This window comes from Xyrauchen texanus, chromosome 36 (genome assembly GCF_025860055.1).
Source record: "Xyrauchen texanus isolate HMW12.3.18 chromosome 36, RBS_HiC_50CHRs, whole genome shotgun sequence".
Lineage (NCBI taxonomy): Eukaryota > Metazoa > Chordata > Actinopteri > Cypriniformes > Catostomidae > Xyrauchen > Xyrauchen texanus.
The window spans coordinates 12,340,599-12,412,687 of record NC_068311.1 but is presented as its reverse complement, the minus strand read 5'-3'; the positions used below and the strand labels follow the sequence as shown (position 1 = coordinate 12,412,687).

General features: G+C 36.9%; 1 protein-coding gene and 2 long non-coding RNA genes across 3 annotated transcripts in view; 2 read left to right on the top strand and 1 right to left on the bottom strand.

Annotated features, from left to right (window-relative positions):
• The window catches only part of LOC127630301 (arsenite methyltransferase-like), a 17,717-nt gene extending 12,599 nt beyond the window's left edge, over positions 1-5,118 (top strand). The window contains exon 11 of the mRNA XM_052107812.1: positions 3,920-5,118. The gene's annotated coding sequence lies outside the window, so the exon portion shown is untranslated. The remainder of the gene's footprint in view (positions 1-3,919) is intronic.
• A 28,391-nt stretch (positions 5,119-33,509) lies between these two features.
• On the bottom strand, positions 33,510-36,948 carry LOC127629442 (uncharacterized). Its single transcript, XR_007968769.1, has 3 exons — positions 36,831-36,948; positions 34,250-34,313; positions 33,510-33,644 (listed from the first exon to the last, which is right to left on the bottom strand). It is a non-coding gene; the product is annotated as an uncharacterized LOC127629442 (long non-coding RNA).
• LOC127629441 (uncharacterized) lies at positions 33,511-56,356 on the top strand. The gene is made up of 3 exons (XR_007968768.1): positions 33,511-33,659; positions 51,320-51,723; positions 56,091-56,356. It is a non-coding gene; the product is annotated as an uncharacterized LOC127629441 (long non-coding RNA).
• The last annotated feature ends 15,733 nt before the right edge of the window (positions 56,357-72,089 follow it).

Below are 72,089 nucleotides of genomic sequence, written 5' to 3'. Positions count from 1 at the left end.
ACTTTTTACTCTCACTCAAGTACATTTCTAATTATATTTTTTAAACTATTACCTTTTTATATTGGCCGGCATTCCTGTCGTTACATTACTGGGTTTAATTTTAGTTAATGTGTAATTTATTGAATGGGACTTTTACGAGATTAAAAAAAACAGCTGCGCATGCTGTCAGAGACTCACTCAAGTCGTGCAAACATCAAACTCTTCAAAGTGAAACTTTTCGCTCTGCACAGTGAAAAACAATAGTTCATCATGCAATGCCTTCATTTAACACCAAGACAAGCTGATATTTCAATATTAAAATCTCAGCTTCAACTCAATGCTAACTAATGATTGGCTCTAATGCTAACGCAGGCTTTTCTGTGTAATGTGATGATCATTTTTCAGGGTGATTCTGGGCTCTTGTGACATCAGTTTTTAAGTGTACATTTTTAAATCAGTCCATTAATATATCAGTGCGCTTTGTCCCGCATGTCATGAGCAGTATTAACACATTTACAGGAAACTATTTCAGCTACTTAGGGTGGATTAACTGTATAAATCCATGTAAACATTCAAGTTAAGTGTAAATGCCTTTTGCTCTGCCGTTTGCGTGATTGACAACTGGAGCGTGAACCGACAGCATTTTTGCGCATGCACAACGAGGGGCATGGGGCACGCACTTGAGAGATGTGCTTGCCTGAGGTGATTGTATGGAGAAGAGAGTAGCTGAGTCCGAAATCATTAATTCGCTGTTTCCTATATAGTGAATGGCAGTGAGTGCACTATATCTCAACAGTGAGTGTACAAAATGAGTGCGTGAATTTGGATGCTGACGTATAAACAGAGTGTCTGAGCTCTGGGTTGTCACAGAAACATCACATATGAACTTGGACCTTACTTGTTATTCTTAATAAAAACATATCAATACAATAAATCTTCATTCTTTTTGTCATTTTTAATATATACTATGTGTTAATATAAAGAGTTAACACATTTGTCAAATAAAGATTACATTTTCAAATGTATCTGTATGTTTTGCCTCTCTGTATTTTATGTTATTTTAATCAAGCAATGATTTATCAAAAAGTTAATTAATACTGTCAGCATGAAATAAAACATTGCAGGAGTGAAGGAAGCAGTAAACTCCCAGCTCATACATCTTCCCCGTGGTGGATTGTGGGCAATTAGCCATTGTCGAGTGTACATCAAATGTACACTTGAAATTAGAGTGCGTTGTAGGTAAGAATGAGAGAATAAAAGTAGGGAAGAAGTGGTTCACTCAGAATTCAGACACTTCTACAAAATGGCAGACACTCGAAGTAGTGCACTATATAGTGGATAGGGGGCAGTTTCAGACACAGCGAGTGTTCCACGACTGGAGATGGTGCTCTATGCACTAGGCTGCGTACTCTGAATTTAGAGAGTCGTGGTACTGCTGTACAGAACTAATGATCTAAACTTTCGACACTGAAAATTGTAACTACACTGAAATAAGAATCCACACAGGACTTTAAAAGCTATGAAACAGCGAAAGTAGGCAGTAATAAAGCACAATCTTGCTTTGGTTTAAATATCAGCATTATATATCATGTTCTTGTAGGACATTTTCACCATAATAATTAATCGAAAGGTTTCCAAACCTCTCTTCTTATTGACAAATTCATCCAGGTCTTACTAGAGCCCTTAAAGGGATAGTTCACCCAAAAATTTAAATTCTCATTATTTACTCACCTTCATGTCATGCCAGATGTGTATGACTTTCTTTCATCTGCTGAATTCAAATGAAGATTTTCATAAGAATTTCTCAGTTCTTTTGGTCCATGCAATATAAGTGAATGAGTGGCAACATTTTAAAGCTAAACAAAATCACATAAGTCAGCATAAAATCAATCCTTAAGACTCCAGTGGTTAAATCAGTTTCTTCAGAAGTGATATGATAGATGTGGATGAGAAACAGAGAAACAGATCACTTTCACATTCTGCTATGCATATCGCCCCCTGCTGGGCAGCGAGAAGAATGTCTTTCAAAAAATGAAAATATTGATCTGTTTCTCACCCACACCTATCATTTGCTAAAATCACCTAAATTCACTGGAGTGGTGGTGGTGTAGTGGACTAAAGTACATAACTGTTAATCAGAAGGTTGCTGGTTTGATCCCCACAGCCACCACCATTGTGTCCTTGAGCAAGGCACTTAACTCCAGGTTGCTCCAGGGGGATTGTTGCTGTAATAAGTGTAAGTGCTTTGGATAAAAGCGTCTGCCAAATGCATAAAATGTAAATGTAAATTTCACTTCTGAAGATATTGATTTAACTACTAGAGTCTTATGATTACTTTTATGCTGCCTTCATGTGCTTTTTGGAAAATCAACATTTTGGCCTGCATAACTAATAATCTTCTAAATATCTTAATTTGTGTTCTGCAGAAGAAAGGAAATCATCCATATCTGGGATGGCATGAGAGTGAGTAAATGATGAAAGAATACAAAGTTTTGGGTGAACAATCTCTTTAAAGTGATAGCTCAACCATAATTTAATATTGTGTCATCGTTTCCCTACCCTCATGTTGTTCCAAACCCGTGTGACCCTTTGTATTATGTGGAACACAAAATGTGTTTAACAGAATGTTAGGGACTGACAGTCTCGGTCATCATTCACTTTCAATATATAAATATATATAAAAAGAAATTCACTGAAAGTAAGTAGTGACTCAGGCAAACATTCTGTCTAATATCTCCGTGTTGCATGAAGAAAGGCAGATGGGTTTGAAACAACATGATGGTGAATGATGACAGAATTTCCATTAATAATAATTCTGTAATACATGTTAAATGTGTATTATGAAATGGAATATTGCGGAGTAAACATCTATTATGTTATTTGTGAAAGTAACGAGTTCCTCACTATTTCAGTACTCTTTTAGTTGGATACTTTTTTACTCTTACTCAAGTAATTATTTATGTTAGTACTTTTACTTCTACTTGAGATTATCATTATTTTTTTTAAGTAATTGTACTTTTACTTGAGTACAGTTTTTGGCTAAAATACCCACCTCTGGGTTTAGGTTAAAATTTTAGGTTCGGGAGGTATGTTTTACTCAATAAACCTCCATTTAATATTCACCTTAAAATCCTTGTCTGATTATGAAACCATTTCACTTAATTTTGGTGCCCCAGATGGCAGCCAAACGTGTAATAAGGCACGTAATTACGTGGTTGCTTACACATATTGCGGGATTTCCAAAGTGAAATGTCTATTGTGTGGCATTAAAAGTGATTTAAATATAATATATAGGTTTTTAAGATTCATGCTCTATTGAGTTTAATTCAACAAAACCCTCACTATCCTGAACATTAAACACAAACGATGATGTCATAAAATGCAAATGTGACATAAAACCCTAAATTTGTGGTGCATCTGTGACACTTTCAGATCACGTGTCGACTTGTATGGTCTCCAGGATTCGTGCATCAGTCCTTGCATTCGAATAAACTTGTAAATGTAGTTGGTTATGTATCGTCTTAAGAATACAAGAATGCAAATTTGAATAATAAAAGTGAGCATTAATGTCATAAGATAGCAATGTGTGAGTAACAAGGCGAAAAGTGTTAATGAATTGATAATCTGCTGGTGTACTTGTGATTTGAATGTGAATAAAAGTAGTTGTTTTTGCTACTGTAGTGTTCATTTCATCAGGAAACTTCCACAATACCTACATTGAGCAATGTGAAAATCATTTTGCACATAAACTTGATTCTATGAGACCAGGTTGGCTTATCAAAATGTTACATCCCTGGACATATTTAAGTGTATTTTTTTATAGTTTTGTTTTCACTGTTCATTTGTTTAAATAAATCATGGATGTATGGCTTTGGCTTTGTTGCAATTGTGGGGGTTTGCTTTGTTTTTCTGCTTTTCTCTCCCTCTCTCTTCCATGCAGGTTGCTCAATATCCAGGTGTCTGCAATAATGATTGCAATCACTCCTCTGTCAGGATTGGCTGGTGGGGAGTGTGAAGCAGAGTAAAGCCCAGGCAGATCTCCACTGCAAGGAGCTTCCCTTCCCTCATTCCAGATGGTTGTTGTTGCTTTTGCATATTGTAGCTGATCAAGGTTGTAGTTGTTAAAAGTTGTTGTTACAGGTCATTGTTGTAAGTAAACTGTTGCTCTTGTAAATTGAGGGGTGATCTCATTCAGTTAATTTTTTTTAATAATTTTTCTGTATCTTTGACTAAATAAAAGTATGTTGTTTGGGTTTTAAAGCAGTTTTTGAGTGCTGGGATGGGAGAAGGGAACCCCATGCTTTTTGTTACTCCTTCCCCAACCCTAGACTCGGGTGAAATGTATCAAAAGATACAAATACAGTTTTTAAAAGTAGCGGTCAAAATTTACTTGTCCAAAAAAAAATATCCAAGGGGGCTGAATAGGCATGATGCCTCTGCTTCTAGTGCAACACGACCAGAGCAGCACTAAATCCTACAAGAGCTCAACACTGTTGCAGAATGGGTGTGGGGACTTAGTGAAGAGGAAAAATAGACCAGTGCTCTTGACCTGCCCTCAGCCCTGCTCCCACAGAGCCTGACCTGCAAAAGAGGCAGAGAGATATCTTACCCATGCTGCTTGACTAGCCAACCAAGATCAAACGCACTCACGACTCCCCTCCCCTCTTGTCCCAGCCAGAAGCTGATTGAAGTGATTCATGACCAGGTCGTGACCCCTGCGTGCCAGGCACTGGCTGAGGAGAGACAATCATTTTTCCTAAGCTGGTTTCGCAGACTTGGACTGAACCCTGTCATTATCAGGGCATTTCACCTTTACTGACTATAAATTATGCTGTTTCCTTTTTCACTCACCTGCTTTTCCTTTTTGTTTTAAGATCTATTTTGGGGCGATTTAATTCTCAGTTTTGAGGTCAACGTGAAATGGCTTTCACAACCCATTTTACTTATGAAATATTACCTATTTCTGAGTGAAATAACAGGACTTCATTTTACTGATTGGGCATTGGTCACATTGTGAAAAGTTGTCTCTATAAGAAATGTGTTTGGAGGGGAGAGATTGAAAAAATAAGGTGGAACAAGTTAGAATATTTTGTTTAAAGATTACGAACACAATACATATTTTGCCTTTTAGAATAACATGCACAAATTAAATCTTCATAATAAAACATGGACTATGTATTAAGAAAATAAATATGGGCAATATTGGTTTAATTTTGACTTGAAGTGTGGTAATTTGGGGATCGTTTGTAGTATTGCATCACAATGCACGTCACTGAGCTGCCACAATGGCCATCATCATGCAAACCTATAGCTTCCTAATGTGAAATTTTATGTTAAAATGCTGATGCTAGAAAAGTGTTAATAATAATTATTGAATTTATTCCAAAATTATTCATAAAACTCATAAGATCTGTCTTTATACATTCACAAATATATTTAGATAAAGGTTTCTAATAAACGCGCTGATGTATTGATTTTGCTTTGATCCCTTTAGATCCACTGATAAGCAAATAGTTTTGTTCTTCACTATCTGCCTTTTGTGACATTGTTCACGTCACAGAAGCCTCTTTATTTCTTTAATGTCCTTTCGTGTAGTCAGACTACTGTGAGTACACATATTGATTCTCGTTATACTTCCCAGCATGAGGCAGCGTAGTCCTTGTTCAATGTTGCTTTCTGTTTTAATTAAAAGGTTATTAATATGGTATCAGGCAAGGAGATTAGCCCCATGGTTATTTGGGGAGGGCTTTGTGCTATCACAATGTCCATTCTCTCAGGCCCTGTCAAATTTATCAGGTTCAAGGGCAACAATAGGCACTAAAATATCAGTTAACAGATTCATGAAAGCCTTTGTCTTGGCTGCCGAGAGATCTAAATTGTCCTGTGTTGTTAAGCTAAAAGCTTATTCAAAGAAATGCTGAAGCCCTTGCCTTTGATCTCTCGACCAAAAAATGATGAAGGAGAGACAACAATAGTGTTTGGTTTGAAGGATTTCATTATTCCCATTTGATCATGCGATTTGCTGAGTAGTTTGATATATTCCATTTCCAAGTGTTGGTTAATAAGGAAAATCCCACAATTTTAAGACAAACTGAACAAAGAGTGGAAAGATGGGAGGTTTCCTTTTCCCGTCGTGAGTTTTTTTTATGGTCAAGGACCCTGCAGACAGAATGTCTTGGTTAAACATGACTGCTTCCAAATACAACCATAACAGTCTTTAATCGCCAAATAATCTTTTATTATTCCACCGTCTAGACATTCCGAGATGACATGATAATTAAATATCCGATTTACAAGGGCTCTATAATATTGATGTAGTCATTTCTTCATCCGCTGTTGATAAAGATAAAGAAATGGGAGGTAACATGGGACTTTTTTTTATGGCAGGATGTCAGTAGGGTTTTTTGTATTTATTTGAGAGTGTGAAATCTCGCCCTCTGTGTCTGTGTCACACTGCTCATTATCACAGGGTCATTTCCAATGCAAGGTTGCAAGATAATTGGGGTGGTGGGGCACTTTATAGCAAAATAGCACCTCCATAGAGATGCGGCAATTAACCCGCACTTGATTCTCTCACACAGGCAGGCTGTTTACTGTCACAAAACATCCAATCGATTTCATTGTCTTGGCAATATGATGGGCCTGCCTGAAAAAGAGATGTTGTTGTTGAGATTCTCATGAATGGGTTTTGCACTAACTACCTTTGTTTAGTTTTATAGTCTTTGTGTTCTAGGAAAATGTGACCATTTAAAGAACAGTTTTATTACAAGTACTCAAAGTACTTAATAATGCTTTTAAATACTTTGAAATAGGGTTGTTCGAACCCTTGAACTGCTGTTTTAGTAGAATATTGTTAAAAAGTAGTTTCTTGATTCTATTTAGACTAAAGCAATGCTATGCATTTTTTTAAATAACATCATCGACATTTGTCAACAATGTCTGTCCTTTTTAAAAGTTCTGAAATGCTGTTTTGTTAATGGTTTTAGAAATATATTGAAATTATCTCACTATAGAAATTTAGTGGGGGGTTTTAATTTAGTAACTTACAGAAAAATAAATTATTTGTATTTTATTAAAGATAAAAAGCACAGTGGAAAGTTTATATTTGATCTTGGGACTAGTAAAGTTGAGAAAGCAAGTGACACTTTGTCACAGTATTTTTGCATACATTTTTGCCTGTGCTTGTGATCATTTTACAATGGACTAGCTCACTGCAAATACTATTATGTGAACTGTACCTCATGAAATATTACCCCATTGCAATTCTAAAACACATGTAAATGGAAAGGCCTCCGACACAAATGAAAAAGGGCAACTGATTACAAAATGATGGAAGGTAGGAAAGAATGGATAACATTTTTTCAACATTATGTTATTAAACATTATCATACAAAACAGCTGTACATCATGATCCTGTACATCATGATGTTTGCTTTCCATGTACATATGGTGGGTGGGGACCAAATTTATCACCAGGCGGTGCCTTTAGAATGACAAGAACGTATCATTGTGTCAATGAGAAATATTTCAGCAATTCACCCTCCTAACATAAACATTTCTAGGCTATATATTTCAATTCTTTGTCAATTCTGGTAGTGTGCTTGAAGTTTTAAAAATTTTCTGCGTGCAGATTAAAAATTGGTTTGTGAAATTCTCCAATTGGTGCACAGCAGAGGAATACTAGCTGCTAAAAGGTATATATTAACTTGTATTATTAAAGAAATCTTTTTACAAAGTGCCAGATTTGTCAGACATGAGCTTAGGTGGAAAAATAGATCCCTCAAAAACGTTCTGTGTGGTCACACTAAACCACTGGGCCTGGGCCTCATTGATGGGGAAAACACTATCCCCACTTGTCATTTGTGCTGTGCTGGCTTGAGTCCATATGGATGTGTAATAGACCCTATTCTAGGCCCTCAGCACTGTGGTCTAGATCCCTGGAGTCTGATTAGTCTCAAGAAGAATTCTCGAAAAGGGCACAGCAAAGACCAGGTTGATTCTAATTTAAGTGCTAAGTAGCACTGGAGCAAGTGTGTGGTCTGGAACAAACTTGAGCAGTTTGTTGATAGCGCTGTAAAACCCTCTTGAGTTCTGCATATCTTGAGGTAGAAGTGAATTGCTAGAAACAGTTATTTTCGAGAGAGAGGGAGACAAGCTTAGTTCATGTCTAGTGATTGCCTTAAGACTGTCTGAGGAAGACAAAGGCCAGAGGAAGTGTATCCTAGTCATATGAGCATTAAGTTTGTTTGTGGTCAAACACTGATTTTCTGTTCATTGTGTGAGTGTGAAACTAGACAGAAATGTCTGCATGAGTTTACAACCTACCTCAAGGCACGGTAACTTTCACTGCTACGGTCATGGAAAATTATCCTTCTCTTGTTTGACAACCAAAACACACTTGGATAATAGCAATAGTAGAGCAGTGATTGCCAACCGGGGGTATGCAAATGCAGAATTTAACAAAATGTTTTGCTTAATATAAAAATAATAAGAGTTAGGAATAGATTCTTCATTTGAACAATCCTGATATCGATCTTTTAGCACCCAGATCTTTTCACTGCATGTTGAGAGTAAAAGTTTGGTTTGACTCGTTCCAAGTAATGTGTCCAAAGACAAGATGCACACAATCCATTAGTCACTGAATAATGTCTCTTTTAATACCCTTTCTGTTCTTAACAGTTTGTTGATCAAAAACAACAACAAAAAAGAAACATAGCAGGGACTTTAAAAAGTAAGTGTGCATGTCCTCTCTCATTAACATGGTAGTCTTGAAGAGACAGCTCTTTGTTATGATCCCTGTTGTCTGTCCCGTGTTTTCTGTTCACCCGTCTCTGTTCACATTCCATGTCACGTTTTCCTTGTTGTCCGCCCCTTGTTTCACTGTCTTCGTGTTAAAACTACATTTCCCATGATCCCCAGCACTCATCACTGCCAGCCTTGTGTCGTTGTGCTCACCTGATTGTAGTTTGTCATCATCATGTATCCAGTGTATATATACCCTGTTTGTTCTCCATTCCCTTGTCTATCGTTGATGTTTATGGATGCTTGTTTCCGTGCTCCCCGTTGTGCCTATCCTACTCGTGAACCCTTTTTATGTCTTTCGTGTTTTGTTCCATTTAATGTCTTCCGTGTTTTTGTTTCTATTTTTCCCATCGTGGATGTTTTGTTTGTTCCTGTTTTGTTTATCTTATTAATATAATAAAAACCCCTGCATTTAGATCCTTGCCCCTCGTCTGCCTTCCTGCTCATCGTTACAGAACGATAGACCACCTATGGATCTAGCAGCGGTTTTCCTTGAACTGGCCCAGGCAAATCTTCCCCTCCGCGAGTACTCACGGCTCTTCTCCACGGTCGCCATCCACACCAGGTTCGACGACGACGCCCTGAGGACCATCTACTGGGTCGGGTTACCGTCAGCCCAGCAGAGAGAGGCGCATTTAGATCCTTGCCCCTCGTCTGCCTTCCTGCTCATCGTTACACTCTTGTTCTACAGACTACATATCCATGTAAATACTTGTAAATAGTACAAATGTAAGCAATACACCTGTGATAAAAAATACAGTATGTATGGAATATAATATTTGCATCTTCCAGGACATAATATTTATTGATGGAATTCTTGATAAAACAAATTACTATTTCGTAATGTACTAAGTTAGAAGGTCCGTTGTATAATTAACAGCAAGGTCTGAGAGAATTTCTTTCATACAGTTTGTAAGCAAAATTGACATTGCAACTGAAATATCACAGTTCCGGCATTTGTGCCGGCTCATACTATTGTTTATTCCTTCTCTCCCTCGTGTCTTGCAGGTGCAACCGGCATGCGTGATCAGTGTTTACATGGGAACGATGATCGCTCTCGGAGAGACACTGATCACACAATGATTTACAGACTTGTTCCACCTGCTTCACTCTGATTGCACTCTCTACTTATTCCTTGTGTTACCCCACTTTCTTTGCCAGTTTATCGTTCGATGTCATGCTTAACTGTTCTTTCTTGTGTAGTTGGAGCATGCTCATGTATCTGTAGAGGTGCGGTTACCTGCCTGTTTGTTGTCGCTCACCAGTAGGATTCCTTGGTATCTGCCCAAGTCTCAAGAGAATTGTCTGGGCTTTGCTTCCCACCATACCAGCTTCAACTGACTCTCTTCAGATCGCTCCAGACTACCACAATGCACATACTCGTCACTAGCCCATAGTGGCTCGGTGGAGCACCTTTCATTTAATTTAATTCCTTTGTTAATAAACCCTATTGAACTCTCATCTGTGGTTTTGGGCCATTTGTTTTCCCCAACCCCCTCATTGACTAAATAAACTGGCCACCATGGACCCAGCGGAGGAGATGACTCTTCGTCTGCCCTCTCCCAACAAGGAGCTCGGCTTGGAGGACATCAAGATCAGATCTCAGCCTTTAACCACGACTTAGAAGTTATGGCTTCGCAGCTCGACCACGATGGTCCAGCAGCTCCGCCCTACCTCTGATCCCAGTCCCGCACAGGACACACCCCCTGCTCCTCCGGCAGCTTCTCACACTCCATTGTGACCAGAGGCATGCTCCTTCCTGCCAGCACCAATTTCAGGTGAGGGGCCAGCTTTCCTTTCACAATGTTCACTGTTCTTCTCCTTGCAGCCCTCCATGTATTCCTCAGACATGATGAAGATTGTGTGCTTCATCATACTCCTCTCTGGGAGGGCAATAGAATGGGGCTTTCTCCTCTAAACTTTGAGTGTTTGACCAGGTAGCTCAAGGTCAGGAAGCTGGGATGATATTATCAGGACTGTACCAGTGTAATCGATAAGTAGCCGATTATGCAATAGAATTCATAATTGGCTCCAGTGATTGGAATGGTCATGCTATGTAGGATTTTGTTCTTGCGCGGTCTTTTGGAAACTATCCAGGACGAAATGTATTATTTGTACCTTCCCAGGGGATTCGACGATTTGGTGGACCTGGCCATCCGGGTTGATCAATGTCTGACTCAATGCTGTGAGCATCGTTGACAATGCTCTTCGCCCTCTCGGGCAGTGAATCCTCAGTCACAATCCACTCATCCTACCAGAGTTTCTGACCCTCACCCAAATTTTGAACCCATGCAGGTGGGTAGACTTCCGGTGTCACGTAAGGAAAGGCAACAATGGATTCAAAAGGGTTTATGCTTCACCTGAGGCCATTCGGGCCACCTCGTCACCTCCTGCTCGTTAGAAGACAATGCTTGTCAGTAGTTAGGGGGTTACTTGCAAGAACAACACCCTTGGACAAAGCTCCCGGACACCACACACACTTCCCGGCCCGGCTGTTGATTGGAACGGACTGTCATATTATCTCGTCCCTGGTGGATTCCGGCACCAAAGGGAATTTCATGGGCACAGATTTTGCTTTCAAATGGCGGCTCCCCAGGATCTGATTGGATGAGCCCATCATGGCCCACACACTTAGTGGCACGCCCCTGTCAGTCATTACCCATTCCACTAAGCCCATAACCATAATCTCCAGTAACCACATTGAAAAGTTGTCTTTCTATCTCATCCGATCCCTATCGACCTCAGTAGTGCTTGGACATCACTGGTTGGTAATGCACACCCCACACACAGATTGGGAAAACAACACTGTACTTGGCTGGAGCTCCTTTTGTTCCTCACCTTGTCTTAACTCTGTTGTCTCCCCTGTCCAGTCTTGCAGGATATGCCGGCAGATATGTCAGGAGTGCCTTTGGCATACCACGACTTGAGGGCAGTATTCAGCAGGTCCTACACCATGACGACTTTGGTATTGAATTGCTTCATGGCACTTCCCCTCCTCGAGGATGGTTGTATTCACTCTCAGCTCCTGAGAGGGAGGCCATGAACAAGTATATAATGGAGTGGTGATGGTGTAGTGGTCTATCACACATAACTGGTAATCATGTAATCAGAAGGTCGCTGGTTCGATCCCCACAGCCACCACCATTGTGTCCTTGAGCAAGGCACTTAACTCCAGGTTGCTCTGGGGGGATTATCCCTGTAATAAGTGCACTGTAAGTTGCTTTGTATAAAAGCATCTGCCAAATGCATAAATTTAAATGAAAGTATATTAATGATTCTTTGGCAGCCGTTCACATCTGCCCTTCCTCATCACCTGCAGGGGCAGGGTTCTTTGTGGAGAAGAAGGACGGCTCGCTTAAACCCTGCATAGATTATCAAGGGCTGAATGACATCATCGTAAAAAAACTTTATGCTTTGCCGTTGATGTCCTCAAACTTCTAACTCTTGCAGGGGGCGTTTGTCTTTACAAAGCTAGACCAACTCAGCGCTTACCACCTGGTATGTATCAGGAAGGGGATGAGCGGAAGATGGCATTTAATACTCATAGAGTGTTATGGATTCGTCAACGCCCCCGGCGTCTTCCAGGGGCTTGTGAATGACGTGCTTAGAGACATGGTCAATCATTTTGTCTTTGTTTATCTTGACAATATTCTGATCTTCTCCCACAATATGCAGGACCATGTGTGGCACATCAGGTAGCTGCTTCAGTGGCTGTTAGAGAATCGGCTCAAGTCGTTGAGGGGCGGCTGTGACTCAGTTGGTAGAGCGGGTCGGCCACTAATCACAGGAGTGGTGGTTCGAATCCCGGCCCACAAGACTCCACATGCCGAAGTGTACTTTTGCAAGACACTAAACCCCAAGTTGCTCCCAGTGGCAGGCTAGCGCCTTGCATGGCAGCTCTGCCGCCATTGGTGTATGAATGGGTGAATGTATCCCAGTGTAAAGCGCTTTGAATACCGTTAAGGTTAAACGGGCACTATACAAGTGCAGACCATTTACCATTTGTCAAGGTGGAGAATTGTGTTTTTCATGCACAGTCAGTTTAGTCCTTGGGGTTCATCATTTCATCTGAGGGAGTACGTATGGACCTGTTTCTTGTCTGTAGAGGTGCGGTTACCTGCCTGTTTGCTGTCGCTCACCAGTTCGGTGCCTAGTTCATGTGGAGGAGGATTTATCTGTATCTGCCCACGTCTCGGAAGAATAGCCTGGGCTGTAATTCGCACTACACCAGCTTCAACGGACTCTCTTCAGATCGCTCCAGACTACCACAATGCACACACTCATCTTACGAACACACTCATCACTAGACCATAGTGGCTCGTTGGATCTGCATCAGCAGCCAGCACTGGGAGTGCCTTTTAATGAATTTAATTCCTTTGTTAATAAACCCTATTGATCTGTCATCTCTGCCTTTTGGGTCCTTTGTCTTCCCCCACAGAAATGTACCCAAATTAATCAGAATCGAATACCCAGCCCTATTGGTGATCGATAAAGGTATGTCAGTAGATCAAACCGAAACTGATTGATCAATATTAATCAACATTAATGATAATGTTAAATTATATTATGTATTTGGTACACATCTCTTTTTTTGTGTTGAGAAGGAAATACAGTAGCCTTACTGATGGTGCTGTGGGGGTACTTACAGCACAAAAGTTTGGGAAACGTGTCGTGATATGAGTCAGACTCTTAAACTACATAATTCATAACATGAGAGATGTCATCTGATCCCCACACATACACACTTGGAAAAACCATAGAATGGTGAAAGAAAGGTGCAAAACTAAATAAATTTGCCACATGTCAGTGGTGAGTGAAAATCTACAGCCCATAAATATTTATTTCCAGTAATTTTGCATTATTTGTATATAATATTTTTGTCCCTATAACAGTGTAATTAGATAGCCATCATTTCCTTGCATGTGTGACTTGCTACAATATTTTGAGCCACTTTAACCCTGAAACACATTTTGGGTTTTATGCACTAAGAAACGTCTCCGCCAATATTTAAATTACCATATCTTGGCAACGGTTTTGCAACATAATAACTATGTCAATGGAACGCTGAGACTTTCCATTTTAGTTTAGTGCATAAAACTCAAAATGCATCTCTGGGTCAAAGTGACTCAAAATTATGCAGCAGCATATGTACAAGATACGAGGATTAGTCCAGATATGTGTTGTGAAATGAGACAGGTTGAGAAATTTTCTATAGTTCATTTGTATGTCTTTTGCTCTGTCATCAGACTGTCATACTTACGATTCGACTCGAGGAATGTTCCGGGTTCAGTACAAGTTAAAGTAGTCATGAAATGGAGAATACAATTTTCCTTGATATTTAGACATATAAGAGGTACTATACTATAAAACATACTGTACGTTTCAGAACTTCCGCCTCAGTCTAAGAAGACAATTTCTAGTTGTCACCCTGCTGAATCATCTTGTTTTAAAATCTGTCTGTTCATGACGTTATTACACAATGCTCATTTGTATTTACACATCCCACAACATGCTTCATCACATCCTTGGCCCCACCATTTGCGAGCAGTTGAAGTCAAGAGAGGAGGCCTTGTGTGGATGATTATTCCTGGCTTGTGTGGCTAACACCTAAGGAGACCCACCTGGACTATTTTGTATTATTTTTGTATATGAACATAACTACAAAGAATCTTTGACCGATGCCATTGTAATGGTAGCCAGCTGGTTGTTAGCTGTGCAGTGGGTAAAAAAACCTCACTGCCCTGGCCTCGAGAGGTGCACTAGCGACTGACGTTAGATGCTATAGCCTTTATCCTCCTTGTTAACACGCCTGCCTCCCATACTAGAGACTCCAGTTCAAATCCTGCTCGTAGCGGGTCAAGCAGGACAGTTTACAGTGGTGCAGTGTTCTGGATGGGAGTGAGGCAATTGGGAGGGAAGTATAACGGTAAACAGCTGGTTGGTAGCTGTGCAGTGGGTAAAAAAACCTCACTACCCTAACCTCAAGAGGGGCACTAGTGACTGTCTCTAGACGCTGTTGCCTTTAGCCTCCTCGTTAGCACACCTGCCTCCCATGCCAGACTCCAGTTCGAATGCCGCTCTGAGCGGGTCGAGCAGAACCAGTTACAGTGGTGCCATGACCTGGATGGGAGTGAGTTTTAGGGGGTTGAGTATAACGGTAGCCAGCTGGTTGGTATCTGTGTAGTGTGTACTCCCCTAGCCTCAAGAGCTGTACTAGCGATTGTAACTAGAGGCCGTAGCCTTTAGCCTCCTCTATAGCACATTCTCTATCTTCCATGCTGGAGACCCCAGTTCAAATCTCACTCGGAGCAGGTGGAGCACTACATTTTCATAAACTGAAATAAAAAATAACGTAATTGGAAAAACTGAAACATTTTCCTTAACGTTTTTGAAAAGTTTCGCGCACAGACGATAAACAATCCCGTTCACACAGATCTGCGAAAATGACTGAAAATGCTGTATTATGCATGCCAGGCCAGTAGTTTGTCACTTTGTAAAGAAACACTATGCACCTGCACACATAAGCATTCTTCCACAGAGCGGTGAATACTTCTATGAGGTCTAGATTCACTAGCAGTGCTGCTCCACGACTCTGGAAATCTTTACCGCCAGATATCCGTAATTGTTATTGTCTTTCCACTTTCAAGTCTCTTCTCAAAACGTACCTTTTTAAATTGGCTTACTACAACTAACCTTTATTTATGAATGTATTCATTTTTATGATTATGTATATTTTTATTTATGATTTTAGATGTATAAATCTAATAACAAAGTTAATATTCTATGAAAATAATCAAGAGCGTGTAATTTTATGATTCACTTGCGGTCTAATAATAGACCACAAGCGCGCATTCACAGACAGGCGGTGTTGTGCGCTTTCACACACGTGTGGTCCAAAAATGCTCGCGATACGCGACTGAACTATCAAATACATTTCAAAATTCCGCCAAAATGCCCATCTTGTTGAGGTATTCATTTATACACAAATAATGATGTCTAAAGGAAACGTAAACAGTGTGGGAAAAGAAGATTTGTATCACAATATCGGAAGTTTTATTGTAAACAGACCTGCTGCTGTCTGTGTGTGTTAATATCAAACAACCGTAACAAGAAAACCACTCACTGTTCTTGGCTGGATAACTTTATTAGCTTTAAAGAAGTAGGCCTGTTTATGTATTATAGAATACATTATACAGTGAAGACCAAAAATGGAAGCGCAGCGTAGTTCTAGCGGGAAGACCAGCAGCTGCACGTCATCACATCATTAGCCGGGTAACACCTAGCCAATCGCACGTAAGCCATTGCTTTATAAATCTGCTCACAATCTATCACATTGCTGTTTCAGTGTGCTAACACGCAACCTCCACCACTCCACCACCACCAGTTGAGCACTGTCCCGCACGGGGGTAGGCTCCTCACCCCTGCCTCCTATCTCCGGCAGGATATGATGGTTCCGAGTACAACTCCCTTGGACCGCCAGATGGGACCTACCCCAAAGAAAGACATTACTTTTCTGTTTTAAATTCATCAAATAAATTAGCTTCTTAAACCTCACTCAAGCCTGCGTGTCTTCCCGATAGAAGTAGTTTTACTTAGCATTTCATTCTGAATGTTTACTTGAATACTTGATACTGCTGTTAAAAACATTTAAAGCTGTTAACAAAATATTTGTTTTGTGACAATGCATATATTGTGCATGGTAGATCTAGCTGCAAATTGCAATAACATGAAAAAGTAGATCTCATTCCAAAGAAGCTGTTTATGATGGAGATGGAGGCTTTTCTTTATTTGACTACCGTACATAACATATTTAAATGACCATATGACAATAGCCTCCTCCCCTACCCAGCGAATAAAGTTGATTGCATAAGTGTACTTTCAGCAGGGCCGTTTCTATGGATATGGGGGTCCTAGGAATGTTTTACTAGGAAGGCACCCTCATTTAATTTTGTATTTAATATTTTATATTTATAATTTACTATTTACTATAAATACTAAAACTAAAATAAAAATATATATACTGAAAAACTAAACTAAAACTAACAAATATCTAACAAACTAAACTAAAACTAAATTGGATTACTATTTTTTTTAAATGAACTAGAAATAAAAACGAAATTAAAATATTAAAAACAGTTATAACCTTGATATCTCGCTACTTTTAAAAGATGCGGTGTCAAGTTACAACTCTGCAAGGCATGAATGGAAAGCAGTTCTTTTCCATTCAGCTGCTGCCTGTTGCTTTGAGCACAAACACTATTTTATTTGTTAGTGTATGTAAACATAGGATGTCTTTGACAAATTGTGACTGTGTTCAGTCACAATTTTCATGACTTCATGACCGCTTTAAGCTCAATCAATAGCATTCATTTTTAAAAAGCAAAAATCGCAGTAACATTAAGGCACTTGCAATGGAAGTAAACGGGGCCAGCCCATAAATGTTAGCACACTCTATTTCAAAGGTATAGTCACAAAACATAAACATTATACATGTTAACCTGAATTCAGTGTTTTAAAATTACATGCTAACCTTATCTGTGTAAAGTTATATCCAATATTACAAGTTTGATATCATGACAACGTAATGCTGTAAAACCATGTAATCTGGCAAATGCCATAACGCCGGTAAATCCCTGATTTTATCACACTTAAATCATTTTAACACATATAATGTTTACATCTTGTGGCTATACTTTTCAAATAGTCTGTATTTTAACATTTATGGACCATGCAAAAGTTGAATTTAGTTTTTTGTGGTAATCAAAATTATGCAACAAACAAATGCTGTTGATTGAGTTTTGAACCTGGAACATTCTTTATAACTATTATTATGTTACCAGCCAACCAGGAAGTAACCTTTTATTTACTTACAAAAGCCAAGTTTTACTCACATTTGGCACTTCCTGAATGTAAATTTTTTAACTTTAGGGTCTTGTCTGAGTGGGCCTCTTGAAGCATGGTCTTTGCATTCCAGTGCTTAGACAAGGGCCAGCGGCTCCTATGAGAGAGGGAGAGGGAGGAAGTTTCTACAGGGAAGGGATTATGCGCAGTTTCCTCACACACAGTGCTTCGCCTCCTCCCCCTCCTACCCTCTCGCCCTCGGTGCTTTATAAACTATGTCGGAAGAGTGCTGAAAACTTAAACCTGCTCCTCAGGTACACTACCCTGCAGACAGGATTATACACTCCTTGCTTCTGTTGTATCTTTTTCTGCTCTTCACTTTCCAACCCTTTTTTCGAGTCAAGTGGTGAATAAATAACCAATCTCATTGGAGAATGGACCGGGGAAACATTACAGCTGCACAATGCTGAAGCCGGTTTTCTGCCTGACAGGCACTTAAAGCGATTCCACTCATTGATGAGGTTGGAGGGGTTGCCGGATGGAGAGGGGAGGGGGTAATAGATTGTAGTGCCCTGGTAGGGGGAAGGTTGTTTCATTTCTGTATTTCCAAGTTTCAGTGTGGTCTAAGCAGTTATTTGAAAACCATAAATGGAATAGACTGCTATAAAGTAGGATGCTTTACTCTTGTTTATGATTCTCAGAAGCTAAACCATGGTAAGTGTGATCTTCCTTCTTTGTAATAAGTGCATTTCTGCTGTTATAGGATGTCACATGAATGGACAGATTTTTGGGGAATCACCTTTTTTTTCTAATAGCACAGATTTGTTTCCCCACTGGTACTGACTCTTTAAACAAGCTACGTCTACCTTATTAGCTGAAGTTGAAATTGGAGCAAAAAGACAGCTTTGTGCTTGAATTCCTGATAAGTCTGAGGCCTGATCTGGATTTCTAGTCCTTTACTTTTTGTGTGAATTGAAAACAAGAGGGTAACATAGCAGTTTCTGGTTCCATATTGTCTTTTGTGGTTTTACAATCAGGTATGAAATCAGTTCTCAAGAGTACTTTATGTCATAATTAATAATAAACTCAATTAAATAGAATTACATTTTATTTATAATATTTTTGGTGCTAAATGTCAATTGTTTTATTAAACTTCTTGAAACTTATTACTTTTATGATAATTTATAAGGTATCACAGTCTTTAGCTGCACATGTGCTTAGTCCAGTTTCTCTTTGCTGACAGCAAACACCCTTCACTTAGCTATGCTTTTTGTCACTCCATGGATTTATTGAATCCTATATGCTACATAATTGTGTATTCTACCTAAAAATCCAGTTTCCAGTTTCATATGAATGGAAAAACTGCAAAAACACTTGTATTTGTTGTGGTGTCCTCAATACCTTGATCCATTTGTAGTGCTTTGATCAGACATTTTTGAAGTTGACTATAAAAGGATATGGTTACATAGCATGATGAGGATTGACATTGTTGTGGGCATGAAAAATATGTCTTACAGTTTAGGCTTTTAGTGAGAGTTAGGTTAGAGACTAAAAACAACCCTTCTGAGAATGCTTTTTAAAGACATATGTTTATCGAGTTGGCAAGATGGCCCAATTAGCCAGGTTCAGGTTCCTGGTTTGAGGTGCCATGCATGGTAGGAGGTCAAGTGTAGATCAAGGAAATTTGAATCCGAGTTCACAGAAGATTAAGACAGATTAGAAACATCTTGTTCAAATTCCTCTGGTGATTGTGTAATTTCTTGAATAATACAAGCATTGTACAGAATGTATTCCAAAATCTTTTAGGAAGTCATGGTTAAATATTAGGTTTTTATTTACTCTAGGTATTCCAGTGATATATACACTAGTATTCAGGGAATTGTAGTTGTATAGATAAAGAGTTTTTTTATTTTATTTTATTTAGGAGAGCTGTATTGGACAGGTGAGAAGAGAGAACAGAGTTCAGATAGTTTTTAATTCTGGTTTACTATGGTTTCTGTTATATTCAATATTTACTGAAAAGAAAAGTACATTTAATTTACTCTCATTTTCAATTCTTTGGGTTGAATATGAGGAAATCCTGATGCCTGCTGGAAAGAAGAAACTTTCTTTGTGAGTTTATCTATTATCTAATCACTTATTACATGCCATAGAAATAGGTTGATGGAAACGTTCACTCAAAATGATAATTCCTGGAATATTTCAACATCAAAACAAGTTCAAAAGGAATTAATGGAATGATACATTGTGATTATTTTATGCACAACTTGCTGGCTGATATATCAATGAAATTACCCTCTGACCTTTGACTTTTCTACTTTTGAACAGCAGAAATGTTAGAACATGTTTCTGCTAATGTTCTTTTCTTCTTTAACAGTCTGTTGTACAAACACCTGCAACGAATACAAAGGAAGCATAACGTTTCCAAAAGATTTAGCCAAAATCATAGGACAGTTGTTTGGGGAAATGGCAAGACAATAGAAGCACTATGGGTGTATAATTGTTCACTGATAGCCACAGGAAAGATTATTGGATGTTTTGGACAGAGAGGGAGATTCAGGGTAGAGTCGGATTCAGCAAATTCATTTATGCTCGTCACCATTAGTGTTACAGTGCATTTCTTCTTATTCTTCTTTTCTTTTTTGCAGCGAAGAACACAGTTTGATGTGGCTTATTTGATGTGATATTCTTCCTGCAAAAACAACCAATTTTGTCAAAATAGTTTTGTTCTGTCTATAAACATTCAGTGTATATGAATTGGAGAAATTCAAGGAACTTTAATTATAAAACATAATGATCATTTATTTTTTAACTGACCAAAAAAAAAAAAAAAAAACTCAAATTAAAAATAAAATAAAAATCTTAAAGGATTAAATAAATGCCTTTTATTTTAGATAAATGTCAGATGAATTTTAGTAGATATCTTAGTGGAAAGTTTTATATTATTTGGTCTAATTTTGACTGGCATTGCTTTGTAGTTTAAAAACATCTTCAATGTGCCTCTAGGGAATTTTCATATTTTACTCGTATGGAAAATATAATTGCATAATTAGTCATTAGACAATTGATAACTATTGGAACCATGACAACTATAATTACTATTGAATTATGTAACCCTACCAAAGACAGTTTATTGTATTTAAAATAAAATGTGTAAAATGTTTTTTCCATTGATAAAGCCAAGAATTTGCACACAGCAAGCTAATTTCAAAATATATAAATGAACACTGAATGGTTTAAATATAATAATACTGTATTTCTTACAATTCAAACTTTTCCTGCAATGTAATATAAATGTAAATGTTTCTAGAGATGGTTTATAGGATCATTGTTTTATAGTCTTTATAATATTTGGATGGGGGGCTTTCTTGTGATATTATCATGTGGACACACAGCCTCTTTTGTATGCTCAATTAGTCCCCAAGGGTTAAAAGTCACAAAATTATAAGAAGATATTTGCAATGCCAGCTCTTCCAAAATATGCACTTCCAGAACTACTAGGAGAAAAAAATGGGAGAGAAAACAGCTAGAGTTTCAGTTAAATAAACCTACTAAAGGCTGGGGCTCATTCAGCACTGTAATCCTTGTATAGATCTTCCAAATGACAAAGCCCTGATGTCATGCTCTCCTTCTGCGTGTGTGTGTCAAACTGGCAAGACATAAACTTGCTTCACAGCAAAGATATGTCCACAAGTCCAAAAACACTGACGAGTGAGGACATCCATGTCCACAAAGAGACAACTTAATCATGAGAAGAGCGCTCTATGAATAACAGATGCATATGACCACAAAGCAGGATTAAGAAGAAAAAGATCCCTCCAGATACAAGTTAGACATGATAAGATGAGTTATTAAAAATGAAGATTAAGAGATTTGAGATCCAACGAACTGTAGATTTATAGGATATAATCATGATTTGTGTACAGTGTGTTTTTTTTTTCTTTTTTTATATATCAGTATTCAGTTACCATATAGATCAGTTGTTTACAACAGTTTGTGAACTTGTTTAATCTCCGACTAAACAAATGTATTGAAAATAATTTGAATTATAAAATGCAAAAAGTTCAAACATATTTTTTGATGGTGGTATTATTATTATTATTATTGATTACATTTTGGGGTCATGTTTTATTTTACAATGTTAACGTTACTGTGTATACAAGCATGTAATTACAGTAACTGCATGTATTGGTGTTGTAATTTTGCAGAGCTGCTTGACATACATATTTATATATAGTCATTTGTAATAGTAATGTAATATGCATAATTCAGACACTCTCCTAAAGTGTAAACCTTTTTTTTCAATATTTTCCTACATCATCAGGTTAACATTCATGTTAAGTCCAAGGTTGTAGATTTTATTACAATTACTTCGTGATTCGGATCACATTAAATGAAACATTTAAACTCACTGGTACAAATATACAAAATAAGAGACCATGGGGCCAGCTTGATTTGTTGAGCTCCATTATCTTGTCCAATTACCAGCTATCTCTCTAATGACCTCTATGACATCACACAAAGAGGGAAGTCTTACACACACTGCCGTTGTCAAGTCTGATGACTGAGGCTGATCTGTCAGTGGAGAATGGGAGGGAATTTGGGTGTCTGTTAAAATGGATGGGGCATCAGAGGGCATGGGAAAGTGTGGCGGGGTCACTGGACACGTGTGTTATACCCAAAGAAAAGTAAATCAACTGGTCAGCCTTTCACGATGTTTCCTGCTCCATGTCCAGAAATCCCAAACTGTGATTGGCTTTAATACAATTTATTTCACCAAACTAAAAATCTTGAGATTAAAATAAAAAAAGGCTATAAAACGTTTTTCAATTACAAATTATATTATCAGCATTAGACACTCAAAAAGTAATGTCATTACCATTACTTTATAGTTTTTATAAGCAATTTAATTTAGTTCATATAAATGAAGTCAGTGTCATTCAGCCGACAAACTTTATTAGGTTGGTCAGACTAAATTTACTAATGATTTCTTATGTTGGTTCAATTTAATTTATTTAATTAATCGTTAGTATATGTCAGGAGAGCAAGTGTAAGGAAAATGTTGCACTGTCAATTTGATAGCAACTGCTTAAAAAGCTAAATAGCACTCAAACCAAACATCACTTGAAAGTAAACATCTATCCTAAACCTAAGCTCAGGCGCCACTCTTCACCACAATGGTAACCCCCAAAACTCCAGCGACTCTTTTAAAATACCAATATAACAGAAAATGTAGCAAATCTCCCCCTATTCTCATCTTGCTCAAAATTGCATAAAATAACATTTAATTACAAAATTGATTAAACCCCATCTGGGAAATGGCAATCCCCTGCCCGGTTTCATCAATGCTACAAAACGTATTAATGTAGTCCAAACACAAATGATTCAGTAAACTTAAATTTTACAAACGTAATTGGATAGAAAGCAATGAAATCAAGTTGTGTGCAAAATGTTATAGAATTGTGTGACTTTAGTTCATTTTAATTAAATAAACTGAACAGCCAGCAAAAATCCTTTTGTTAGTTCAATTTGAGTGAAAACTGAAAAAAAGACATCAGTAAGTTAAGTCAAGCCATTTTTATTTGTATAGCACTTTTCACAACACATCATTTCAAAGCAGCTTTACAGAAAATTATGCTTTAACAGAAAAGGCTGTAATATAGTAATGTATTCCAGTCATAATAGTGCGGTTTAATAACAAAAATCCATGACTGTAAATTGCGCCTTAAAATAATTAACAGAAAATAATTTGATTTATATTTGAGCAAGCTTGAGGTGAATGTTGGTTAATGAAGAAAAATAACATTGGGGGAAACCAGGCTCGCTGTGGGGGCCAGTTCCCTTCTGGCTAAACAGCATGAGTATAATGCCAATATTAGTTATTTATGTGTAGTACAAGACAAGATTTAAAATGAGTAAACTAAGTGTTTGGGGCCAATGTTTAAACAAAAAGCTTTTGTATTAACTGTGAGATTAATGAATAATGTCTCAGAATTTACATTCTTATTTAACTGCGGAAGTGCAGGTGCATTGTCCTTCATCATTTGGCTGATGAAGGCTGCAAATAATTTATTATCTATGTATTCAATTTTAAGTGTTTTGTCTATCCTTTGACCAAGGTGATGCAGGCAGAGGTCAGTAAGGAGCACTGCAGTTTGACAGTAAGCTTGTGGCAGATTAATTTCGTGTGGAGTCCATCGTAAGTCCGAGTTTCAGGCAGTGTCCAGTGAAGTATCCCATGTCTGACTCCAGTGAAGTATCCCATGTCTGACGGTTGGTGATGGCATCAGTTCATCCTCTGCAAAGTCCATCGTAGTAGACTGAAGTGATATCTGGCTGGTACAGGCTGCAGTTAGTTGTCATCACTCAGCAACATGTAGTAGTGGGAGTCGGACATCAGGCAGGACCAGAGATGGACATCAGTCAGGACAAGAGCCGGATCTGGCAGGCTCTGGTAACCTCAGGATTAGGAATGCACCGATACCATTTTTTCGATCCCGTTCCGCTACCAGTGTTGTTTTTTTGCATAATTAGTTTAGAACAGTGTTTCCCAAACTGGAGTACACGGACCCCTGGTGGTACGTGAGGTGACAATGGGGGTACGCGAATACAATTCAGAGATTTACCGTTTTTTCAATTTTATCACAGTCTAAAATAATGTTCAAACCCAGTTAATGTATTTCTCACTGGCAAAAATAATTTTGTGTGACCTCTAGTGTAGAAACACCAAAATGGTTCACAAAGGTCAGAATATGCAATGAAATAATCTTTTGCAGTTAAAAAAATGCATTTACTCATGCATCATGTGTCACACAAGTATCTTTTTTCATCAGCCCAGCCCAGTGTAGGTGACGTAGCTTAGTGACAGCAAGTAAAACACGTCACTGTTTTACCATACATGTCAGTCGCACATGTCAGTCCTCCATGATTTTAGTTTAGTTTTTCACAGTGTCATTCTAAATGCATATTATAAGTGAACCGAACAATTGAGCATCTACATCAGAGATGTTGCTCGTTAGTAGTGCTCAAATACTGCGCACCGTGTGAAGGCTAAAAATAGCTGCGAGCGTGTGTGTAAACAGAGTGCGCCATTCACTGACACGCTGGAGCTGTGTGTGGATTTTATATATTTACTTATAAAACACAGTCTTTTGTGATTCACAGAGCTATCGCACGTCTTCAAGTGGCTTTGAACAAAATGCACAAGTCATATGAACTACTTTACTTGTGTTTCTATGGTTCTAACGAACATGACTAACACACAGTATCGTATTTTGATCGGGCTCATCGGACCGATACGCAATCCGTCTAAAAGCTTCAGTATCAGAGCCGATACCGATCCAGGTATTGGATTGGTGCATCCATACACAGGATATGTATTCCAAGGTAAAGACAGGGAAACAAATAGTATAATATTATGCCATTAACTTTAAAACATGGTTATAGAATATGAGAAGTGTTTCCAGTTCCGGCAGACCTAACTAATGCAGCATAACTATGAGTTCATAAATAAATTATGTGTATGCCTGGCTGAAAAGAAGAGTCTTTAGTCTAGACTTAGAGAGTGTGTCTGAGTCCTGAACCATCTTCAGAAGTCTATTCCATAGTTTATGAGCCAAATAGGAAAATGATCTACTTCTTTTTGTGGATTTTGATATTCTAGGTATTATTAACAGGCCAGAATTGTGTGATCTTAGTGAACGTGATGGAATATAGCATGTAGATCACATAAGTACTGTGTAGTGAAGCCATTCTAAGCTTTGTAAGTAGTTAGAAGTATTTTAAAATTAAGAAATTTAACAGGTAGCCAATGTAGCAACGCTAAGATTGGGCTGATATGATCATATTTCTTGGTTCAAGTCAACACTCTAGCTGCTGCATTTTGAACTAACTGAAGTTTATTTATGGAACCTGCAGGACATCCTCCCAGTAATGCATTACAATAATCTAGTCTTGAGGTCATGAATGTATGAATTAGTTTTTCGGCATTAGAAACAGAGAGCATGTGTCGTAACTTGGCAATATTTCTGAGATGGAAGAATTCTGTTCTACAAACATTGGAAATTTGTTTTTCAAAGGACAGATTACTATCAAATATAACACCTAAATTCTTTGCTGTAGAAGATGATGTGACAGTACATCTGCCGAGAGTCAAATTATATTTTAGCATCTTATTTTTAGAGGTTTTTGGTCCAATAATTAGTACCTCAGATTTGTCGGAATTGAGCTGATGGAAATTTCTAGCTATCCAATTTTTTATATAATTGATACGCTCTGCTAACTTGGAGAAATGTTAAATTTCATCGGGTTTTGAGGAAATTTAAAGTTGGGTATCGTCGGCATAGCAGTGTAAACTAATTCCACTGTTCCTGATAATGCCTCCTAGGGGAAGCACATATAAGAAGAAAAGGAGAGGCACTAAAACTTATCCCTGTGGCACTTTATACTTAGCTGATCTGACAATTCCTCGTTTACACAGACAAAATGGTAGCGGTCAAGCTAATGCCTGTCCACAAATGCCAACATAATTCTCAAGCCAATGCAAGAGAATTTCATGGTCTATGGTGTTGAAGGCTGTACTAAGATCTAAAAGCACTAGAAGAGAAATGCAGCGACGATCAGATGATAAGAGCAAGTCGTTTGAAACTCTGATAATGCAGTCTCTGTACTATGATGGGGCTTAAATCCTGACTGAAATTCTTCATATATACCTTATTTTTTTGGTAAAAATGAACATAGTTTGGAGGACAATAACTTTTCTCCTTTTCGACATAAATTGGAGATTTGAGATTGGTCTATAATTAGCCAAATCTCCAGGATCAAGCTGTGGTTTCTTGATAAATGGTTTAATAACTGCTATCTTAAATTTTCTTGGGACATGCCCGAAGTATAATGAGGAGTTAATAATATTAAGAAGAGGTTCTGATATTACAGGAAACACCTCTTTTAATAGCTTGGTCAGTATTGAATCTAACATACATGTTGTTGATTTTTATGTTTTGATAAGTTTGTTTAGCTCTTCCTGTCCTATGATAGCAATGGATTGATGTTGCTTGTGGAGAATAATATGATACACTGTCTTCAGAGGTGCTATAGCAGATGGTTGCATAATTTCAATTGGGTTTACTGAGTATTTGAGACAAGGTTATTAGTGAAGATATCTTTAGTGGTCAAAAGAATAGTTCTACCCAATCGATAACGCAGCGTAGATTGAGTGACCTTTACTAAGCGCAGCATACAAAATACAAGGTAATGATCTGAGATGTCATTGCTCTGCAGCAGAATTGCTATATTATCAACATTAATTCCATATGACAGTATTAAATCTAGCGTATGATTATGGTGATAAGTTGATCCTGTTACATTTTGTCTGACCCCAGCAGAGTTGAGAATATCAATAAATGCTAATCCCAGTGTACCATTTTCTTTATCTATGTGAATGTTGATGTCACCAATGATTAAAGCTCTTTCCACAGTAACTACTAGGTCTGACAAAAAATCAGCAAATCCTCTAAGGAAATGAGAATATGGCCCTTGTGGTCTACTATAGCAAGAACAAAAGACAAAATCAGAGATTTTTTATTTGTGTCTGACGATGTCACATTAAGCATTATAAGTTCAAAAGAATTTAACTTATATCCTGACCTCTGTGTAACATCAAGACATCACTGTAAATTGTAGCAACACCCCCACCCTGACCTTTCAGATGAGGCTCATGTTTATAACAATAACCTTGGGGAGGAAACTCATTTAAACTAATATAGTAATCTGGTTTCAGCCAGGTTTCAGTCAAACAGAGCAAATCTAAACTATCTGCAATAATTTAATTTAAAATAATTGCTTTGAATGAAAATAATCTAATGTTTAGTAGCCCTACATTTATATGATTTTTATCTTGAATTTCTTTTTTGTTGTATTATTATTATTATTATTATTATTATTATTATTATTATAAACCTTGTCCCCATGATGAGCAGGAGGGGACCAGAACATATTACATTGTCTGACATCGATTTTGCAAGTTCACACACCTCTTTAACATTATCTTTAGTGAACTCTGACTGGTGAAGCTGGACATTGTTAGCGTCAACATGAATAATAATATTATAAAATCTACATTTAGTATTAGCAAGCACATGTAAATTTGACTTTATGTCAGATGCTCTTGTACGCAAAATGCATTTTACAATGGTGGCTGGAGTCCTTATTTCCATGTTCCTTACAATAGAATCACATATTACCAGTGATTCTGTGGAAGGACTAAGAATATACATTTCAGTATTTCTTAGTATTTGGTATATCCTCCTTTAGCTTTAATAACAGCATGCACTGAACTCATAAGAATTTTACAAGTTTGTGCAAATCCTGATGATCCATGTTATTCAGCATGATTTGAGAATGTTCCAAAAAGTATCATGTGTGTGTCAATGGATGCAAGGAAATCTGACCTTTTGTGAAAGGAGTTAACATGGTTAATGTTTCGAATTAGCTTATTTCATTAGTGACCAAATGCAAAATCTTCAGTTTCTTATTTCAATTTTTTTCCAGGTTTAAAAAAGATTAGGCTCAGACATTTGAACCCCACTGTATGGTATTTGTGAGAAACCTCTGCTTACATGAAATCTATTTAACCATTTTACTCCAACCTCCTTGTCAGATCCTCTAATTACAAAACAAAGCATGACATTTTAGATGCTTATTTGTCAAATGTATTGATTATTTAGGCATGAGTAATTTCCCATTTCATTTTGTCTCTAAATATATGCTCCCCATTGGTGTTTCAAAAAGATGAAGTTCACAGTTTAGGCTAAAGAACATTTTTGTCGATGATGACATATGCTCGCGATGGGTTTAACTGGACCGTTTTATCCCCAAGGGAACAGAAAGGGTTGAGGCCATTTTAAGACCAAGGTTGCTTTGCTTGACTTCCCCTGCTGGAATGATCTCCCCCTCACATGACTGCTATTTTATTAACAATTCATATGGAAATCAGGGGCAGGGAAGGACCAGATTCTCACATAAACTTGACATGGCCGTGAATGTGTCTCTGTGTTTGGCCTGACCCTGCTGTGGCATAAGACACTGCCTGCTAGGGCCTGAGGGGTGGACACAAAGAAAGAAATGAAAAGCAAGCACATTCCTCCACCGCATACAAAGACAGCAGGAGAAAGGGAGAGAGAGAGAGAGAGAGAGAGAGAGAGAGAGAGAGAGAGAGAGAGAGAGAGAGAGAAAAAACAGAATGAACCCCATCTCTCTATCTCTCTCTCTCTCTCCCTCCCTCACTCTTTCTTTTTTCCTCCCAGTGTGATGCCAGGCTTTTCTCCCAGTCATGCCTGCAGGTCATTCCTCCTCTGCTCAAAACTCTCTAAAGATCAATAATCATACAGTTGGCTCCGAAAAGTCACATTGCAAATCTGTAATCTTTTCATTTAAACCTAGAATCAAAGTTGTAGGATTCAAAATAATTAAATAAACAAAGAAAATATATGTCATTAAATGAAGAATAAATTATGTTTGTGTACTATTTTAAGGACACGAATCAAATGTGCACAAATGTGCGACATTTACCATTTTAATGCCTTTGTACAAAAGGTCAAATTTCCTTGCTTTCATTGAAACACACAAGATGCTCTTTGGAACATTCTCCAATCATTCTGGATAACATGGATCATCGGGTTTTGTATAAATTTGTAGAGCCCATGTCAACTCAGGTGCATGCTGTCATTAAAGCCAAAGGAAGATATATAAATACAAAGATATTGTAAAATATGTGTGCTTTTTTTTAGGGTTTTAAAATCAATAAACTTTTCTAATAATAAAATTTGTAATTAAACATTTTGTAATAAATTAAAAAAGACTGCAAAATAGTATAATTTTAATACTTTTGGACCCCATAGTATGTTAGAATCTGTCAAATATATTGCATTTGGTCTAAGTTAAATACAGCACATTGTTTAATACATTTTAATGCTAGATTCATGCTAGAATGCTGTTTATTTGTTCACTTCTGTTTGCTCTATTCACATTTGTTATTATTCAAATCGCAGGACTTGTTTAATAGATATCTTGGACAAATGGTCATCTTTAGGAGAGCTGAGCAGCCATAATATCTCATTGCTCCTGCTGTATTCTGATTATTTGCTTGTGTCACACTGACACTGCTGCGGTTTGCTTATTTACCATGTGGACTGTGAAGTCTTATTGTCTCTTTCAACCTGTTTAAAAGCAATTAGGTTTGAGTGTCTGGTCAGGGTGCATGCTACAGCCCTGTCATTCATGAGGAGGACTCCTGCCTTTGGGGGGTGCACGGGTGGTGGTGACCATCATCTTTTGTGTATTGACCCATTTAAGCCACACTTCACAACAAGCTGCATGTTGTTATGTAAATAGAGGGTATTTAACAGTTTTCAGGCAATTAAACAGATAAAGGTTTTCTTTAGCCCGGGTAATGCAGATGGGGATCTTTTTGTGCCGTTTACTGAGGGTGACTATCTATTTGATTTCTTGTTTGTTTTAAGAGCAGCAGGGTGCTTGAGGTAAATTACAAAAACTAACATATGGAGCACAGTAATTGTGTCCAGTTTAAAGGGATAGTTCACCCATATATTTAAATTCGGTCATCATTTACTCACAGTCATGTTGTTTTAACAGGAATACAAAAGAGAAGGCAGAATGTGAGTGACTGTCTCATTCAGATTCACTTTCATTGCATCTTTTTTTCCATACAATGAAAGTGAATGGTGACTCAGGCTAATATTCTGGCAAACATCTTCTTTTGTGTTTAACGGAAGACATTTTTTTATTTTATTGTTAACTATCCCTTAAATTTATTCATTTCTATAGAAATTAGAGATTTGTAAATATCTGTAAGAGCAAAAATGGGATTCTGGGTGTTTTTTCTTTTTTTTTTTGTGAGTGTGTGAGAAAAACAGATTAGTGAGAGATAGAGAGACTCTTAAAATAATAGCTCTATTAAAATGTATTACAGCAGGTTTGCTGGCCGAGCATGTTATCAATTGTTGGTGACCAGAACGTGAATGTGCTAGAGACAATGTCATGCGGTTGGGCCAAACTTTCAGCCTAATCTACTGGTGTGACTATAAATAATGCATAGAGTAAGCTCAACAGAAAATCACAGCTGGTCTTGGCGTAATGGTCTATTGTGAGTCACACGTTCAAGCAACCGAAGAGGACATTTTGACGGCTGTCTCAATGTCAAAACATTAAAATGAACATCACAATTGACAAAAAATCCTAAATTATGTTATTTCACTATGGGGCAAGTCATTAGCTGGAACACATTGTCTGTTGATGAACGCTGGCCAATGATTATGATCTGTTTGTTTACTGCATTGGCAATGTACTTTCTCTTTGAACATATTCAAATTATAAAATGTGTGTATAGTATTTGTGTAAAAACAAATCAGATGCTGTTTAACTGTATAAAATGTATTAATTTTTTCCTTCAGAAAAATAATCACATTTTATAATTAATGATTCTATTTTTAATGCAAATCTAAACTGTAAAGATAAAAATTTTAAAATAAAAACACAAAAAACATTGTAATGGAAATGCATCTATACAACAATATTTCTACATCTCTTCTAAGTAAGTATAATTAATATGTAACAATAAGTAAGCTATGCAGTTAAATAATTAAATATGCATAAATAAAACCTACATACTCAAAAGCACAGAAAAACATGCTTAAAATGTAAAAAAAGAAGGCTTTTGCTTCTAAGCTGCTGAGCTAAGCATTGGAAATCATTTACCAATTATTCTTTTAATGTTAGTGCATTTTAATGCTCAAAAATGGCCTTTATAACAATAGCCAGTAAAATGGAATCAGACAGTGTGTAATTTCCAAACTGAAGAGAGACCTTGAGCTTCCATTTTCTGTGACCTCACCGCCAGCTACTGACATGGTGCGTGTGGTACGCTGCGTGGGGCTCCATCCAATGAAATTTCTCCAAAAATCGCTGTTCAACACCCTTATCCCCTTTTGGTTTGATGCATTCTCAATCTTTCACCAGAACTTAAATGCGCAGGCCAAGGAAGAGAAATTACTATTCAGAACACTCAGTGGAACGTCTAGTGGTTAATACGATACAAAGCTATGAAACAGCAAGGACATAACAAATTTACATATAAATAGCCATACTTAAACTTCTAGAATATATGTAAATACATATTTAGTCCATTTGTAAATATATGGGAAGAATGGGAAATTTCAGAAATACAAAAGCACAGAAATGTCAGTTGCCAAATGCCTTTTAGTTTTGCATAAAACATGCAAAACTATGTTTCATGAATGTTGAAATATTTTAAAATATAGTTTTAGAACACATTTATTACTCATACTTTTATTAAACTTTTGAACTTTATAATTTAATATATACATTTTGGAAGTTTTTATATTTACTATTTTGTATTCTATTTTATTCTAAAAATTTTTTTAAAGATACTTATAAAACACCATCAATATTGAGAAGATAAAAATATAAAAAATAAAGCAGACGTAAAGGCGAAATCATATTTTCATTTGTGTCTGTTTTAATGTTTGAAATATTATTTTCATAGAAATATAATTAACTTTATAATATAATTACTTTAAAATCAGTGTGCTTTTTCATATGTGTTTTTTTTTTTAGTCAGCCAGTTCAAACATCTTTTTTTTTGTTTATATCACATACAGTACATGAATGTACATATTCATATTTAGTGACAATTCAAAATATAACTCATTTTAATAGAATAATTGAATAAACAATGTTTTTACTCGCAGTAATATTGCATCACTAAATTAATGTAAAAGTTCTTGCCTTTTCTTATCCCCAATTCAGAAACTATTCTCTAGCAAAATAATGATTTCTGTATTTTAGAAGTCTGATGTAATTTCAGTTATATCTGACACAAGGGAAAATGCACTCAGGAAATCTAATCACAATGTGTAACCTGTGAAATGCTCAATAATATTATACAATAATATAATATTCCCATGATAACTGGAAACATCATAGTGACCAGAGACAAAGGGAAGTTTAAAAACTCAGCTTTAATGGCAGCATACTCAAAATACATGTTTTAGGTAGATTAGTAGGCATCTTTTTAAGATGCAATTAAAACTTAATTAATAAAAGTAAAGCAATGCTTAAAACTCCATCTGTTGTTTGTCCTCATCCTGGTTGAGTAAAAAATAAAAAAACATGCAGAGTGCAAAATCCACGGGTAACACAATGCTAAAATCACATCAGGATAAAAAAAAGAAGAAAAAAAAAAGAAAAAAAATTGCATTGATCTAAAGTATCACAACATGCTTATCCAGATGTCCCAGATGATCAAAACAGAGGAGCGTGAAGACAAAACACAGAGTGAATGGGAGAGAGAAAGCAGAAAGAAAAAGAAGAAACAAATTTAGAAAGAAAATATTAAGAGAAAACTTGGATGCAGAAAGAGCAAAAGAGTGAGAGAGAGGGAGGGTTAGAAAGAGAGTGGTGGCTAAAGAGGGAAAAGAGAGAGAGAGTTGGCCCACAACGCGAGCTTGATTAGAAAAAATGCTTACTAAGCTATCCGTTTCACAGATGCACAGACTCGATATTCAGTCGATCATTGAGGCACAAAGGCAAAATCGGCCAGAGCTCCTTTTCAAATTCACATCTCCGATGCGGTGGTGGTGCTACTCGTAGGAAACAAGGGTTACCTTAAGGCTGTTCCATGGACCATGCAAACAAGTCTAGACTGGTGACCTGCTGAATCGCTTCCTTTGAGGGCCAGGCAAGTTCGGTCAGGAAGAAGAAAGCCAGGCGTGCCCTCTTTTCAATGAGGGAGCAAGGAGGTAAGCAGGGCAAAGCGAGTAGGCATCTGCTTCCATGGTTACTAGCTAAGTATGAGGATTCTGCCATTCAAGCGGCTCCGCTCTCATGCTCTCAGCCAGCCGATGTCACACGTTCAGAGGGAAGGAGAGCCACAGCACCAGGCGCACTTCTTTTAATACTCGAATGATACGTGAGCTGCTCACATGCTAGATAAAAAAACAGTTAAGTATAAAAGAACTGTGTGTCACATGACTGCGTAACATAGCTTGGTTATTATTTAATTATTTACTTTAAAAGCAAAGTGTTTTTTTTTTGCTATTGCATCAACGGGTGCAATTGATAAAAAAGGACTTGCGACAACCCAAACAAAAAATCCTTGAGAGGAGCACTTGCAGGGATATGTAGCAGTTAATGTATTGCTAATTTACTCCACACTTGCTTCCATTGAAACATTTTTGGCAAACGGCCAATAGCTTACTTATAGAAGCCATTTCTTGAAAACGTTTTTAGCCGTTTTTGCTCAAATAGGGTGTTATCAGTGCAGACGATGAATTCTTCAAAAATGTTACGGTCGCTTATTCAATTTTGTTTACACAGTAAAGTGGCAACCATCATTTGTTTCTATCTGATCTTCAATAAAACAAGGTCATTTAGATATTAACGTTAACTTATTTTAACATATAGCAATGTTTTTTTTCTGTGTAATGTAATTTATCTCCGATATTATTTTGTCATTTTAATCTGTCAATAATTGATTATTGTTATATTCTTTACAAAAAAGAACGAAGATCATGGTAAAAACCATGCTTACCTCTGAAAAATTAACTTGGTCTGTCATAAGATGCAGGGTTTTTTTTTCTAATGAGAGAGACCAACTGAGAGAGAGAGAGAGAGAGAGAGAGAGAGAGAGAGAGAGAGAGAGAGAGAGAGAATGAGAGATTATTTGGTATTCCAACATTTTCAGCAATAATCATTTTTCAAAGGATACATTTAAACTTTTGAATCAAAATATTTGTATTGCTGGCCAAATGTTTTGATTAAATCGTTTTTGGAATGCTGGACTTGTCCCAGCAGCTGACACTTGCTCCAGCATACACACTCTGAAACATAGACAGATGGCTGGGACAGAGGGCAGGGGCAGAGCAAAGAGAGATTTAGTGAGGGATCGTGGGAAAGTCTTGAGCTCAGTTCACCTGCTTAGAGGGAGGCAAGACCAAGAATATGTTTGCTAACCAGTGACCCATGATTAAATGGAAGGCTATAAAAAAGTGTCCCATCGTTATAAGCGATGAACTTGAAGTGATTTTATGATGAAGACATTTTTTAAAGAGTATGTTAGATTAGTCAAATGTAGATTAGTAAAATGCTTTAGCTTAGAGCATTTCAGTTTAATTTAATTTAGGTTTCAATATATATAGTGGTAAAAATAAATAATTATGAAAAGAAAAAATGCTATTATAAGTATTTTTGGCCAATGTTTGCCAGTTCTTTTTTAATCTTTGGTTTGGGTTTAGTTAGATTAGGATGCCTTGAGGGTTTCTTGTGGCTCTGAACAGGCACTGGTATTTCTATTTTTGAGCAAGTGAAGTTTATTTACTATGATCAAAATTCCATCTAGACAGCTAAGGATCATCAACTATTTTTGCCATGGCTGCTTTTTTAGCGATACACCCTCTGTTTAAAACATTAGCTTAGGTCAGAGCAAGAAAGTGTTGAAAAGAAAATTTCAAACCTGGACAGTGTTGAAATATTTACTATTATAATTCCTTTTGAAAAATGTCAAGATAACTAATCCTTAAAATGGCAAGAACAAAAAGACACCTCAGGAAATTAATGAATTGTTTTTTCTAAAGAATTAGGTCCCAAATAATAAGTCTTTAAAGTATTGCTTTTATTTTGAATTTTATAGCTTGTTTAAATCATGAAAATAACATTGGAAAATAGAAATATTTACTTTGAGGTCAGTGCTGCCATGTTACTTTAAAATGAAAATTATGAGTCACATAGCATCAGTATTCGCAAGTACCCTATTTTCAAGCATTTCTCACAAATTTGGACCAATCACCCATTGCTTCTAGCCCCAGCCTCTCAAATTTGTGTCCCAGAATACAACAACTTTTTTTAAATTACCATAGTTTTTGTGCACTTGTGTTCGAACTAATTGAGTTCCCCAATGTTAAACAGGACAAGAGGGATCAATCGCTCAAGGCACTTGCCCTACCAGGGCGGAGAAATTGAGAAGACTTTTGAGGGAAGATAGGAAATGCTACTGGTGTCTTATCCTCTTTACGTCTATTGTTCTTAACAAAGGCAGTTACAATAACTTCTGGGGTGGATGGCACTCCACTGAATGACCACTTTGGTGGATTTAACGGGTTAACTGTACACAAAAGGGGTTGAGGCCAAGTAACACAGCAGGGGTAGGACATTGGAAACACCAGGAATCCACATGCTGCACTTCCTTAAGAGTTGGCCTTAATTTAACTCTGGCTTTTGCATATTTTCCATACATTTTTGCCCCCCCTGCATTGAGAGATGCAAGTTATTTAAAAAAAAAAAGCATTCTGAATTATTGTACTTGAGCTGAAAAAAGATTTAGACAAGCTTACTTTTCTTCTTTAGTCTGATTAGGTTACACCAAATATTTAATATTGCAGTCTGGCTCTTTATTCTATACTGGCTCTGATTGTGATTGTGAGTTTCTTTGGTTTACTTTTCATAAAACTAGATCATAAACATTTTTTCCCTGTCTCCCTGGATTCATTTCAGTACTGGAGTCTGCTTCAGAGGGAGTGAAGGGATGGAATGAAGCTAAAGTCTGACCTGGAATTTACATCTTTTTAAGGGGTTTGTTGTTCTGGATATTAGTTTATTAGAGAGATTAAGAACTCATATATTCACACTTTAGAGCTCCATTAATAGGTATTTTAAAGGGATGTTGTTCCAAACCTGAATTTCTTTCTTTTTCGTGGAAAACAAAAGGACTGCAGCATCCACTTCCTTTTGTGTTCCACGCATTGCTTTTTGGTAAACTATCTCTCAAAAAACAGTCAAAAGCTATGTATCATTACTATGAACCCATAAACCATGTGCTATTTTTTCATTGCATTGTTAGTTTAAGATATTCATCTGCTTTTTTCTTTCTGATTAAAGACAAATTACAAAGAAATATAAGTCACTATTTAATCCATGCAAGCAAATGCAATTAAATTTAAGCAAGGCATGCATGTGTTTTTGCACTACACAGATTTGAGCCAAAATATTTGGATCCATGTTTCCCCATGTAATTCATGATCTCAATGCACTTTAATTTAAAAATCTTCTTTGTTTGCAACAAGCATTGATCGCATTATGTCATATGAAGAAAATGTATGCTCTTCTCGATGATTTACCTCAATTATGAATATTAAAGTAGGACTGAGTAGTATCACACAATCGAATCGTGCAGGAGTGAAATCCAAGTCTCAGTTTCATGCGGCTCCTTGTTTTGATTTCACCCCTGAGGAATAGTTCGCCTCGTATGACCCTGGCTTTCATTATGATGCATTTCTACTCTCTTTCCATTAGCTGTGCTGTTGAGAGATACCACTTTGCATTGCCTTTGCCTGCCAGAGACTGTGATGTGCACATATTCCTATATGCTAAACAATGTAAATATGTGGGAGTTTCAACACTGCCATCAAATTAATTTGGTTATGACTTTAGGCAACAATATTATTTCTTATATTATTAATGATATTAGGCAACAATATACAGTAGCTGAATTGAACAAGTATAGAGATATAATACAATATACAGTACAATACATTTGAGTCAAAACATAAGGCAATTAACTCAGCTCACAATGTAATTTGTATTCATTTTTTAATTTCTCGATATGTGGGGTAGAAAAAACACTATTACTATAAATAATGCTGACATAAAGACAAAAATATCAATAGGTTTTTTCTTGCCAAATAAACCACAATATAATTGAAAATACAATGAAATACACAAGAATTGCATCTCAATAACATTGTATATATCCCATGATGATGATTCAAGAGAAGAAAAAATTATATACGTGTTTAAATGTGTTTTGTTTAGTCTAAGTAAGAAATAATATACAGTCAGATGGTTATTTTTGAAAAATAATTCATATAGTTAGTGGCCATTATACAAAAATATTTGACAGAGGAATGCTGCAACTGACCAATCAGATTGAAAAGTATTCTAGGGAGCTGGTGCAATAAAGTTTGAATATCGGTAAAAACATAAGAAATTTCAGTGTCTTCTATTAACTGGGGTGATTTTTCACAAAAGCAGCCTGTATTTAGATCTGGTCAATGAATGACTGTTCAGATACTATTTTTCATTCATTTATAAAAAAGAAGGAAAAAAAAAAAAACTTCTCATCACCCACTTAATGATATTTAAGTTTAGTGATGCCACAAGACATTGTTTTCTCTTCTTGTGGTGCGGTGGTAAATCCGTTTATCTGTTTGTTTCACAAGCCACGTTTCTTCAAAGATCATAGAGGGTTGAGGTGCTATCGTGTATACTTCAGGATATGGTGTCTGTGTTTGTGATACAGGCAAAGTTAAAAATATGAACCAAAGTCTCTTGAATTGATTTACAGTTTCCATTGCTGTCCGGAGTTTTCAACGTCTTTGAATTTGGTTTTATTTCTGTCCCCATTAATGCACGCCAGTGATGTTACGATGGTGCCACCTGCACATTTGGTAATGTGGTCGTTATTCTTTATTGCAGTCTCACACTAAGGTGCTCTTTAGTGAGTACAGCCTACGGAAATCATAAGATCAGTGATGTTCGGAATCTGAATGGATGGACAATTTTCCTTGCTGTGATTTAGAATGCATCAAAAGGGCAGGGGATAATGTTATTGATGTTGGACCTTCATGAAAATTAACACATAGGGTACCAGATAAATATTCTCAAATATACAAATCAGTGATGTTTAATACCTAGTTGTAAATGAATCCACATAAAATGTACAAATTGTTTGTGAAATGTATTTTTATTACAAATATTCTTGCTTGGTCAGCATCTGGTTTGGTCTGGGTGTAGCCAAGTCTTCTCTTTTTTTATACTGAGACATTGTTTCTGGATGCCGTGGCATTCTGAATTGTGTACGGTAATCACATAACATGGATGGAATTTTAATTTTGATCTGCCAAATGTTGAAACTAGATTATAAGCAATATTTTTGAACTGAGGCATTGAAGTTGGCAAACTGTGTTTAGCTTGCGTTGCTCAGTCACACTTAGTCAGGCTCAGATGAAATGTCCAGACTTTTGCAATTTCTCGAGACAACAGTAAGAGAAGAAGTGATAGGTCTGGATACACATTGCCCAATTTCATTCTGATTCACAAGATCTCAATTTTATTCGATTTCAATAGCATTTTATTAAATTCTGATTCATGTGGGTATATTTCAGCTATAATGTTAGTTTTGCTTATAGAGGAAAATATCTTTCAGCTAATGCTGTAAATTATACAGGGAACCTTAAAACATGGTACATTACAAAAAAAAAGAAGAAAAGAAATAAAATTAACAACAGGGCCCAAAATATGCAGTTAAATTGCAGTTTTATTTAACAGATATAACAATCAGCACAACTTAAACTGAAGTAAACTTTAAAGTAAAAGATCCATCTTGGAATTTGAAGAATTAAAAAAAATCTATATTTTTCCCAGCCATAATAAGTGATCAACTGAAACACCTTAAGAGAGAAAAGACCACAATTTCAGTGTTAACTGCATTTAGGTATATATTAGTTCTGTTCATTTCCATTTTCACATCCTCTTTGTACTGGGAATCAACCTCTAATGGATAACGTACACACACCAATGGTAAGCAATAAACACTAAGCATCTGCCAAAATGTAAAGTAATTAATAAAGAAAGTAATTAAACTGAAATACCATTTGATTTTTTTGAAGGGCAGTCTAATGAATGCTTTCATGAGCCTTCAAATGATGTAAGCATTGATCCTAAAATAATGCTTTATTTAGCCACATTGATGGTGATGTTTATTTTGAAGCCAAGATCATTTGAAATTCATAAAGTATTGATGTTTTTTCATAATCTCCAGATGCTCCAGTGCTTGGCAGTAGTCAAGAAATCATGGCAAGGAATTATCCATATAAATGCTTTGAAACATCCATCCATATTTCTCTTGCCACTGAAGTAGCTTTTATGAGATATAATTTTAGTAAATGACTAAGCTGCCCAGTCCTGGTTTGGAAACTTTAGTCATGGCTTCTCTGGTGTATTGACAATCTTTCCATAAATTAAATGGCTTTTTACATAGTAAAGCAAATACATGACCGCACTGGTAAAATCCACAGTGTTATCGGACAATAAATATTTACAATATTTATGAAAAGCATCACGTTTATACAAATAGCCCAAAAACATAAATTCTGTCATCATTTACTCACCCTCATGATGTTCCAAACCATTATGGACTTTATTCTGTAGAATACAACAGGATATGATCACAAATTTTGTCAGAAGTTACATTTTTGGGTGAACTTTCCCTTTAAAGGAATCACTCAGTTGACAGCATTTGTGGCATAATGTTGATTACCACAAAAATAATTTCGAATTGTCCCTCCTTTTATTTTAAAGAAGCAAAAATACAGAGGTTACAGTGATGCATCCCCTACAAAAGTGCAAGAAATGTTTATTTCTCAATTAGTGCAATTCAGCATGCTTCTTTTTTTTTGTCATTAAAATATTTCCAAAGAGGCACTTGCAATAGAATTGAATGGGGCCAATTTGTGAGGGTTTAAAAGGCAGAAATGTGAAGCTTGTTATTAGATAAAATAACTTTTTTAAATCCAATTACTTCAGCTGAAAAGTTGTTTATATCACAATTTTAAGGTTTTAGGGTTCACGACATTAAGTTGTCACTAAACAAAGTTGTAAAATTGGATATGATTTTGTCACTGGGGATGGGCGATACCACTTATTTTTTTTCGATCCGATACCAAGTATTATCAAGGCCAACATTGCAAAATCGGAGACCAATAACGATTACACTATTAAACAGAATTTATGTGCAAATTCTTGGTTTAAAATTGGTAATTTAAAATATACATTTGTATTTTTTTTAGAGAGAGAGAATTATTAGACTTTTTAAGAGAATTATTTATTATTAGATTATTAGATGTTATGAAAATTAACTATGGTTTTACTGCAGTAACCACTTATCATTACATCCATATTGTATATCAGTAACCATATTTTAACCATATGACAGTAACCATAGTTTAACCATGGTATTTGTAGTAACCACACTAAGCACCAAATTAACCATGGTTACTACATCCATGGTTATTAGAATATTACTATAGTAAACCATGGTTATTATATGGATACTAATGTATTACTAAAGAAGTAATGTAAAACCAGTGATAATTGTATTAAAACCATAAAAAAAAAAAAAAAAAAAAGAAATATGGTAACGTTGTGGTTACTATTCATGGATTCTACAAAATTACTATATTAAGCCATGGTAAATTTTTACAAGGGTATTATTTATAAACAACAATTACAGAACATTACCAATTTTTTAACAACTTTTTCTTTTTTAAATTAACTTACAAAAAAAGTCATTTAAATGTAATGTTTAGATTGACCATTTTTTTGTGTGAATTAACTCCGAAGCTGTTTGTTTTTCTGTCATTAACTCAGCAAAGCACTGCTCCATCTTGTTTGAAGGAGCAATGAACGGCACAAGCACTGTCCGTGTCTGCTTGTGTCTTTCAGCATTCTGTGCATTAAGATGAACAAAACAACAAATCCTACACACATATTTGCTAATATACTTCTTTTTTTCCACTTTGAAGCTTATGATAGCCTATGCATACATTTTCATGGTAACTAAAATATATTATCACTAGTGCTGTCAGTTGAATACGATTTTTAATCGTGAGTAATCAATTTGTTTTGTTGTTATTTGTGATTAATCACAGAATGGAAAAGTGCTTAAATTTCACACTATATATACTATTCTTTTCCAAATCAATTTATTTCCATCTTAGGAAAGAAAACAAAACAATATGTAGCAATATAATGCTTTATTAACATTTTCCAAACAAAATCTTCCACAATATAAAGAAAGAAATGCACAGAAATATAACCAATTCAAGTAACATTCAACGTTTTCCAAAGTCTAAGTGGGAGTTTGAATAATTGAAAGATCTAGTCACAACATCTGGATTGTTACAGCAATTGTGAAGCTGCATTCATGATTCGTGTCAGAGCTGCAATGCCATCACTGCTTTAAACTCACCATGAAAAGCGCTTGTAAACAAACATGTCTCATTCTGTATTTTGGTGATATTTAAGATTTGGTGTGCTTCTGTGGTAATTAAAATGTGCCTTAGGCTGAACAATTATTCATTTCTATCACAAGCCCATCTGGGCTTGTTTTGTACATCAAATAGCAGTAAGAACTCCTCTCTCCATCATTTTATCACTGAAAGGGAAGTGATGTCAGAGATTCTTTTAATTACTGAGATAGCAACCTCCGCAGCTCTATCACAGAAGACAGCGTAACAGTCAACTAGCGTGTTACAACAGTACATCCCATACTGTAGAATGTCTATGGGACCGCCGCATTGTGCTGTTTTATGCTAAGCTTAAGCTCATCTTGGTAAAAGGGCTCTAGCGCTGTCGGTTTGTAGTATGTGCATCAGTGTAATGACTCCGGGCGGACACATTACAAAGGTTCCGCTCATCACACCAGTGATTATGCTGTATTAACAGCAAATTCGCTAATCGTTATTAAGAAAAATTAACGCATACAACTTTTTTGATTAATCACACACATTAGTTATGACAGCTCTAATTATCACTAGTTAAAAAAAAAAAATCCCTTTAGAATCTATATTTATATGTGAGGATCGATATTCTTAATACATTAGTATTGGAAATATCAATACATCAGGATCAATCCGCTTTTTGTCACATTAAAATCTTGTTATCATGCATATTGTTTACATCTTGTAGCTATACTTTTGAAACCGTGAGTATTTTAATGTTTACGGAAATGTTTACCAGTGTAATTGCCAGTAACCCAGATTGTTTTTGTTCTTTTTTTTTTTTTTTATAAAAAAGAGGGACCGGTCTTCTGAGCCTAACTTGTATTATACACAGAATATTGAGTGTGATCAAAATAAGAATAGTTTACCTGTGCAATAATGAACATGTAATGTTTAAAACATGACCATTAAATCACAAATTAATTACACTTTAAGCATGTAAAACTCTCTTTATTGATGGCCAGTTTTCATAAATCTCAGGCCAAATGCACCTTTTGCAGACTTCCTACTATTTCACAGTTATGGTGTAAACAAGTATGTGCTAACTGCGGCTTCGTGTAACTCCCCGAAAAGGACCCCACTTTCCCCCTCAATCGTTCAACTCACTGCTTCATAACCGGCAACTGCCGCCAACAATTCCCGCTAAAAAACTGTCCATGTTTAGTCTGGCACTGTGCAAGGAGACTGATTTGCAGCTAGGTCAAACAAAGTCATTTTCTTGGCGCCTCTCACTGCAAATCTCTACTTGCATTGAACTAGTAGTATCAGGTCCCTATCCACACGGGCTGACAAAAGATCCTTCCCTGCACGCCTCAAGCCCCCTTACCCTTAACCCATTGACCATCCATCAAAGCAATAATTGCTTAAACTTGACGCAAATGGATGAAAATTAGTGATGGGCAGAAGGACAAGAAATTACAGTTATTGCTCTCAATTATGAAGAATGGAAATTGAGCACCTCATGGACCCTATGGACACTGTACCTCCTGTTGCTGTACATGGAGTCTGGGTAAAGATTTTACTTTTTATCCAGCAAGAAAGGGATTTGCTCTTTGACACCACTACATCTGGAAAAGTGCACTGAGTTTCAGTGGTCTTTGTGTAGTGCATAACACTCTGTGGCTACAGTTCCTCCTGGACAACCACACACAGGTGCATAACACTGTTAAAATTAGCTACGAGTTATTGCAGACAGGCACTGCTGAGTACCATCTTCCAATTTGTCTTAAATTAGTGTGGGTTGATCCAATATGTTAGGATCTGTTTTTGTCAAAAAAAAAAATTCCAGCCAGGTGTCTGATTTTATAATTATCTTTTATCTTATAATCCCTTTTAATAGTCTCCTTTTTAGATGGAATAGTTGCAAAAATAACTTAAAATAATTTGTTCAGATGTCTCTGCGATTGCTCAAGCAACACATTTCAGTAAACAGATTTTAATTGATGCAAACATTTCTGATGAGTGATAGCGCTTGTCAGTTTTTCAAAGTTCATCAAAATGGCGTCGATATAATGGTACAAGAACATTCGGTAGCAACATGTTGATTTACCATGTGATTATGTTGTTGGAAGATTGGGTGTTTTCATTTAACAGTTTTTTATATTTTCTTATTGAAAGTGTTAAAACTAAATATTTTCCACAATCATTTGGAGATTTAATTCAAATTCTGGTAATAGTTACCTCTATGAACACATCATCCCTTTTAAAATGGTCCAGGGCAATTATTCTCAACTGGTGGGTTAAAACCCAAAATGGGCAGCAGGTCTCATTTGATCGTGTATAGCTAGGATTGCAAATTTAATAGGCTTATAAACTTTTTTAAATGTAAGAGAAAATGTTTCCAGATTATTTTGTCTTGCTGTTGATGTCAAAGGCTGTGCATCAAATTAACCTCAATGATATTTGGGGTGCAAATTCATCTGTCACTTGGTAGAATCTAGCCAAATACATTGCATTAAATGCGGGTGCACATGCAATGACTAATATGTTTGGTGCTGACTGCAATGTGTTTTGTGCCTCAAATTGTCAGTTTTTGAGAGCATAAAATCACAGAAATTCAAGAAAGCAATGGATCTAAATGGGATCAAAAAGAATAGTTTACTATGGTAGAATATACAATTTGGTGTTGTTTTGGATTGCCAAATGATTTCAAATGTAAAATTAGTTTTTTTGGAGCAAAACCTTTGAGAACCATGGGTTTAAGGCACAGGTCTGCTCTTAAAATCAAGCACATGAAAGTTGCAGTGTGGAGTGTGGTGCATCTGTCAGAGTTGTCTCAGAGATTCTAATAAGAGTCAGACCAGAGTCTTGTTTTCACTCAGCAAAATATGGCACAGTGTGCGAGTCATGAGTCCTGTGATATGTTTGAGTAATTGCTGTGAACCGAGTGACTCCTCAATGTATGTAACACTGCCTTGTGCCATGACACATGACAGGCCACACTCAGCTGCAGCTTGCATTTGCTTGTTTAAAGACTAACGGCACTTTTGAATTCACAAGCAAGTCAGCCTGTAGCCCAAAATATCTCGCTTTTCCAGATAAACTGTTCCTGCAATACGTATCTTTCTGCGCATTCATTACTTTTCTTAATGATTGGGATCAGACAAATCAATAAGTCTATGTTTCCATTCCCATGTGGAACACCAGGCATGACAAAGAGTTTGTAACAAGTTTGTTGTTTGGGCAGTAAAGGAGTCAGGAGGCAGCAAACTGTCAACGTGAGTATTTGTTTATTACTCTTCAGCGTTGTACATAAACTTAAACAAAATGGCACTCAGTGGCCAAGTAGTCACACACACAAATGAGTGAGGGCTTCTTATTGAGCACACACAGGTACCATCTCTCTCTGGTCTCTCTCTGTCACTCTGATGCCTCATGTGCCTTTTTATGTCTCCCTCCGCCATCATTACATCAAGAGACAGGTGTTAGAGATAATGACAACCCAGGTGATGAGCCTTTCCACTCTCTCCCGCAGACAGACACTTGACCACGCCCCCATCACCACATATCCCCACCACCCGACTCAGGCCGGGGCAGCATCTGGCCTGCCAACTCCTCCCCCATTTATGGATAGAAAGTCAGCCACATCCACCTGCGCTCCCGGTCTGTGGATCACCAAGTCTGAATGGCTGAAGTTCCAGGTACCAACGGGTGATCCGCGCATTGGTATCTTTCATGCTGTGGAGCTACTGGAGTGGGGCGTGATCTGAACAGAGGGTGAAGGTCTGCCCCAGCAGGTAGTAGCGGAGAGAGAGGATGGCCCACATAATCGCCAGACACTCCTTCTCCATGGTACTCTTCTTAGTCTCACTCAGCGAGAGCTTACAAATAATGTACAGCACCGATCGCTCCTACCCCTGCACCTCCTGCAAGAACATTGTCCCCATCCCTCTGTGAGATGCATCTGTCTGCTAAATAAAGGGGGGAGAGAAATTAAGAGCATGTAAAAGTGCCCCCCCCCCCACAAAGCGTGGATTTTATTTTTAGGAAAGCCTGTTGGCACGACTCCATCCACTGGACCGGATCTGGGGGCCCATTTCTAGTAAGATCAATCAGTGGGTTGGTGACGTCAAAGTAACTAGGCACAAACCTTCGGTAGTAGCCAGTCATCCCAAGAAACTGTCTCACCTCCTTTTTGAACTTGGGCCTCTGACAGGCTGTGATCACTGCGGTTTTGTTAACCTGGTATGCACCTGCCCGTGACCGAAGGAGATCCCGAAATTCCCCCCGCCCAATTGCACACTTTTTTGGGTTGGCCTTAAAACCCGTCAATCACAGCAACCTCAGGACAGCTCTCAGATGTTGCATGTGTCACTGCCAGTCATTACTATAGATAATAATATCATCTAAATATGCAGTGGCATATGCTGTATGGGGTCTGAGAATTTTGTACATAAGAAGCTGAAACATGGCCAGGGCCCCGAACAAACCAAACGGAAGGGTCACAAATTGTCAAAAATAAAATGATATAGACCACATTCCCCATTAGTGCAACAATCAACCGAACTTCCCCCCAAACCAAACAAACAGAAAAAAGAAAAACGTAAGCATCCATCCCTCTAAACTCAAGCAGTCCATGTACACCTACGAGAGTCCCCTTGACAACTTTGCCATTGGATTGCTCAAGTCCGGTGTTTCTATACAAATTTTGTGAGACAGAATTACATAATAGAAAATAATCTATAAAACACCAGCCAAAAATCATGTTTAGTTTCCTCGGGCAGTCAAACAAATGTTCGGTGAGCCGGCATGAGTGCAGCAGATGACCGAATCCTTCCAATGTCCTTCAAAAAATACTCCACAAAACAAACTCCAGCCAATAGGAGGTGTAAGCACAAAGAATGTGCAGATTCATCCACAACTGTCCCAAAGGAGTGTTATTCCACAAAACAAAATCCAGCTGCTAGGTGGAACCAGCTCAAAAAGAAACCAGAAAGGTGCCCAGCTTCCTCAGACATTCAAGTGTATGTTCAGTGAGACAAGCTCACTTGGGGCAACATGAGAAACACACCATGACTTCCTCAGTCCATTGATTTTATGTAAATAAACCATCCTTAGTATCTGTTCTCAATTTGGCCGGAAACATCAGTGCAAATGCGATCCTCCGTCGATGCAAACGTTTTTGATGGAGTGTTACTAAACAAAACAAACTCCAGCCGCTAGGTGGAACCAACACAAAAAGAAACAAAAAAGGTGCCCAGCTTCCTCAGACAGTCAAGTGTATGTTCAGAACACATATTTAAATCAAACAGTTTGGAGGTACATGTAGTGGTAAGACAGGTATATGTTAGAACATACAGGACAATAACATGTTTCAAAACAGACAATCGTTAGAAAAAATATGAAAAATAAGATAACAAATAAACAAAATAGTACATATGTATGTGTATGTATGCATGCATGCATGTGTGCAAAAGATTTGGGTGTGGATGTTAACAATTTAAAGAGAAAAAAAGGAGAAAAGGGAAAAACAAAATGAAACAAAAACATTGCTAATACAAATAATAAGCTAAGAGATATATAAAGAGAGTAACAGAGAAGGAAGGGAAAATTATTTGTCCGTAAATGTGCTTATTGGGTATGATGTATTATATTATTTGGGAATTGGATGTTATTGCTGTGATCTGTGGATAAATATGTGGCCTCGGTCTTGGGGTGGATTTGATTTGAAAGAGGTTAAAAATATGTCCCATGTTTCAGTAAAGGCTGATATATTGCTTGTTTTGTAAGTGGTTATTTTTTCTATTGAGATATATTCTGAGTAGATTAATCCAGTAGTGATGTGACAAGAATTCTTGAATTTCCAGATCATGCTTCTCTCGTCAAATTCACAAAGTCTGGGAACAAGAAAATGCTGTGGTTTTTACAAGAGAGCCTTCCTTTACTTCTCGCTTCACGTAACACAAGATCTTTATTGGATGCTCTCAGAAATTTGGCCAGCACTGTGGCATGCGTGTTCACGCATGGGTTTTTAGGGTTAAACAATGTAGGTCCTTGCATGAATACATGAGCCACTGTGAACAAGCTTCTCTCATAGTGCTCATGAACGTGCAACGGAAATCAAGATTTTAGCTGAAAAATTACACAAATTCTGTGTTGATCATATGCCTTCAGAAGACTTGGAATATGATGCATCAGTCACATGTACTACTTTTATAATATTTTTAGGTATTTAGGCTTAAAGTGAGGCACTATCCACTTCCATTATATTGCAAAGACATAAGGTGACCTTATTAAAACATCTCTTTTTGTGTTCTGAATTAAAAAGAAAGTCATGAGTTTGAAACAACATGAAGCTGCATTAAAAAAGACAGAACATAATTTCTGGGTCAGCTATCCCTTTAAATTCTTTCATGTTTTCGAATTTGAAAGCAGTAGAAATGTACAATAGTAGTAGAATTTTTTATTCTATATTATCTATTCATACTGCATATTCTATGTTAACACAGTCCTTCCATTCACCAAGAGAAATAAAGTCTTCTCATCACAGAACTAATGTTGATAGCCCAGGGCATGCCGGCGTTTTCATTTCTGGCATGATTTAAAAAAAAAAAAGCAAGATTACTCCAGTGACTCATGAGCACTGAAGTGGGAATGGCTGTTGAGGTTTTGGACTAGGCAAAGGTTCTGCGCTATCAATCAGGGTACTTGTCAAAGATTTTAGTGGGGAACATGATCTGTTGAGCTACCTACTATTTTTTCTTATTACCGTGTACTAAGCTGAGAGCATGCATCAAAGTAGAACTCCCCCACCCCTAAGCATCATTACTCTTTTACAGTTAAATAAAGTTATAAATAACAGTAAGGGTTGCAGGTTGATTTTATTTTCACTAATCCAAATTCTGAAATATTTGCAAACTTAAGCAACCTCAAAGCAAACTGTGTTGAAGATACATTTGCAGCTCTGATACATTTGCTCCACAGGTGATAAAACTAGTTTAAGACCTAAAACTTCAGGAAAAAAGTTTTTTTCATATACGTTTACATATTTATTTTTTTTATGCATATTGCATTTATGTGCAGACAAGAACTTATCTTGTAGTGCACATCATTTCTTTGTCTGTTCAGATGACACTCAAATACATCACAAAAGAGTGGCTTGTATATTTCTGTGCATTACATTGCATGTTGGTAAAAGAAAGTCTAAATAACTGTCGCCAGTTTTTGCTTTTAAAGTCCATAATCAATGAGCAACCACTTGTCATTAACCCGTAGATCCGATCTTGTGATAAGTTTGATGGCACAAGCTTGTTTCTATGGGTCTCTGTCTCTGTGGTAGAAAATCGTCCAACATGTTATGCCAGCCTGCATTAGAAACAATGCAGCTTGAGAGTTCGCTAATTTTTTAACATTACATTGCGTGCTTTTCTTTGCTTGCCAGGCATAGCAAATTGCACAGACTTGTCTTGCAGTTTGATTTGTTACTGATTGACGTTTATGTAAACATCTTCAAAAGTGAAGCTCAACAGGAATTACAGCAACCGAAACTGTGTGCATACAGGCAGAGGTAGTAGGTTGTATGGTTTAGAATTTTGCCCTTGGAGTTAACTGTACAACCTTCTAGCTTTCCTTGGAGCTCACAAACCATCAAACATCATTACAATACAGTGGCTGAAACCAAATTATAACTCTGAGACTTGCGCTCTGCTTTTGCAAACATTTTAAAGACAAATTAAGCAATATGATGCAAAGCCTAATTGTCTGGAATGAGTGTATATCAATCCAATGTGTGTTTGTCTTAACAAAACCAGGCAGTATCTTTATATATAATTTCACTAGTATTGAATGGGATTAAAAATGTATGCATAGTCACCAATCATTGGGGATTATATCTGTCAGAATTAAAGCTGCAGCCAATTACTTCAATCACAGCTGAAATCAATAAAATACTCTGAAATGGATGTTGTAACAGAGTAGTATTGCTAAGAGCTTTATTTCTTCCAAATCAAGGTAATTTGTCAGTGTCCTTGATATAATTTTTTACAGTTTTTCTTTTGTAATCTTTTGCAAATTATGCACTAAAATTTGGCTCATATTTCGACTACAGCATACACAGAATCTGTATTTGTCTGCATCTCAGCCCGTTAGTCTTGTAAAACTATCAGACTTGAACTTCAATCATAATCCAGGCATTTCAATGGCAACCCAACAAGTTTCCTTGGAGTGACCCTATACTGTTCAGATTTGAGCAGTTTCATGAGCCCAAGGGCTGGTGATTTTTCTCTGAAGGCTAATATAATTTTTTGCTTAGATTTGCCATTCCTCACAGATGAGTGATAAAGCTTGCTTTTGCTTAATGTCCAGTAAATAACCATAATGAATACTTGGTGCACTGAGGTGTAATCTATTTGTCTGGAACTGGTCCTTTCTGTGCTGTCAGAGACTCATGGATGAATGCTGACTCACCCTTTGACCTCTAAGAGAAATCAATAGCATTGAGCGTGAGGGGCATGGGTAGCATTTAGTGTGACAAGGCATGATAGTTAGTCATGTTTGCACACTCTGCACCATCAGTCAGTTTAGTTCAGTATATCAGAACAGATTTTTCTTCAAGATGTTCTCGAAGGTATTTTTTCCTTCGAGAGTAGAGGATATATTGTAAGTAGAATGTTTAGATTGATCTTTAAAGAGAACATTCATATATTGATTTTAGTTGTTGCTCATTCATAGTCAACTGCAGAATCATAGCACAAGTACTAACAAGATATTTATTGTTGGAAATATACACCCCGCATGCTTAATGTACAAAGGTGTATGTGGGGGTCAGTAATGTCCAGACACAGATGCAGGGGCTGTAATAGAGTTGATTGATTACATGCACTAGATTAGGGTTCAAATGCATTGATTTCAGTTGCTTTAAAATTCCCTTGGTCCTTCAGAGTCTCCATTCTCTGCAGTCTGGAGGCCATGAAGACTTGAACTTGAATCATGTGTTGCTGTAGAAATTGCTGCCTTTCTTGTGGTGCAGTGGAGATTACATACTGACATTCAGAGCGTTGTGCTCCATTGAGGATGCCTGCATAGGGCAGGGGTGTTAATGAAACGGGGAATAAAGTAAACCACAGGATAAGCCATTCTGCTAAGTACAAGTAATTATATTATTGCATGCACTCACTCTCACTTTTTCAATGTGCGTGTTGTGATGTTAGACATACTTAATGATAAATTTGTCATTAGACGCAGATATATTTATTGCATGCTATTAGCAATGGTGTAAATTATTGCTTAACCGTTAATTTCTCAAAGAATATGTCAGCAATTGACCCAGATCAACTGCAGAATAGTCCATTCTAGAGGTTTATTGCTCTCTTTAGTCAATTAAGGATAGGGTCCCCTGAGCTAGGATGGGGTTGATGAGGTCGGCTGCCAGACAATGAAAGACAGAGTCTGTGAGGTCTTTCTCTGGATTTCAGCAATATGCTGGAACAGAGACAAATCTTAAACTAAGCGAGACATGCATGAGATTGTCAAACAGACCATCTTTACTTTTTGTCAATGGTCATTTGCCTGTGCCTGAAAGTAGCTCTCCTCTTGCTGATGTGATGCAGCCTCCTGCCACTGCGGAACAGGGTGACGGATGTCTCCCACGAGCCAATGGCAGCGAAAGCCTGGGCGGGAATAACCTACGCCTTCCATCCGTCCTCGCCCCCCCTCCTTAGACCAGTCTGCATCTGATTCAGCGCCCATCAGCTCCTCTCTTCAACTCCAAACCCGATTCTTTCCCTCAAAGATGGATGGTTGCAGCGATGGCGATCTCGTTTGTTCGGAAAGCCAGAGGTAAATTGGGAACGGCGATAATAATCTGCTCATTCCCCGGAGCATCACCTTGGTCTGTTTCCTCCATCCACCTCAAGGGAGGACAGGGGCCATACGACCATGGTGGGGGCAGGAGGAGAGTGGGGGAGGAGCTGCGAGAGGTGATGAGAATAACATCACTCATGTTTTGGCTGGGGTGAGTGACTAAATTGCTACCACATATGGGAGAGATTTCATTAAGCACACTGAATAGTGGCGACAGAGGGGAAAGAGGTGGTGGGGTTTGGTGTGCGGCTGTTTGGCACATCTGTATGTAGCTGATGACTGTTCGCACCTTCAAATGGCCAAGTGACAGCTTTGTCTTGAGATTGTTTGTTGCATGCCAGCAGTGTCTAGACAGTGAGGGTCTGATGCAGATTGTTTAAAAGTGTGATAAACTTTAGCTGAGGGTTATTTTCTGTGTCTGCCAACCATTGTCTTATGTATATGACTGCAGTGTAAGGTCGCTTTGCACTACCTGTGATGTAGGTCCAGATCCTTGAGTCTCATTGAGACTGCACTGAGGACAAAGAGGAAGGACTGACCATCTGGCTCGGAGATAGGGATGTGGGGTGTTTCCTCTCCTCAGACAAAGACTGCAGAGCAGAGGGCATTTGTCTATCAAAGTTCAATAAAAAAAAGAGGAAATGATCCTCAGAAGTTCTCATTCAGCTCTCTGATGTTTCTTTCTCCTTTCCAGCTCTGTTATCTTTTTGGTATCTTATCTTCCTTCTTGTGTTTAAAAATTATTAGCAGAATGTCTCTCTATTTTACTTGCTCATGACTGTCACTGCGCTTCTCATGTGTTAGGGTAATCAACTGTGAGCATAGCATAATAGTAAACTGGAGAAGGATTTACTGTCTACCTATCATTTTATTCTCTTTGCACAATAAGAACGGAGCTGTAGGACAAAAAAGCAGAGAGCTCATGACCTATGCAGCCAGACATGGACACATAGTCACAAAGTTTTAGCTAGGCAGACATGGCTAGCTCTATGGCAGGGCAGTATAGGAGATGCAAGTTCAGCTCTAATGAGAACAAACTGATAGGCTCAGCTGGTTACAGCTGCCCTCCTCCTGTTCCCTGAGACCCTAACTTGTGAGTTTTTATTTCAAAATCACGGGTAAGGAGCTTGGGAGACAGGTGAAGGGCTTCAGCATCTCTGGCCAAAAACATCCCGCTCACAAGGCATGTCAAACGAGGAGATATAACATTACATGCACTGTTCAACAATGATCTTGCCTGTGTGCCTGCTTACCAAATGATGTAATTTCTTGTAGATGTAGTGGGCTATGTTTTTGCACTGTGTTTAAGCCCTGAACTTGACATGACACAACTTAACATTTCACACAATGAAATCCCCTTGAGGCACAACCGGTTTGTAAATTGGGGGATGCAGACATAAGATACACCCCAAGCAACTGAACAAGGCATCTATATAGGAGTTTTTTTCCATCCATCTGTGGTTAAGCAAAAAGGTTCTTCAGATCAATGACACATTTATTTAGATACTACATAAAGAGTCTAATTAAAATGCATCCAATTGGACATGTTCCTTATCTGTAAACCAAGATGTATTTTGTGGCTCTTTCACAAGCAGAGCTAATGCATTAAAAGGCGTAGCAAAAGAAGAATTTACTGTGAATTTAATATGCAGGTAATGCATTTGGTTTGCTTCCTGCTGGGCATATGGTAACAATTACAGTATACTGGCAGAGACAGATATTGTAGAGAGTGTAGGGAGGGTAAAATTCTGTTTTCAATCATTTTTCGAAGAAGTTTTCTGGCAGACTAATTAAAAGCAGTCTGGCTCCTTTTTATGGAATTATCATGGAGGCAAGATATGAGGTGGAAATAAAAGGTGGAAAAGGTCAGGATATTCCATTACAACTGTCTAAATTATGAAGTCTGAGAATAATGAGGAGGATCAGTAATGTATTTCATCATCTATAATCGTTCTAAAAAGCCATTCTAAGAGGCCTTCAGAATTAGGTTGGATCTGGTATTATGGTCACTCAAACAGTTCATGTTTTCAGGACCAATCAGATTCTAGTCCTCCTATAAGTATGATCGCTTTGCTTAAAAATGTCATTGCTGAGATTATGACAGCTGTAAGCTAGTCCTCAAACCAATTAAAGATTACCGGTTTAATTCTGCAGTTCCCATGTCATTTGGTATATTCCTGCCTGCTTCTTATTCCAGTTATATTAATAATTCTCTGTTCCAGTATCTGGTTTATAATTTGCATTACATTCATTGTGGGTTTAATCAGCCCATGAATGGAAAAATATATAGTGAGTACAAAAATTGAACATGCATCGACTCTTTTATTCCCATTATTTCAAAATCTCGGGCTCTCTACAGTAAGAAAAAAAAGGACATCTTAAAATGCTACCTCAATAAAAAGTATTGTCCTCTGACGCTAACCACCCAATTATGCATTGTGTGCCTTTTATACTGTATATTTAATAATCTTTACTCCAACCAGTGGCAGATTTCCAGCTAATAGGTGGTTGCTTCACAGAGCCCCCAGCAACAGTGTATCATTCAGTGAGATCATTCACCATGAATACAAAACAGTCAGGCATGGCACAGTAACCCTGAAGCCACTAGACTCGGCCGGACATGCATGCAAACCAGCCACAGCAAGCCTGTCTGATTTCATATTTTTATAGCTTCCTAAACATTAGTAATAGGATGATGATTTAAGACACATACTGCGAACACAGCAAAATAGATTGGGCCAATGTGAAAGAAAGCATCCATAAATTACGAGGTTAGTTGTGTCTTTTTTCATGGGACATCAGTTCATCATCAGTATTTATGTTTTTTTTATTACATATTTAGGGGATATTTCACCCAAAAAATACATTCAGTCATCATTCACTCACACTCATGTTCCAAAACTGTATGACTTTCTTCAATATGATAGGTGTTAATGTAGAATGTTAGCCTCAGTCACCATTTATTTTCATTGCATCTTTTTCCCAATGGTAATCTTTTGTGTTCCACTGAAGAAAGTCATATACTGTAGGTTTGCAACTACACAAGGGTGCATCAAAGACAAAATTAGCATTTTTGAGTGAACTATGCCTTTAAAGTTTGTTATTAAAAAAATCTTAATTCAGGAACTTCTGCTCAACTATAATTTACAGTAATTTACCCCCAGAGGAGTAAGAGTAGGAATCAAGATTTTATGTAATTTATTTAGTGCAGCGCTGGCACAGTCTTTAGCCAATTTAAGTGATGCATCAAATATGTACCCAAATGAAAGAGAGGTCAAGGAAGGCCTCTTGGTGACTGAATATCTTGACAGATATGGCAAGCAAGTAGCTTAAAGGTAAAGCTATTGTCTCCATTTAATTGAAAAAGCTGTTAAATAAGGACATGGATTCTACTTAGGTCTTTTTCTTTACTTTTCTCTCTGCCTCTTCCTTTCTTTTCTATTCTGTCAGACACATACACACACTTTGGGGGATCAGTGTTGGCTGATGTCTGGTTTTTCAGACACTGCGGCATGCGACCAGACAGTCACCTGAAAACTCACTCATTCTTTGCCACCACTACTTTCATGCTCGATAGCATTGTTAAATATTAATGTTGCATTTAGATGACAACATTTTATTTCATTTTTGGAATTGTAATTTGTATACAACATGTAGACACAACTATAATATTTTCTGTAAAAACATTTATGTTGCTTAATATTTCTTTGAATCATTTTTTGCATGCACAATACAGCCATTAATGCTTTTAAGATTCACTTTTCAAGACAACCTGTCTTGTGGATATAGTCTCTGTTTGATGCAAATCATATTCTGGATCCAGATCTTCCATTGTCCTCCTTCACTTGGCTCCATCTTCTTGGCGCCCCCTACTGCACTGCTTTGTAGTTGTTGCCATAACAACCCGGTCCCTGTACACCCATATTTCACTTTATAAGCGACAGTGAGGTGTACTCTGTGGCATTATTTTTAAGGTCACTTTCTCTCAGTAGTCGGTTTGGTACATTATCATCACATGTGCCAAAGGCTGTAACCCTCACCCCAGCCAGCCCACCATGAGCTATTCTGCAGTTGTGTGAATAGACAATATTTGAATTTATTAGGGGTGTGTTCAAAAGCTATGATTATGTTTGTCTGTACATTCTCAACCACTAGGTCACATTTTGCTGACATATTTTCTTTAAAGCCGGCTAAATAATCCAATAAATGGAGGACAACATCACTGCACATCTCATATGCACTAAATACAAGCTTTAACTTTCAATTTAATGGAATGTTTATGGTCATTTTCTCGTTTTGAAAAAAACTGCAAGTATTGTACCTCATATGGAAATGTAGTCGTTATTTACGGATGAAATGTCGGTTTACCACAGGTGAGTCTAGTGCCAAACTCGAAAACCTCTCATATGCTGGTAAATGTGTGGTTTCAGCTCGAACCTAAATACCGCAGAGTGAGGGCCATTTTCAGTGATTTATGTGCGATTGTTGCTGAAACAGTGCCCTGTGTTTCATTTGCAGGCAAACCGCTGTGTTTAAGCGAAGCTCCTCTGACTTTGCACGTCTCCACACAGATGAGCTGAGAGGTCATCGAGTTCCCTGCTGCTAAAGTGACTGCCAAGTACAGCCAGACACACACTATCAGATGCATAATAAAAATGCTGAAACTCTCTCTATCTCTCCCTTTCTCACACACTCACATACTCTCTGTTGCAATACTAAGTAAATGCATAATGTAATTACTTTCTGAAAAGTGTATTTACCAGGCTTTGGTCAAATAAAGTATTACAAGAAAGTAACTTGCTCTTGTTTTTTTTCTTCAAATAAAAGGTACTGTGACTATCACACAGAACTAATCCACTGGGTCCCTGATTTTGTAAACTACAAAAGTGTTTTTTTTACTGGAAAACAAGACCAAAATAATATCTAAACATTCTTCAAAAACAAATGGAATAAATCTGCATAAGATCTCAGAATATATCTTGAAAAAAAAAGAAAATTCCCTTATCATTTACTCACCCCCATGCCAAATCAAATGTGTATGACGTTCTTCTACTGAACAAAAATTAAGATTTTTAGAAGAATATTTCTGTTCTGCAGGTCTTATCAATGCAAGTGAATGGGTACCAATATTTTGAAGCTCCAAAAGAACATTAAGGCAGTGTGAAAGTAATCCATATGACTCCTGTGGTTAAATCCATTTCTGCAGAAGTGATATGACAAGTGTGGGTGAGAAACAGATGAATATTTAAGCAGAGGTGTATAGTAATGAAGTACAAATACTAAGTACAGAAGTACAATCTTTTTATATTGTACTGTACTTGAGAATAAATATTTCTTTGGACTTTTACTTTCACTTCACTACATTTTGATGAGAAAGTTGATAATTTTACTCCGATAAATTTCTCCACACCCTTTTGTTACTTTTGCGACTGAACACCTAAAAAAAAAAAAATCAGCTGTAGCCTGTGTGCAAAAATGCATGCTGATCGGCGATATTGATATGTAATTCGTTGAAAGAATCATTTGAGTCAAATCTTTTAATTTTGATTCCTTAGAACTGAAAAGCAGTCTGAATGATTCATTTTGTGAATCATGAATCTGAATCAAAATAACAAGTGAAGCACACGCCAGATTACGTGTTCCGTCATCTGTCTCCACTGGGGAAAACAAGACTAATTTTTTTGACTAATTAATTTGATAAGTTTAGGCTTAAAAATTATGAAAGCTGTTAAATAATGAAGTTACATGTGATCAGTCTCCCTCCTTTCCAGGAGACCCATTCATATAAAAGTCAATCATATTTAAACAAGGTGCGATGTGTTTGAATAATTACTATACCAGTGCTCATGAAAATGTCCAACAATATTTTTTTATATATTTTATTTTAAGATGTGAATGGTCTTTTCCTAAGCAAAACCAACACTTTCTGGTGGTTGCTTAAATGTTATATTTGCTTTGTAGCACATTTAGTCTACAGTATGTGGTAACTAGGGTTTTCTGGATGGTTGTTAGGGCATGCTATACAGTTGAAAATGTGATCTATGCTGTGTGTTCTAGCGCATTGCTACAGCATTTAAGTTGTTTTCTGTGTTTTTTGCACATTGTTCTGCAGTTGACAGTGTGTTCTAGGTGGTTGTCAGGTTGTTGCTATGCTGATGTTAAGTTGTTTTGACTATTTCAGCACATTGCTATGCAGTTGCCAGGGTGTTCTGCGTGGTTGCTTATTGGCCCAAATGAAAAGAGCCCACCCCCACAAGTTCTGGACAAAGGCCCAGACACTCCTAACCGACATCAAAGAACTAGTGGCGACAAAAGCTGACTGTGGTGTCGCCTCACATCGCCTGCATCTGGGCCGAAACAGTGGTCTTGAACACACCGCAAAGACTACACCCAACGGCCAACTGTCACTTACGTTCTGCGCCTGCGTGAGAGGAAATAACTCTCCATACCAGCAGGTGGCATAACTCTGTATTTGTCATTCAAAAAGGGAAACTGGAAGATTTAGGACTGTGGACAAACAAACATCGACATCGTAAACAAAGCAGCGCTTGCTTACCATTATCACTCACCACAGACGAATGCTCAGATGAGATCAAGATAAAAAAAAATGGGAAGAACCTTCTCTGTGTATGCCCTATTGACTTCGTCGTTTGCTTGCTTTCGTCACTTCCATTTTTCTTCTCGTGCACTGGTTCGCTAAGCTGTACAGCCAATCAGACTGATCTGTGTCGCCGACGGGCTCCGCCACCAATTCAGCATGCTCAATTGACCAAAAAGCCACCGACGGGGGTCCGACTAGTGCCACGGTGCGGAACACACCACAAAAACTAGGCCAATAGACGCTCAATGACGGCCCGACATTGGCCAACGGCTGACCATCGGCTTGGTGTGTCATGGCCTTAATATGTCTCAACTCCCTCCTTCAGTTTTCCAATTTTTATGGACCGTGGTGTTAATTTACACTCATCCCATAAATATGATCATTCTGATGTGACTTGAATTCGCCATTAAAGGGATAGTTTAAAAATAAAATTTCTCATAATTTTCTCAACCTCATTTGATCCAAGATGTATATGACTCTTTTGTTTGTGCTCTGCAGATTTTTTTGTGTGAAGATTTTCTGAAGAATATTGCTGTTATGTGGCCAGACCTTTGAAGCTCCAAAACGCACATATAAGCATTATAAGAGTAATCAATAAGACTCCAGTGGTTTCATCAATGTCTTCTGAATGCATCCAATTTGGTTTTGGGTGAGAACAGACCAAAATATAATTCCCTTTTTTACTATAAACCTTGACATTAGCAGTTTCCTTGGCGATCAGAATTTCAAGCTTGATTACACTTCCTATAGCGCCATCTAGGGCTCTGCGCAGGCATCAGGTAGTAGAAAGTGAAATCAAGCTTGAAATCATGATCAAGCCTAGAGATTGCAATTCCAAGATATACAGAGAATATTAGTTACAATTTGGTTTGTTTTCACCCAAAACCAACTGAATTGTTTCAGAGGACATGGATTTAACCAATGTAGTAGTATGGATATCTTTAATGCTCCCTTAATGTGCTTTTTGTAGCTTGAAATGTCTGGCCACCATAGAGCTGAAATAGTCTTCTAATAATCTTTGTATGTATTTTGCATATGAAAGAAAGTCATACACATCTGCGATGGCATGAGGGTGAGTAAATGAGGAGCACCACCAATCAAATAAGTTACCATGGGTTTAATGACCTGTTCCGTAATTTATGCAATTTACTTGTAATTTTGATTCAGAAGTAAATTACAACATACAACATTGTATTTATGTCCTTTTTTACTACCAATCTCCACTTTCACATTCTTCTTTTGTTATTGATGATTAGCATTTCTTGTGCATATCGCCACCTACTGGTCAGGTAGGAGAATTTATAGTAAAAAAAGACAAAAAAGTGCACTCGGTAATTCTTTTCCTCATTGAAAAATGTAATGATATGAATTGTAATTTTGTAATATATGTAGGAAATCATGAGCACTCACATTAAAATGACTCCAGTCATATCAGTAACCTTATAAAAGCTGTTTTATTCAACATGGAGAGGGTCGGCACATGGGGGCTGTCATGTTAGAATCACATGACCAGCCGAATACTACTTGATTAATCTCAGTAACCATCCTGTTATTTGACACTTTCACTCACTCATTAAAGTAATCATGGCTGACTGTGAATACTAAATTTCTACAATGGCATCTGAAACTGAAAAAACAGAGCTAAAATACTCTTCTAAAAATCTTTGTGTTCAGCAAAAGAAAGTAAGTCCTACACATCTGGATTGGAATGAGGGTGAGTAAATGATGATTTTCTTAAATTATTTCATTTTTGGGTGAACTATTCCTTTAAGTATAAAGGTCATTGATAAATAAGGTTTTCTGAGGTGATAAAAATGACAAATCTTAAAAAATAAATTAAAACATATTAAAAATAAAATCTTTGTTTCCACATTTTAAAGCCTTAAAAAGTCAAAAAGGTATTAAAATCATTTCCAAGCACCTTAAATACACGTTTTGTTTTCAAACATATTTTCAATTAAAAAAAAGAATTATTGATTTTTTTTACAAATTTCATGAATTTAAGTCTTGAATATTAAGAATTTAATGGTTACTCCATTTTACATTAATAAAATGTGTCTTTTTATATAAATGTCAAAATATCTGAAATTTATTTGAGGGTTACATGAGGGTCTAAATGGGTCCTTCATGTTTTATTGGCTGTATTAAGTTCAAAGTTGTGTGGATTGCGTTATAATATGTAAAAAAAAAAAAAATAAAAAAAAAAGAAAAAGAAAAAGAAAACTTACAATTACATTATTTTTGCAATTTAGTAACAGGAATATATTTCACACATTTTTAGAAAACACAGCATCCTCTCTGATCATGGATGCAAAGACTGCATGGCATTCTCCCAGCTAAAATCATTAATCTATCTGCCGTAGTCACTTCGGTCTATACCAGTGAGCCGAGGCAGGGGATGAGATCTGAATTCTAATAGGACGCATCGGGTCACTCTGCTGTAAGTGGGTGGGGGTACAGAGTGCTGTGGGAGACAGAGAGTCAGACGCAGACAAAAGCCCCATGCTTTGACGAAGTTACCTGTCACAGACACTACCTGCTACACAATCTGACCTTCTCTCCACAATGCCTCCTCTATTGTTTGCTTGTCAAGGGCACACAAAGAATAGCTCCATTTACCGTAGGAGTGCTTTTTTTCCCCACAAGCCACACTTTGAGTATAGGTGCTTTGTTGAGACGTCCACTGAAAATAAATGAGGCTGATTAAAATGAAGCAGTTCTCTTTGTTTTGTTCAGATTTGGCAGACTGGCTTAGTAACAGCCACAGGTCTCCAGTCTGTTTGTATTATTATATTTCCATGAATCTTGAATGTCAATTCATTAGTTGCTGCAGTTGTATTCGTCTGCTCTATTGCTGCATGCGTCAGATTTGCATCAGGAACAAACCAGGCAACTGTGGGTCTTCAGCATATATGGAAGGACAAGCAATTCCCTGAAACAATCAAGTCAACCATTCTTTGAAGTCATGCATTTTACAGGGACATTAAGCAATCTAAAACACAAATATACTTTACTGTACTTCACAAAGCTTCAGAAAGCATGTCAAAAATATATGGGTGTTTCTTTGGGCCCTGTAGAAAAACATCTCTCTTAAGTTAAAATTATTTTCAAACAATAACAAACTCATTTGTTTACTGATAATTTCCAATATTTTCTTGCTTAGGCAAATTTCTGAGCTAACATTTTATGTATTCAAATACAACTAAAATAAAATTATATAATTGTTTGCTAAATTTTGTGAAATAACAGCTTTTTCAAAATGACACCTTATGAAAATAATTTGCTCACAATTTATTATTTTTGTTTGTTTTCTTCAAACATGCTCTTCACTGACACTTTTGTTGACTTGGTTAACAAGTACGCAGACTTTTGAATAAAAATAAATAAAATAATGTTTTGGTGTTTAGTCGTTTGATAGAAATGAAAACACAACTGTGACTGAAAAAAATGTATTGAAATAATTTTCAAGTAAATATTGTAATGGTTTGTTCATTTCACTCTTACAAACATGTAATATTGAAAGTCTGGCTAAGGCTAAAGCAATACAATCTATACACAAATGTCCAAAAAGAAAAGATAAATAACAAAACATGTACATTTCAGTTTTAACATGAACTTCATACGACAAAAAGAAAAAAATTAATATGTTAGTTTTAATAAAAATCAACCCCATGTACATTAAAAGGAATGTCCTGGGTTCAATGCAAACTAAGCTTAATTGACAACATTTGTGGCAAAATACTACCTAATTACCACAAAAGTTTGACTCGCCAATCCTTTTCTTAAAAATTTTTAAAAAAAAAAATAAGTTACAGTGAAGCACTCACTTAATGGAAGTGAATGGGGCCACTTTTTGGAAGGTTTAAAAAGGCAGAAATGTTACATTTATAAAATTATAAAAGCACTTACATTAATTCTTCTGTTAATATTCATGTATTATTTGAGCTGTAAAGTTGTTTAAACAGTCATTTTTACATTCATTTTAGGGTTTGTTGAATTACATGTAAAATTGGCTATAACTTTACATAAAGTTAGAAAGTGATTTTACCACACTAAAATCATGTTGACACATATATTGTTTGTCTTGTGGCTATACTTTTGAAATATTAAAATAACGTTTATGGATTGGCCCCCATTCACAACCATTGCAAGTGCCTCAATATAACCCAGATTTTTACTTAAAAAAAAAAAAAAAGGAGGGATGAGTCAAAATGATTTGTGGGAAACAATATTATGCCACAAATGCTGTTGATTGAGCTTAACTTGAATTAAACCCGAAATATTCCTTTAAATTGCCTGTAGTTGAAGAAACACCCATATACTGTGGTATCTAACCACATTTCAGGTGTCAATAGTGGTGCTGATAATGCAACATGAAGGACATTTCTCTTCCTATTTAAGTTATTAACTCCGGTACAAACGTTAGTTCAACTCAAATACTATATTTTATTGTAAAGCAGCATATAAATATGAAAGGCACTTCTTAAACTCAAATTCCCAGTTAAAATGTGGAATCTACTAGCTACTACATAGAGGGTTATGAATGTTTTAAAGCTGGAGAGATGCCTACCTCTCTCCTTTTACCAGGCCCCTGTCTAATTATACATTCCACTAAGATCTCCACTCAAATGACCTGTTCCCTTTTCTATCCAACGGTTAGCTATAGCCCAGAAAGACCTATGTGGAAAAAAACTGATCTAGTTAAAACAAGAATATTTCTATTATCAACAGCTATGCAAACAAACTAAACATCATTGATCAAAATGTATTTTAAACCACAAGAGTAAAAAACATCTTGTAATGTTGAGAACACAAGCACTTTTGATTGCTAAAATCAGGTGACCTGCCAAAACTGCAGAAACACTAGGTCCAACCCCCTAACCTGGTCCATTAAGCGCACTCAGCTTTGATGGAGGCAAAGCAAACACCATGTTCCTACCTTTCATCAAAAAGAGCTGAGGTTGTATCTGGTTCTGCCAGCGCCTAGTATTACACACAAAAAGCACTGAGTTCACCCCCTGTTTCTAGTGTAAATATCACAAGATAAGTGCTGAATCAAGGAAGTTTTGTTCATTGCTCAAGTGTTTACACATGCTCTGAAGATCACGTCTCTATTCTTAGACCTATAGAAAAGAAGCTGCGTGTCAAATTAACCAGGAGAAATTCTTCAGAGAAATGTCAAATCGCCACATTAAAAAAATAAATAAAAGTATGATACATGTTGTACACGCTAAAAGTAATTAAAATAATATTCAATTCAATCAATATTTTCTTGAAACATCATTTGGGGTTTATTTGGTTTAATTCTTATTTAAATGGAAATATATAAGATACATGTATTGGAGTTGTCTATAGAGACAGAGCGCAACGCGTCATAATCTGAAGACCACGCCCACCGGGGGGGCGTCTCCATTGCGCAATCCAACCGTCTCCATTGCGAGAGGCTGCCTCCTTGTCATTTATGACATATAACAAAAAACAAAACAATGTCTAAAAGCTGCTGTGTGACCAGGTGTACAGCAAACAAGCTAAATAACCCAGAAATAATTTTTTTTATAAGCTGTTGACCCCAAAAAACTGTTTGTTTCAGGACATAAAAGTGGATCAATTGAGACAGAGCGCAACTAGTCTCGAACTACTCTGAGAACTACGTCCACTGGAACGCGACATGATATTGTAAAAAAAAAAAAAAAAAAAATCATAGGACCTAATTATAATCATGTCGATTGCTTATTTCACCACCCTATGTGAACCTGAGAGGAGGAGATATATTGAGAAGTTAAATTTTATTGGTCTATGTCAGTGCCCCTATTCCTTACCTTCCTTTTTTTGGAAAAATGATCCGACTGAATGGCCCAACGTGAAATACCCTGATATCTACAACTATTTGATCGAATCACCAGGTAACAGCATCATTTCACCTACGATCAAAACACACACGGTTACTAAAATAATGGGACAACTTAGCTATTAGAAAGCTATATTAGCTTTCTAAAAAAAAAATATATATATATATATATATATATATATATATATATATATATATATATATATATATATATATATATATTAGCTATGTGTGCAAGTAACTGTAGCTTGGGCCAATTGGTATTCGTCCAAAAGCTTTCTAAGTCAGATAAATGCTATTATTTGAACGATGGTTCGTTGTAAAAAGAAAAGAAGTGTATGACATTCAAAGTATTTTTAGAATTAAATTGTAGCCTACATAAATAGGTTAACCAAAACAAATGTGTTTATGTCTGAGAACATAGGCTATTTACCTGCAGACACTGAAATGACATACACTGTGTGATACTGTACAAATATTTTGAGTGTCCCTTAGTTTCCTATAAATAACAACGCATGTCCCGTATTTTCCTTTTCTGAAGTTGGCAACCCTATGCATAATTTCTCAATTGATCCACATTTATGTCCTGAAACAAACCGTTTTTTTGGGGTCGACAGCTTATAAAAAAATATTTCTGGGTTATTTAGCTTGTTTGCTGTACACCTTGTCACACAGCAGCTTTTAGACATTGTTTTGTTTTTTGTTATAAGTCATAAATGACAAGGAGGCAGCCTCTCGCAATGCAAAGTCAATAGAGACGGTGTGGGCGTGGCCTAAATACGCTCCGTCTCTATGCGTGACTATATTCAATACGTCTTATCAAATATGTCCGTAAGATGGCGCTGTACTAAATGACCGGAGCAAAAAAAGATGGGTGACGGAATTTAAACTAGCCCAAGGGCAACGTGGTCTAATCATGTTGCACTTTAACAAAATCAAATAATTATATTTATCTTCATTTAGTTTCAAATGTTAATAGTAAAAAGCATATACTGATAAATAAAACAGAATTCTCCCATCTCAATGTATTTAGAAATAAAGCTTGGAATGTATTTGCCATGTCCTTACCTCCATGGACTGATGTCACTGACATATTCAAATATGATCAGATAAACCTTATTTAAGTAATACACAATTTACAAACATAGGATATCTCAAGGAAAGTTGCCTAATATAAAATTTCTAAATAAAGCAAAAAGATCCATCCCAAAGATAAAACTTTCCTGCCATCTACTGTTGTAAAGCATGGATTGAGTGCATTTTATGTAATGGACAAAACTTTCATGAATCAAGTAAAAAAAAACTGTTCTATAAGCAAACAAGCTTTGTGGATATTCCTATACAAGGTGTCTTATATAGCTGTAGATGTTTAGTTAGCCATATAAATTCTGTAAAATATATACATTTAATTTCATTTCAAATGGGCATCTTTCAGAGAACCTCTTTTTGTAATGGAGCTGCCATTTAAAGGGTAACTAAACCCTAAACCAACTTTTTTTAGTTAATTATCTGTAAGAATGGGGCTTTATTAGTACTGGTCATTGATTCAAGTAATTTTTTTGACATTTGTGTATAAAGTGTTTTAATTCTACAATATATGGTGTAAAAACGTCTGAGTGCTGCCCTCTTCAGGTTGAACGGTGGCTAATTTTCCTATTGGCTGTTTGCTATTGGCTGTTTGTGGTACTTCGTGACATAACCAGTGACAGCTGACGTAAGCAGGTTCCAGCTCACCACGCCAGATTCATGTACATGTCGTCTTGCGACCGTTTGAGGAATAATAATAACATAGAGTCTGACAACAGCTGTCAATTAATCCGTCACTACGAGTCTCAGGTGCCGTGCCCCCCGCACTCGGTTCGTTCCCTCTATCCCCGCCGGGGTCTGCCCACTTTTCCAGCATTTTCAAATATTTCTAGTGGGTGGAGTCAGACTCTGAGCAGGTGTTTAGTTACCCTTTAAAGAAAAGGGAAACATTTTTTTGTGGTTAACCTACATCGTTTATCATATAGCAAAATGTATGTTTGACAGGACTGGGCTCCAGGGACGGTGACTGTGCTTAATATCTTGTTAAGGGGGTCTTGGAGTCAAAAAGGTTAAGAACCACTGATGTAGGCAGAAAAGTATGACTGAAGCATCACTTTGATGCTAACCTTCCATAATGCCAAAGTCTTTCAAGGCAAGTTACTCCACTTGGCAGCCATCTTGGGAAGCTCCTGTGCAGCTACAGTCTATTGATACCTGCAGCATAAAAGCTCATATCTACTTGGAATGGAAAAAGCAAAATTTTTCAAAATGGTGAGTCAAGATTATGACCAAAGAACATATTTAAAATCAGCAGTAAAATGTGACAATATCATAAATTGTGCTTTTTTAACTCAGGTCACGCTAAAAACGCTTTAGATGACATAACGGTTTACAAACAAACGCTTCGCTCCTTCTGGGTTATTTTGGTTGCCCAGAAAAGAACTGCTGTCTATGGGCTCTTCGCTCAAACTGTCCAAAAAGTACTCAGATTATTGGAGATAAAGGCTTCTATAAATTTCCACCAGATTGTTGTATCAGAAACAATCAGGATTTGACATAAATTATGATAATTCATGGGTCACCGTCATTGTTATCACATCTGCTCTATTAGACACAATTGACCTGCAGCAGCTGTTGGTGAATATTATCTTTTATCGAAGAAATCACAAAATCTGATTGCAAACGGCTGTTATTTATTTCCAAAGTGTTGTCACTGTGACAGATATGAGGTCAGATATTATCTAACGATGATCTCATATGACCAAGACCACCATATACAACATACCAGGATGCACAGATCCCATCTCCACCACCGCAGCACATGTACTACTGTTTGAAAGGAGAAATGAATACAAATAATGCTATACTACTACAATTATGTCTTTGCACATATTTTGAATGCAGTAAATAATATTGTTCAATTGAAATGGCTGTTGTTAAGTTTTTACATGGAATCATATTGAATTAAAATATTATTCATTGTATGTTGGTTAATAATTTAAGCAAATAAGACACATACTGTATATCTGATGGTTTTCATTTCGAAGTAGGCTACGCAAATTCCTAGGATTTAGAAGAGAGATAAACTTGTGAGTATGTGTATCATCAACCTGTTACATGTCCAACATAATCATACAGGCTCACTGAACCAAGTTTAAACTTATTTTGCAGATATTTCAGAAAAGAACACGCATACTTCACTGTAAACCATAGATATTCCTTTATAATAACTTTTATTAACATTAAAATACATGATTACATTCTATAAAGCTTAAAAGATTATTAAAACTGCAGCACTGCCTATTTCCACCATTAAAATCTGCTGAAAGAACCTGGAAGCCTGGTTTCCTGTGGTGTGACAGAGTAATTTCATCTAGAGCGCAAATGTCAGCCATCTTGGTTCTGGAAGTATTTTCCCAATTCATTTTTGCATAGGCTTTTCATAAAATGCTCCATAAGAGCTGTAAGCCATGAACCGACCCAAACCAACCAGCTGCAAATCGAATCTCAAAATTACAAACTTTGTTTTGAGGCAAAAAAAGTATTTGAAATCAGACAAAAGGTACAAGATTGTGCACTTACCGTCTTTCACGAGGGCACAAACTATAATTCCATGGAGCACCGCAAACGACGCAGTCAAAATAAAAACAACGGGAATGTATAAAACTGTTGATTTTAAGTTGTTGATTAGAAGTATAGAAAAAGTATATTTAATATGTAAAGTAAAATACTCTGATATGTCAAATAGATGAGTAGTTTAAGCGTGAAGGGAGACCGACTAGATTACATCATTTGCAGTGCATGGGAGTGGGCAGTTGCTCCGAGCCACATTTTGTGGGCTTCGTTGGCTGCAGTTAACATGGCATGGGTAGGCCTACTGTATCTATTCACCAGGAATTCCGCTATCAAACTTGATTTATAAACAATGAAGTTGATAATTCAGACTGATGTCTTCAACAGAAGCATACTCCATCAATTAACAACTTTGGAAATCATGGTAAGGCTGCCTTTAAATGTTTATAATTTATTATTGGAAATTGATTTGTCTATGTAAAAAAAAGGGTATTTTTACTTCCAGAACCATACTGTTGTGATCAATTCTTCGGACTGGTCCAGCTAATGCACATGCTTGTTCTTGAGTTGACTTACAAGCAATTTTTATATAAAAGTGGATTGGCTCGTTTACCTGTAAGGCAGGAATTCCTTTTCTACATCTGCCATATTGGTTGTTTCAATTTCTCCCATTTATTTTAATACAAATAGCCTACTCTGTCTCGGCTAAACTGTGTCTGAAGATAGTCTATGCATAACCTTTCCTTACAAGGTAAATAAACAGTGCAAATCAGTCATCAGTCACACTGATGACTTGGCCTATTTATAGAAACTAGTTACATTGGTCTAACCATGGTTATGAATGGTCATCCACGGCTTTACCTGTGGTTCCGTTGAACATCAAAACAAATTCAAGAATCTTCGTCAATTGTTAAGGACACTGATATTTTAATTTAAAGTAAGAACGGTTGCTACTTATCTTGTTTAAGTTAGATGGATGATCATTTGTGATTGAGTGACCGTGCGCTACTTCGTGACACTTGAAGCGGATAGTTATCATTGGAAAGTGAAACTAGCGGTAACTGCAGCTAATAATTGTCAGTAGCCTAATTAAAAGTTATCAATAAATACTGAAATATTTGACATCAATTAGATTTTCAAAAATGTGTACAATTACAAATGTTTGTGGCGCACCCAAGATCATTCCACACACCCTTATAAAAATATATTGCCATCACTCCGTTAACTGTGTTGCCCACAAGAGGGCAGTGTTTGTTTACTCAATGAAGCAATGGCGCTAGTAGTTCATAAAAAAACATCATAGTTCGTCAAACTCGCTTAGATATGTAGCAAGATGGTAACCGTATGAAGTTACACATACAGGGCTACAATAAAAACTGAAATATATTTTGACTCTGTCTTCCCTCTTTAAAAATTATGTTATAGGCCATGAAAGGGAAGCTCCAGATTATTTTCCCTCTCTGTGCTCCAGTTCTGTCCAATATATCAGAATGCCAGTGTAAATGATATGTGTGTTTGTGTGTGGGGGAGAGACTGGCACAGAAACTGGCACTGATGATGTCCACTCACGCAGAGAAAAATCAATTAAAATACAAAAAGCGTTGGCACAATAATACAAATAATTTCCTGCTTCCTAATTTGCATATTGGATTCTACATATAATTACACAAATAAAAAACATTCATTCAGTAATTTCATGCCTCACAGTTTCCCATTTTAATGAAGCCAAGTGACACAGGAATCAAAAGAACATCTCAATATCATAATGCTTTCAGTATATGTGATCAAACAAAGACATCTCATGCTGTACTATAATTAACTCTAATGAATCTTCTCTCATTATGCAAGGTTTAGAACCAGTGGGGAAATGTAATCTCCCTCCTGAGCTTGTTTACACAGTATTGTTCAATAGTTTGCCATCCACACAAACACACCTTGATACTGTCAAGAGCTACTTGTACACTGATCCCTCAATGTACTTTCAAAGCTGAACCATGTTATAATAAGATTCAGGGTTACACGGTGGCATAATGCTGTCAAATCCATTCAGAATTCCACCCTATAGACCCCACAGTGTTTTGCTCCCACGCAGATTTGATCAAACTAGAGCTACAAATAGGGACCCTTACAGACCAGTGCACACACTGTTGTTTGGGTTTGTTTTTCAAAATCAAAGTGAACCAGGAGGAGAAGAATTGGGGCAAATAAATGCTTTTTTTCTCTCTTGGGGAAGAGATCCAACAGACTGCCAGGGACTTTCTCTTTGTGTGTGTTAATTTCTGCATGTATTTTCATCCATCTTTAAGTCCACATGGAGCATAGCCTGTGCCATTTACAGGTACTCTTCATTGTAAAGCACAAATCGAGCCACAATCATTTGGAAATGCAATATCAAACTTTCTCCCTTGCTGTCATTCATGCAATATAAGATGTGATATCACTTTTTCCCTGCCTCAGCCTCTCTCTTTCTTTCTATCTCTGACACATCTGTGTGCATCTGACCAAAAGCAATGGCCCCTATGACTCAGCCTCTTCAAGATGCAAAACAAGAAGAGTAAATGGCTTTTTAAGCTCTCACTATCCATTCTAATGCCTCCTACACTACACGACTTTCAAAGACATCAGATCGTGGTACTATTCATATTACACAACTGTCTGTCTTGTCATATAAGTCATAGCGTTTTCAAATTACAAGAGGAATCGGTGACATGGGTGAACACATTACAAGACATTTCACTATTGACGAATCCCCGACAACTCTGCCTGGACTCCAAATTACGTTTCCCAACAGAGTACACGCGAGAAGTGATACGAGATACGAAAACAAATGCACAATCATATGTTATGCATTTCATTAGATGATGTTTATGTTTTTAATTGCCTAAAGGCATCATATATTTTATTGGTTACAATATGAAAAGTATCTCATACTGAAAAATCTATCTATTTGTTTACCTGACTGTCCAAGATAATTGGCAATTTCTCTCCAACTCTTCTCTTTCTCCACCCGGTTGTGGTACAGTTCAGATGAAACATCAAATCTGGTGCTCCTGCCAATGTTCCACTAATTTTTCCTCAATTGCTTCGGTCCAATGTGACTTCAGGTACATCAGGTCTCACACTGAAATGTCCTATGCCCCGTTTCTTGCTCTCTCATTGGCTGTAAGTCAACGCTGCAGTTGTATTCAGTGAAAACATATTTCACGCTGCATGATTTGGAATCACCGACTGGTCCAGATATTTAACATTCTAAATATCTCGCTGACATCGGCGACGCGTCGGTGATTCTCTCAAATCGCATCTTTGATAGTTCATACATTGCGATCATTGCTCACGGGAGAGAGCTCAGATTTTCCCACTATTTCAGGCTTTTGTCGGCGATCTCCACAAAACTGTCGGTGAGCGAAAATCGGGCTTAAAATTGTGTAGCGTAAACTCGGCAATAGTTATTTAGGCATAGATGCCATCCACTCCAGAACCCTGCATTATAAATAACTCCAAGCTATTGTGGCTGTTTCTCAGGTGGTCGCTAAGCACTTCATGCCTTTACTGTGCATATACTGCCACCTTTTCAGACTTTTTGTAGAGTTGTTTCTGTATTTGATGCTCTTATGTATTTCCAAACCGATCTCATGAAAATCCATACATAATTTACGAGTTGGCTATTTCATATGGTATAAACTCCATAGGGTTGCAGCGGTATACCGGTTTCACAGTATACCGCGGTTTGAAAATAGTTATCATACCATGTGCATTTGCTTATCTACGGTATTGAGAAAAAAATTAAACTGGATGGAGAATCTCAAATGCGATATTTCGGTGGCCGCCCAAGTGATCAAGTATTTACCTGCTGAGGCAGATTTAATGATAATCTCGCAAACAGCTAAAGACTTCTCATCTGCACTTTCGCACGAGTGTAATAATCATGATCTGCTCTTCTCTCTGGCGTGCGCTTGCAACAACCGGGCTTCCCTCGATATTGCGAAGCGCAGACATCAAAACTGATGTGACCAATTTCAATTCTAGTGAGACTTTTCTAGTTTAAAGTGTTACAGAGATTGTCAATTCGAACCTCTCAAACAGTAGCAGCCCTGACATGCCAAACAGCACTGAGGAGGAAAAGAGCAACTGTGCGCCAAAATAAATAAATTACACACCATCACCTTTACAAATTTGTTTCAGGATTTTACATAAGTAAAAGTAACTGTTATATTTTGACAAAATGTTATAGTTTCATATGAAATAATCTAAAGGTAGAATCTATTAGACCTCATTTTATATCAACAGTGGCAGTTGTAGTTAACGTTTCAAGATGTGTTTCAGCTTGTATTTATTTGTCATAAATACTGTAATTTATGATTATATTACTATTATTTAAGACAAGCACACTGGCCTAACCATGGTAACGAGGAGCCTTTCCTTCTGTGTAATATGTGTATATAAAACGGGATAATAATGGGCTCATATA